At 45.2% G+C, this 72,089-nt stretch overlaps 1 protein-coding gene across 1 annotated transcript; it reads left to right on the top strand.

The window, feature by feature from the left end:
- The first annotated feature begins 16,232 nt into the window (after positions 1-16,232).
- On the top strand, positions 16,233-55,030 carry LOC148537738 (protein kinase C delta type-like). The gene is made up of 10 exons (XM_088460393.1): positions 16,233-16,760; positions 16,882-17,005; positions 21,977-22,077; positions 37,965-38,135; positions 40,339-40,430; positions 43,474-43,536; positions 45,832-45,970; positions 47,119-47,262; positions 50,219-50,347; positions 54,869-55,030. The coding sequence occupies exons 1-10, from the start codon at positions 16,233-16,235 to the stop codon at positions 55,028-55,030; spliced, it is 1,653 nt and encodes a 550-aa protein (XP_088316519.1).
- Positions 55,031-72,089: the final 17,059 nt, after the last annotated feature.

Below are 72,089 nucleotides of genomic sequence, written 5' to 3' on the forward strand. Positions count from 1 at the left end.
CACATGGCTATCCACAAAGTGTGCACACATAGATATACAGTTGCAATTATAAATAGAAAAACACAGCGCACCTTTTTCCGCTGCATGAAGACACATATCGCATACTTACATATAATCATAAATATACACGCTCTCATAAAAGGTTCCTGCACATTAGGGTTTATAATAAAGTTATTAATTATATAAAATGCATGTATTTAATATTTATGGTATACAACATGATAAATATGGCATGTTTGGTACTAAACTGACACACTGTTTATTTCCAGATATCTGAACCTATCAGCGAGGGAGTCCCATCTTGCGTTCAATGGTTATGGAATATAGGAAATTATTGGTTAGAATGTGTGCACTGTAATGTAGTGTCTCTATCTAATTTAAATCAATTAAAGAACGACAATGTAATCTGGAGAATTGGGACATACCCCTAGTGAACTGCCCTATGAACTACAGCGTACTACAAAGACCAAGAGCAAGAACCAATGGAATTATGTTTGTCTGTCTACATTGTTGTTATCATGATCTGTTAGGGTATATAGCCTGTGTTCCGGTCCCAGTTAGTAGCCACTCTCTGGGATGACCACAGACCTCTGGATTGATGACTGTAACTGGGACCGGTGCGCTTGCGTATGTATCGACTATACCTTGTTGTTGTATAATTTGTTTGCGCTAATTGTATTTAGATCACAGCGTGTAACTATCTGCTTTTTGGTGAATAATATCTTTTTGTGCTTTGGAACCACAATCAAAGTCTGGAGAGCAATTATTTCTTGTGCGACTCATAACGCTATTTAGTGAAATTTAGAGTGTATAGATAAGTAGGTATCAATAACTGTAATACCGCTCCCTGGCACTATACTTCACCCACAGAAATACCCTATCCAAAATCTCACAAAAAAATAAACACCGTATTTATTTCTTAAATGTAATTGTTCCACCTCTAAATGGAACCGTTTCTATTCATTCCTTCTCCTGACAACTGTATTTCTCTTAGGCTTTTTTTCAGCTTGAGACTGCTGCTGTGTTCAACTTTGGCCTGGAACAGAGGGGTAGGTGGTTCTAGTAGGGGCTGTCCAAGTCCAGCTAATGTAAGCATAAGGGACGAAACGCGTAGAGGTTACCGTGACACAAACTCCCTTCAGTCGGGAATACTCAGATAAGCGTTTATTGTAATTGCTATTTTTTTATCCACTCTTTGTGTATTATATGTAATAAATGTTTATGCTTCTGCACTATGAGAGTGTTTTGTTCTCTCCCTATGTATACTTCTTATACATCATATGAAACTATAAACAACGTGGGGCATTGATGAATCAGAACCACCTAAAAGAGGGGAGAACTTTGCCATAGAGACGGAGGAACATTTGATTATATGCACTTTATTCTAACCTATGTGGTACGCATAATATATTACTATTACCATATTCCACATAATAATTTGATTATTACACTATAAGGCGCTGTGTTCTCACCTTTTGTCTTTCATAATCATTTGGGATTTACAACAATAATCCTTTTGGAGAACATTCAGCGGCCACCAGTTTTTGGGAAGTGTATTCCGTGGAAGTATATATATATATATATATATATATATATATATATATATATATATATATATATAAAATATTCAGCTTCCAAAGAAATGGAAAAAAGGACCAGCACACTGTATTAAATGCATAAGAATAAACAAATTATATGTATAAAAATACATCCATTGTTAATAGTATCCACAGTGCATGTCACACTGAAATCAGCATACATAAGCAACCAGAAAAGGAGTGCTAAAAAGTGCAGAATGGCATCGCAGCCAATACTTAGCAATGGCCTGGTGACAATATGCGGTGTGATATCAGGGGCCAGACGCCCGTTTTGGTGTTAATACACCTTCATAATTTCGGTGTTAATACACCTTCATCTGGTTGCTTATGCAGGGCCGCCATCAGGGGTCGGGAGGACTATCATGAGAAGGCAGGGCCAACCAAAGGCAGCCAGGTGAGGATTAGAATAGATATTTTAATATTTAACAAGAGGTGGGGAGAAAAGTGTGGGGTTTTTAATCAGTGAGTGGGGGCATTGTAGATTTGGGTCATGGTTTTCAATGATGGATGACAAATTGATTATTATGGGTTTGATGTTCAATTAAGGAGAGGGACTCGGATTTGGGGTGTGATCTCTCTATGGATATGCATATGTATACAGAATAGTATGTATGTATGTGTATATAAATATATATATATATATATTATATATATATATATATACATATATATACATACATGTTAAAATGTAATTGTCCAAAGATTCCAGTTCTGTACACGATACTCAAACTGCATAAAAACCCCATTACTCCACCGGGCCGCCCTATCATTGCAGCCAGAGATTCATTATATTACTCTATCTCTCAATACTTAGATCATCTAAGTATTGCAACCGGTTGTTCAGGCACAAACTACAGTATTAAAAGACACTACTGCCTTCATTTTACGGTTACAAGCATTACAACCAATAAGTGAGATGGCATGTTTATGTATGGTGGACGTGGTTAGCTTATATACAAGCATCCCGCATGATAGAGGTTTGGCAGCTATTCGTAAAATCCTTACCAACAATGTAGCATATACAGGACCGAATGTGGAATTTGTACTGACACTCTTAGAATTGACTTTAACCCGTAACTATTTCCTCTGTGACAATGGCTTTTATATCCAACTTGCGGGGTGCGCGATGGGTTCATGCGTAGCACCCAGCTTCGACAATCTATTTATGCTGGAGGTGGAGAAGGATCTGTTTTTATCTAACAATCCATATGCCAAGTACATCAAGGGGTACGGTCGTTATTTAAATGACATTTTCTTTGTATGGACCAGCACTGAAGAAACGTTTGCAGAGATGATGCAATCCATTAACGAGAAAGATGGAGCCATTAAGTTTACATTTCAATGTAGTCGGCATATGATTCATTTCTTGGATGTAACCGTGTCATTAACTGATACACAAGAATTTCATACTACTGTATATGTCAAGAGTACTGACAGAAACACATTACTACAAGCCAATAGTTATCATCCAATGGCTCTCAAACGAGGACTTCCCTTCTCACAATTCCTCCGGGTATTTAGGATTTGCAGTGATCCAGATGAGGCACGAAAACAGATTGACTTAATGCTGTTAAAATTCCTGGCAAGGGGTTATCATTATCGCTCATTGAAAGCAACTAAAGAAAAGTGCTAGCATTATCTAGGAGTGATTGCTTACAACCCTCCATCAGAAAAACACAAGATGATAAAATACTTTGCATACAGGATTTTTCACCGATTAATAAAAGCTTATTGATGGAAGCAAAGAAACTATGGCCTGTAGTGGCGGGTGACAGTACGCTACCAGCATTAAAAGGTACATCAATTATGGTAATTATGGCAGCATATAAGAGAGGAAGGAACATTAAGGATCGGGTAGTCCACAATGATGTCTCTGGACTAAAGGCTAATAAACCACTATGTTTTCTATCACATAAACCAGGCAACTTTAAATGCTTTGGATGTTTTACATGCAGTGCACTGGAAACTGGCGATACCTTTGTACATCCCCATTCAGGGAAACGGTTCATGATTAAATATCCGTTAACATGCACTAGTAGATATGTAGTATATTTTATTAGGTGCACATGTGGCTTGTTATACATAGGCGAGACCACTCGACAATTTAAAGAGCGTATTGCTCTACATCGCTTGGCTATACAAGCAGCTATTGAAGGCAAGGAATCGGAACAACCAGTAGCAAGGCACTTTCAGGATTTTAAGCATGGCCTATCTACTATCAGGTACAAGATGATAGACCAGGAACCATTACAGCTCAGAGGAGGGGACCGGAATAAAACTTTGCTTCGACGAGAGTCCAAATGGATTTACCTACTTAATACAGTGCAACCTAATGGGTTAAACGAAATGTTGTCTTTTTCGTGTTTTCTGTAATGTTAGTCTAGGTTATTATGATAGTTGTCGTTCATTGCTTTTTTCTGTTCCTATTTGCTAGGGTTATTAATGTCTGTGATGGACATTGGTGTCAATATTAGCTGGTTTCAATGTTAAACTGATGGATCTATTATGCTCTTCCAGCATTATAGCCTGTTATTTATTATGTTATGGCTTTTGATAGATCGTTTTAAAACTATTTGTTTCCATTAGCTACTTTCTTTTTAGGCTTGTCCTGAGGTATTAAGATGTTTAAGTGGACTTCAATTAGGTTGTATCTATTGAGTAATAAGCATATATCATCATGGATTCTGTGTATTCTGTATTTATTTTTTCAGTGTGTATACAGTATGTAACCAAGGTGATGGGTCACATGGGTTTGCACGACCCCGTTGGCTGCTGAGAAGCGGGCGCTGCGGCGTATTCTGATGACGTCATCAGGACTCCACGGGGCTGCGTTGGTAATGGTGATACACGGAGGTGTCTATAAAGGTATGTAACAGTTTATGTGTATTCTTATCTTGATAAAGGAGTTGAAACTCCGAAATGTCGATATATGCTAGTCCTAGCGTGGTTTGTTATTAATACAGCCGTGAGTGCCATCCACCCATCCAGTTTGCATACAGCGTCTAGGAGGGGCACCAGGCACGTTGCTTTATCTTCACAGAGGAGTGCCAGGCATTCGAGACTGTGTAATATATACTGAAGGGCGAATATAGAAACCCCTCCCAACAAAACTTGCTCTTGCCCTGTACCCCCCGCTACTACCCCGGCAGCCACACAATAGCAGTGACTGACTGACAGGCCCAGCCCCGGGATGCCCTCCCGCTCTGGCTCCTACCAGTGTCGCAGCCAGACACTTGGGGGGTCTGCTCGCATCTAGTACCGCCCGCCTGCCTGCTACTACTATCCCCTTGAAAGTGAGGTGAGTGACAGGCCTAGCCGGGGGCTCCTACGAGCAGGCCACCTACTGCTACCCCAGCATAAGTCACTTCTCACCCTGCTTCCCAGGGCCGCCCTCTTGCTCCGCCTCCTACCTACATCGCAGCCGGCCCATGCAAAAAAACCTTTTTCTTGTTAGCCGGCATGCGCACTACTGAATGAGAGTGGAGTCATGGCGTGTGAGGGGGGCCCTGCCTTTTTTCTTAGTCCCGGGCCCCATCATTTCTGAGGGCAGCCCTGTGCTTATGTATGCTGATTTCAATGTGACATGCACTGTGGATACTATTAACAATGGCTTTATTTTTATACATATAAATTGTTTATTCTTATGCATTAATACAGTGTGCTTGTCCTTTTTTCCGTTTCTTTGGGAGCTGAATATTTATTATATTGATTATTTATGGGATCAAAGCACCTGGCACGTTTATATCTTTCATGATGTGTGCGCGGTTGCCTTCTGGACTTATATATATATATATATATATAAATATACAGGGGCGTAGGGAGGGCGGTTCCACCGGAGCGCGAGCTCCAGGCAGCTTGGTTGCCAGAGGGCGCCCGGAAGCAGCTGTCAAGTAACTGACAGCTGCCGGGTCCATGTCCAGACTGCCAGGTGCTGTGATACAGAACAGCTGCAGCAGCGTCCTGTCCTGCCTTCCTGCTAGAGATGGCTACTTAGTGAGTGTCTCAACACAATGACTCAAATCATTCAGATGTTTGAATGATTCGAGTAATTCAATGATTGGTGTGTCGAGACCCTCACCTCCCTAGCCTCTCTCTCAGTGGGAGCCTGAATCAGTGGCAGCTCCGCCCCCTATACTGCTGATCCGACCTGATCATACTTCTGCAGTCAGTGCAGAAGTATGATCAGGTCTGATCAGCAGTGTAGGGAGTAGATCTGTCAGCGACTCACTCGGAGTCGCGCTGCTACTACCAGAGCTCGGGGGTGTGCTGTGCTGTGCACTGACTCAGGAGAGTCAGTGCAGAAGCATGATCTGCACTGCTCGGCTGCGGGGGGCGACGCTGTCAGCGACTCACTCAGCTGCTCTAAAGAGCCATTTCCCGAGACTGTCTCGAGACAACTCAGTATGGGGAATCGATCATCTGCCCATCCCTACTACCTGCTGCTCTAGTGAGAGACTCTGTGGTCAGAGGAGCTTGTGCTGAGCCTTGATTGGTGGAGCTTAGCACATGTTCATCTGACCCCAGCAGAGGTCGGGGATACAACAGCATGTTGTCGATGAGGAAGAAGCTGCAGGGTCCACATTAAGGTGAGTGAGGTACCCCGGTTATGTCTATCACCCTCCCTGCCTGTATGTGTGTATGTATGTGTAACCCTTCATGTCTGTTTGTATGTATGTATGTGACCCTGCCTGTATGTTTATGTATAAAAGTATGTATGTGTGATCCTGCCTGTATGTGTGTGTATGTATGTATGTATACATGTATGTATGTATGTATGTGTGACCCTGCCTGCCTGTATGTACAGTATGTATGTATGTATTTAAGTATGTGTGATCCTGCCTTTATGTATGTGTGACCCTGCAATGTATATATATATATATATATATATATATATGTTATATTATATAGCACACACTTTTAAGGTGGGGGGGAGTGGGGAGCCGTAGCATGCGCGTGCGCCGGGCGCCCTATCTACATGCTACCCCTCTGCATATATATATATATATATATAGAGAGAGAGAGACAACAATACACTTACCACATGCTCGTTGCTGCTGCAGAAGAAACTGAATACTGTACTGAATACTGTATATATTATTATTGCAATAGTAATGTTATTTATAGAGGGTATCTATCCAAATATATAAACCTTAAAATATCTTATAGAGAAGGTAACTGCTTCTGTAGTTATAGAATATTACTGACATATTAAATATTGACAATTATCTATTCTAACTACAGACCCCATGAACCTTCTCTATAAGACATTTTGAGGTTTATATATTTATATAGCTTTTATACTAACAATAATATTGCAATCACTAAATCTTTTCTGTTTATATTATTCTGTTTTCATTTTTCTTTTCTTGTTCTTCCATATGTCACTATGTGACCCCTCAATGTCTATTTGTGCCCCCTCAATGTCTATTTGTGCCCCATCATTGTCTCTATGTGCCCCCTCCATGTCTATTTGTGCCCCATCATTGTCTCTATGTGCCATCTCAATGTCTATATGTGCCATCTCATTGTCTCTGTGTGCCCCCTCATTGTCTCTGTGTGCCCCCTCATTGTCTCTGTGTGCCCCCTCATTGTCTCTGTGTGCCCCCTCATTGTCTCTATGTGCCCCATCATTGTCTCTATGTGCCATCTCAATGTCTTTGTGCCCCCTCATTGTCTCTATGTGCCATCTCAATGTCTCTATGTGCCCCCTCCCTGTCTCTATGTGCCCCCTCTGTGTCTCTATGTGCCCCCTCCCTGTCTCTATGTGCCCCCTCTGTGTCTCTATGTGCCCCCTCCGTGTCTCTATGTGAACCCTCAATGTCTCTATGTGCCCCCTCTCTGTCTCTATGTGCCCCCTCCCTGTCTCTATGTGCCCCCTCTGTGTCTCTATGTGCCCCCTCTGTGTCTCTATGTGCCCCCTCTGTGTCTCTATGTGCCCCCTCCATGTCTCTATGTGAACCCTCAATGTCTATTTGTGCCCCCTCATTGACTCTATGTGCCCCCTCCCTGTCTCTATGTGCCCCCTCTGTGTCTCTATGTGCCCCCTCCCTGTCTCTATGTGCCCCCACTGTGTCTCTATGTGCCCCCTCCATGTCTCTATGTGCCACCTCAATGTCTTTTTGTGCCCTCTCATTGTCTCTATGTGCCATCTCAATGTCTATTTGTGAACCCTCAATGTCTATTTGTGCTCCCTCAATGTCTCTATGTACCCCTCTGTGTCTCTATGTGCCCCCTCCATGTCTCTATGTGAACCCTCAATGTCTATTTGTGCTCCCCCATTGTCTCTATGTACCCCTCTGTGTCTCTATGTGCCCCCTCCATGTCTCTATGTGAACCCTCAATGTCTATTTGTGCTCCCCCATTGTCTCTATGTGCCCCCTCTGTGTCTCCATGTGCCCTCTCCCTGCCTGTTTGCATGTTTTGACGGTGCTTGCAACCTACAGTAGCACATCAGTAATTACTATTAATATGCTCCAGACAATCATTCTTTCTCCACCTGATTTTTTTTCTGTGGTAGTCCCCCTCCCTTCACCCCTCTCCTCCTACAATCTTTCATCCTGCCCCTTACATAAAGAAGAATGGTGAGGTGCATAGAACACTGATTCTTCTTTCTGCACATCCCCTCTAGTGGCTGTTCTTGCCTCTCTAGTGAAAAGCAACACACTATTTCATGGGCTCCTGACCTTCCAGTCCTCCAATGCACTCTTCATGCCCCAGCGCTGCAATGTTTGCAGACATTATTGTGAGTGAATGAAAAGTTCATCTGCTCTCCCTATGCCATTCCGTGTCAGCCTTCCTCCAAAGAGTAATTATTCCTTGACTGCAGGTCATGGTCACCTGGAGCAAGCATCGATATCTGAGTATGATGGACTGCATACCTCCCAACTATCTTGATTTCTGTTGGTAAGTCCCATTTTGAGACATTTTGCTGGATGCATCAAGTGATACATATCGCCAATCAGGAGAAGCCACTGTGCTGCAGCAGGGACGGTCCCACTCCCCCAGGTCTGGCTTAAGAAGAGACAGACAGACTGATAGACGGTAGGTAGACCAGAGTCACTCTGTCTCTAAGTAAGTTAGCTCAGCTGGGAGAGGGGAGGGCACTGGGCAGATGGGTGCTGCTGCCTGCTAGATGAAATCTGAGTCTGACTCTCAGGGGTAAATTTACTAAGATTCGAGATGGTCCCCATTTTCAAATTGATTTATCTCGCTGGTACTCACCAAAATTCGGGTGATTTAATCCCGTTTTTTTTTACCAAATTTACCAACAGGTGATTTGAGGCTAAACGAGTTTGCCAATGGTGAAGCAGAACGAGATATCTCTCCCGAGTAACTCGTTTTGCAGGAGATTACTCACCCGAGATTGCAGTGTTTTCTCTCTGCAAATCTCTCCCGAGCTAGCAGCCTGCACATATCAGTGAGATATGTAGTGTTCCCTCTAGCTCCGGCGGCAGGCAGGGCGCCGGAGCTAGAGAGGGCAATGTTGTGCGCGCGCCTGAAAAGGGGGCATGGTTACGAAAAGGGGGCATGTCTATAAGACGCATCCCCCTTTTCGTCATACTTGGGGGCGTGCCCGGCGCTTACGGGCATGCCGGGCAGCCCCCAAGCGCTGCAGAAAGGGAGAATAGACGCCGGGCGCATGGGCGTCTATTCCCCGGCGGTGACCGGGTCACCGCATGTTTGTCCACCCGCGGGACACTGCGGCCCGCGGGTGAGAACGGCTCCCGCAGGCTGTTAGGGCAGGGCGCTTTTTGCCCTCCTCCTGGAGGGCAGGGTGCTTTTTGCCCTCCAAAAGGAGGGCAGGGCGCCGCGCCCCGCTAAAACAGCCTAGCGGGAACACTAGATATGTGCTTGCTGCTTGTGTGTTAAGACTTGTAAAAATTAGATAAATGTTTTTTAAAAAAAATTACGTGAGGTCCCCCCCCAAAACACTAACCAGCCCCGGGCCTGTCCTGGTTCTTAATTTACAGGGAAAAAAATGTGTAAGGTTCCACTGTAAATTACGAACCAGCAGCAGGGACAGAGTTTTAAATATACGGAGAAAAATTGACGTGAGGTACTCCATATATTTAAAACCAGCCCTGGACCCTTTCTAATGGGGGACTGATACCACAGCCAGGGGTGCCCTTTCACCAGGCCCCCCAGCCACAGCATCAGCCCTGACCGTTAGTCAGCCCAGGCCAGGGATCCCTGGGGAGCTGGGGACCCCTCCAATAAAGGGGTCACCTTCTCCAGTGCACCCCTGGCCTAGGCTGATAGCCCGGGGCTATCCCCGCCACCCCTGGGTGGTGGGTGGCGGGTTGATATTAGGTGTAGTGTAAAAATTAGAATTTTCTTCATTGTCATTACAGTGGAACTACAGGTCCCAGCAAGCCTCCACTGCAGAACCACAAGTACCAGCATGCAGGGCATTAAGGACCCACTGGTACCTGTAGTTCACCTGTAAAGAAATGGTTAATAAAACACACAACACACCGTGAAAATAAAGCTTTATTGCATCCATAAACACACTTACACATACTCACCTGTTTCCAGATGTTCATGTCCCCTTGTCAACGTAAAGTATCCCATCGAATTACCTGTAAACAAAGATCCAATACACCTTTATGTCCTTTGATGTTCTCCGCAGAAATCCAATACATGCCCCGGATACAGTGTAACAACATGCTTCTGCATGCTGTTACACTGCGTTAATGTCAGCTCGTGGGAACGAGTTGACTTCAGTCCCGGGCCGCCGGCCAATCAGCGGCAGCTAACATTAGCGGCCACTCATTGGCTGGGACTGAAGTCAACTCGTTACCACGTGCAGACATTAGCGCAGTATAACAGCATGCAGAAGCAAAAAGATCCAATACACCTTTATGTCCCTTGATGTTTTCCGCAGAAATCCAATACGTGCCCCGGATACAGTGTAACAACATGCTGTTACACTGCGCTAATGTCTGCACGTGGGAACGAGTTGACTTCAGTCCCGGGCCGCCGGCCAATCAGCGGCGGCTAACATTAACGGCCACTCATTGGGTGGGACCCACGTGGAGGAGGTGCTCATTGGCTAAGTCCACATGGGTCCCAGCCAATGAGTGGCCGCTAATGTTAACCACCGCTGATTGGCCGGCGGCCTGGGACTGAAGTCAACTCGTTCCCTAAATCCTTTTCTATCCATTGTAAAAAGCAGTGTAAAGTCCCTCCCAAGCAGTAACAAGTAAGAGGCCTACCTGCAGCCTCACACTCTCCTCTTCCCAGTAGCATGGCCAAGATACAGTGAAAACCAAGCCGTACCTGGACCAGAAGCTGGGCACCAGGGTACCATAAGGTGCAGTATTGCTGAGTAGACAGGAACACGGGATGTGGTAAGTCTGGTTTAAGGGTGTTGGGAAGTTCAGTAAGGCTGAGCCAGGGGTGCCAAATGCTCCCCGGGCACACTTTCCTCCTTTGCAGAACTCCTCCCCGGGAGCAGCCTGGAGAGGAGATTCTGCAAACATCTTTGGGGGGCGGGGCCGCACTGTAGATGTCATTATGCCCCACCCACCAAAGGAAAATACAGAGATTCACAAGTCTGAAAGAAGGGGGTGGGGCTAAATGATGTGATGTGCGATGTTTTAGCCCCGCCAACTTTCCAGTGAGCCATTAATTCCTAGGAAAATCTCCCCATCCTGCCCACTTCACTGGAAAGTGGGCAGGATGCGGGAGATCTTCCTACACTTTCAGGGGGCTACCCGAAAAATCAGGAGACTCCCGAAACTTCTGGAAGTGTAGGCAAGCATGCCCTGGAGCCATGCCATTTTCAGTGCCTTGGGCCATCCACTGGCATCTGTAGATGTCGTTACATCATGTCCCATGATATTTTACCCCATGCCTGTCACCATCGAGCATGTTAGTCTTTAGACCACTGCCTGTACTGCTGCACTATTTGGCAGGGCACAAGCATGAAGTGGGGGGTTCTCTCAAGCAGCCAGATGGCTCAATACATTTTTTCTTTTCCAGCACACATGCACGACATCATGATGGTTTGCTGCGCCGTGCCACCAAAGTGAAGATGAGCCACGAAGATGAGCAAAGGCAAAAGAAAAATAAAGGAAAGTAATGCTTGCTGCTGGAGACACAGGGGAATGGAGCTGTATAGACAAAGAGGAGAATGAGCTGTGGATACAGGAGATGGTGCTGGGTGAAAGGAGATGGATCTGGGGACATAGGAGATAACTCTGGGGGAGAGGAGATAATGCTGGGGACATACAGTAGGAGATGGCATTGGGTGAGTTGAAATGGCACTGGGGCACAGGAGATGGTACTGGGAGAGTAGATGAGCTGGGGACACAGGAGATGGAGCTGGGAGAGAGGAAATGGTGCTGGCGGAGAGGAGATGGAGCTAGGGACTCAGGAGATGGTCATGGGGAGAGGAAATGGAGTTAGGGATACAGGAGATGGCACTGGGGAGAGCAGATAGAGCTAGGAATACATGAGATGGTGCTGGTGGAGATGAGTTGATGCTGAGAATAAAGGAGATGGCATATGAATATTGCTAGAGAGACATGGGGATGGTGCTAGAGTGACACACGGGATGGGGACTGGTGTTGGAGATACACCAGGAAGATGGTGCTGGAGAGACACGGAATTAGTACTAGAGAGACACATGGGGGAGGAAGGGGAGGCTGGTGCTGGAGACACACAGGAAGGACCAGGGGCTGGCTGGCAACTTTTAGCCTGGGGGGCAAATGCATGCAGGCGGCCCTGGCAGAGGAGTAGCGTGTAGCCAGGGTGCCCGAAGAACGTGCGTGCTACGGCGCCCCCCCTCAAGTGTTCCAGGGAGGAGGCGGGTCCATATGGGATTAATGTAGAGTAGAAATAAAGATTAGGGACAGCCGCGTCGTGGTGCCCATATGCAGTGCCCCCCTGTTCCCCAGGAGAGGACCCCCTTATGCAGGCCTCCAGTAGTGCCCCCAGTAGTGATCGCCCCTATGCGGTGCCCCTTATACAGTGCCCCCAGTAGTGGTCCCCCCTGTGCAGTGCCCCCAATAATGGTAACCCTTATGCAGTGCCCTTTAAATAGTGGCCCCATTTGTAGTCTCCCCCCTATGCAGTATCCCCCATTATTTCCCTTTTTATAGAGCCCCCAGCAGTGGTCCCTCGATGCAGTGCCCCAGTGGTAGTCCCCTCCCCCCTATGTTGTGCCCCTAGTAGTAGTCCCCTCCCCCCTATGTAGTGCCCCTAGTAGTAGTCCCCTCCCCCCTATGCAGTGCCCCTAGTAGTTGTCCCCTCCCCTTGTAGTGCCCCTAGTAGTAGTAGTCGCCCCAGTAGTAGTCCCCCCTTGTAGCAGTAGTCCCCCCCCTTGTAGTGCCCCCAGTAGTAGTCCCCTCAGTAGTAGTCCACCCCTTGAAGTGCCCCCAGTTATAATCCCCAGTAGTGGTCCCCCCTTGTAGTGCCGCCCCCCTGTAGCACCCCCAGTAGTGGTTCCCCCTTTGTAGTGCCCCCAGTAGTAGTCCCTCCCTCTTGTAGTGCCCCCAGCAGTGGTTCCCCCTTTGTAGTGCCCCCAGTAGTAGTAGTCCCCCCCTTGTATTGCCCCATTAGTAGTAGTCCCCCCCTTGCAGTGCCTCCAGTAGTGGTTCCCCCCTTGTGGTGCCCCCAGTATTGGTCTCCCCCTTGTAGTGCCAGCCCCCCCCCCCAGTAGACACACATAGTAAAAAAAAACAAAAAAACACTTACCTGAATTCCCGCCGTCGCCATCCGCTCCTCCGTCTGTCCTTCCCGGGACGGACGCTCTGCATTGTGGGAGAGACGTCATATGACGTCATGACGCCTCTCCCATTGCCCACTGTGGGAAACGGAAGATGGAGCGGCTCCCGCAGTGGGCGCAGCAGCAGCTAATGAGAGTCTGTCAGACTGTCATTGGCTGCTGATCAAAACAAACACACAGCTGCCAGTGCCGGCGGCTGTGTGTTTGTCACTTGTGTAGCGCTGACCGAACTCCGTCCTGTCAGCGCTTCACACGCGGTGCAGTCTGTGTCACAGTGACACAGACTGCCCGCGGCCCGCATGACGCTGCGGCCTGGGGAGCACATGGCACCCTGCTTCCCGGCCCAGCCCGCCACTGGGTAGGACCGTTGTAGGATTGGAAAAAAAGACTGGTAGGCAGTTATCTTCAGTAGTGGTTCCCCCCTTGTGGTGCCCCCAGTATTGGTCTCCCCCTTGTAGTGGTACCCAATTAGTAATATATTTTATTAATATAAAATTGTTTTATTCGGAAGAGTCACATTTTGCCCTGCCCCGAGACCTCTGTTATTATGTATGATTTGGTTGAACCTCTGTTGCATGGTGATGACATTGGCTTTATTCTCACGTAAACAGGCAGCTTTCAGACCATGTGAACTCCTACATGAATACCGACGCAATACACTGCCTGTCCAGGGAGGATCAATTTCTTCAGAGGTTCCCCTTTGCAGAGAAATCATATAGGTAAGAAAAGACTCATTCACAGGGGATACATAGGAGTTGCAAAAAAACATAGAAGTGACAAGGGCCATATTATACTTTCTTATCGTCGCTATTCGTGGCAATAAGAAACTATTGATTGCCTGAATGTATCATTAATCACACACACAGTACAGGGGCTCTGAAAGGAGTCCATCCTTGCAATGTTTAAGAAGTGAAATGCATGCAAAAGTTATGTGACCACACATGTGCGTCAGCCATTGCCGGGGTGGGTTCTGGAAGTATAGTTATGTACTTATCCTGCCTACTTTGGTGTTGGTTCCTCCTACATTTGATTAGTGCCGTCCACATGAGGCCACTTCCAAAAAGAATTTCCAGGGCTACCTTTAGTTCCCAATCCACCCCTGCATACCGATATTCAGTGCAAGTGTCAAATAGCGCTGGCTATAGCACATGTGACATCTTGTGCATCTCCCCTAAAGGCCGGGTGTGTGTGTAACTACTTACCTACATTTTTTTCAACAGCAAAAGAAAATAGAATAAAAAAAAATATATTACAATTTTAAACAAACACTTACCTGGATTTCTTTTTTACTCTTTTTCTCTGCTTTTCTCTCTTTTCTTTTATTTACTCTACCTGGGCTAATTTCTTCTTTCCTTGCTTCTGTCCTTCCCCTGCTTGTTTTTCTGTTCCTTCCAGGGGGCAGCCAGGGGCGGACTTTCCATGGCCCTGCCTGTATGGGAGTCTCCTACTCAGAGGCTACCATATAGGGTTCTAGACTCATATGAGTCAGTTATATATATTTTAGTAGTAATACATATGGGAGCCTCCTATTAAGAATGACGCTCCCATTTTTTATATATTTATTATGTTATCTGGGTGTGGGGGCACCTGAAGTCTGAGGAGGGTCCTGGGTGACACAGCCGCTAGCTGCAATACAGCCATGTCACTAATATGGTCACATTGCTGGCCCTGCTTGTTGTGTCTCAGGCTGTCATCTGTGACTCACGGAGCACAGCCACAGCTACACACAAGCAGTCTCCCCTGTAATACGGCTGCCAGTATCACAGCCTGTTCTGTTACTAACTTATAGCCTACATGGCTTCTGTCACCCCTGCAGGACATAAAGTAACAGAAGCTGTAGTAGGATCATGCAGCCGCACATGCAGACAGGTGGATCACGGCCTCATCAACCACTGAACCACCAGGGCGCTTACTGCAGAGAAGGTAGCCCGAGACTCTAGGTGATGGTGCAGCCCAGGAGGTGGGGGCATAGGTCCCCCTGCCCCCCCCCCCCCCCCCAGACCACTGCTGCTGTGTAATTATCACCTACAAAAGTAATTTTTCAGTATTTTATGGTCATTTTTTTTTTTAAATAAAACTCTCAGCAACCTGAATTGTTAGAGCTTTGCTCATCACTAGTAGTAATATATCAGTTGTACTGAGTAATATTACAACTAGCTAAGCTAAGACCATGTTATCCCTGCTTTATAAAAGGTATATAGAGAGACCATGAGAATGGATATGCAAATTGTAAGACACAGTGTAGGACAATGAGGAAAGTGACAGATTGTATCCCAGTAGAAATAATAGTATGTATGAGAAGTGACACGTTCATGTCTGAGGACTATTTTCAGTATTCAGCTGTAAATAAATAACATTATTTGTACTGACACCTGTGTGTTCTGTGTTTATCTTTTCAATAACTATTTGGTATTGTTATAAACTGTGTGTCCATGTGATAGGGAATACAGATTATAAGCTCCTCTGGGGCAGGGACTAATGTCAGTAACTGAAATGTTCTCTGGGAAGCACTGTCTAATATGTGTGCACTACATAGATAACTGGTAATACATAATATATAGATAAGAAATAAATTAATGTTTTTTTAAAAAATAAAAAATAGTTGACAAATATAATACAATATATTTCTTAATATAGATACATTAAAATCTGATCAATCCAAATTGATAAAATGACTCCCACCCCATAATTAAGGAAACCCCTATTTAATCCAGTGATAACTGCACACATGCCTATTGATGTTACATGCACATAGGCTTGCCCAGCATACACCATGTATGTAGCACAGGGATATGGGCAGGTAACTGCCACTGATGGCACATGCCACTTTTGAAAGCTGCAGCTGTCATCAGGGCAGTTTACTTTCAAACCTCTGGTGGTAGAGCGACCGTTGGAAGTCAGGGATGAAGAAGGACACCATGGAGAGGAGCATTGGTTCAAGCAAGAATTGGAAGAAGAGGTGCAGGAAGATATCATCCAGCTCAGAGGAGTTGAGCAAGAATGGACATGACATGAAGAGGAGCATCATTTCCATCTCCTCCGAAGAAGAAGAGGTGAAGGTCTCCATCAAGAAGGGGAGGAAGAGATGGAGGAAGCCATCATCCATCTCAGAGGAGAAGAACAAGACTGGACATAACAGCAAGAAGAGGCTCCTATCTGACTCCTCTGATGCGGCAGAGGTTATAGTCTCCATCAAGAAGGGGAGGAAGAGAGGGAGGAAGCCATCATCCAGCTCAGAGGAGAAGAACAAGACTGGACATAACAGCAAGAAGAGGCTCCTATCTGACTCCTCTGATGCGGCAGAGGTTATAGTCTCCATCAAGAAGGGGAGGAAGAGATGGAGGAAGCCATCATCCATCTCAGAGGAGAAGAACAAGACTGGACATAACAGCAAGAAGAGGCTCCTATCTGACTCCTCTGATGTGGAAGAGGTTATAGTCTCCATCAAGAAGGGGAGGAAGAGATGGAGGAAGCTATCATCCAGCTCAGAGAAGTAAGAATGGTCATGACAGCAAGAGGAGGATTATTTCCAAACCCTCTGAAGAAGAGCAGGAGGTCTCCATCAAGAGACAGAAGAGATGCAGGCAGTTGTCATCTTGCCCAGAGGAGAAGATCGGAGATGAGGAGAAGAAGAAGAAGACAAGCAAAGCACATCACGTAGATGCAGAGAGACAGGGTAAGGGAGACTCATATATACAAACTGTAATCATACAAACACTGTGAATGAATGTCTTTTGGTAGGCTGTGCTATTATAGACAAGTGCTATTTCTATTACTATTATTTGAAAATACATTTACATGTATTTATTTACATCATGCTAAGTTTCTTGCATCAAAATCTAATTTAGTGGTGCCTTATTAGTAATCCAAGAATGCTTATAAATTGAAATATTTGTATTTATTAGTAATAAGGGGTTGCGTTTTATCTGGGCTCAAATATTGTGCCCCATGTACTACAACCAAATTTGTACTTATTGTGGGGAGATGTAACAAACCTTGGAGAGAGATAAAGGGGTCTATTTACTAAGCCTTGGATGGAGATAAAGTGAACAGAGATAAATTACCAGCCAACCAGCTCCTAACTATCATCTTGCAAACACAGCCTGTGACATGGCAGTTAGGAGCTGATTGGCTGGTACCTTATCTCCATTCACTTTATCTCCATCTAAGAGCCGTATTCAATTAGCGGCGAAAACTGCAGTTTTTTTCGCCATCAGTGAAAACATACGTTTTTCAATAAAAAAAACTGAGAAAACTGCAAACAGGCGAAAATGGAGAAAAAATCTGGAGAAAAGTTTTCTCCATCCCAGACCAGGAGAAAAAACATGCAAAATCCCCATTTTTGGCTACAAATGTGGGGATTTCTTTCAGAACTCTTTGGACACCCCCCTAATGATAAATCACCCCAACATTTTTGCATAAGTTTCGTACTGTGTCCAAAAAAAGACTGCGCAAATTTTGGGTGAAAAAAAAATAGTTGAAAATGGTTTTAACATATTGGGTTTGATTATTCGGTGGCGGTATGGATGCATCAAGTATTTTAAACATCGCACGCGGTCGCAGCAGGCGATTTTTTAACGTTTTTTAAAATTGCATCTTTACGACATGAAAATATACTTGCACCCATTTTAACGTACCCCCAATTTACGTGGATCAGTAATTTCCTGGAATAAAATAGCTTTCTATTATTTTCAGCAATTTTTTTTTCCACCGAAAATCTGTGCGGCCGTTTTTCGACAAAGTACGCAACTTCCGATACATTTTTGGGTAATTTATCATTAGAGGGCGTGTCCAAAGGGTTCATTTGTAGCCAAAAATAGGGATTCTGCATTTTTTTCTCCTGATCTGGAGAAAACTTTTCTCCAGTTTTTTTTCTCCATTTTCGCCTGTTTGCCTTTTTTTGGCGAAAATGTATCAGTTTTTGTCAAAAAATTTCAGTTTTCGCCGAAGGTGAAAAAAAAGGCAGTTTTCGCCGTTAATTGAATACAGACCCAAGGCTTAGTAAATAGACACCAAAGTACCAACCAATCAGCTCTTAACTGTTATATTTCAAACACAGCCTGTAAAGTGACAGTTGGTATTTTATCTCTGTCTACTTTGTCTCTCTCCAAGGCTTAGTACATAGACTCCTCAGCCTGTAAAGTGACAGAAGATTGGTTGGTACTCTCCACTTAGTCTCTCTCCAAGGTTTGATATATCTCCCCAGGGGAGCCGAGAGGGATGGGAGCGCGTACTAATTACCTGGGAGCCTTGCTTCCTGGAAGGGCCCGCTGGGGGCCCGGGTCCGACACCGACCCCCCTCTGTCATTACAGCAGCCCAGCACACTGCATGCTGCTTTTTGTGCTGGGCTGCACTGAGAGACTGCTCGCAGCTGCTAAGTAGCAGCCACAATAGTCTCCTATGCCTGTGGGGGGAGCGATCACTTTGATTGCGCCCCCCACTGGCTATGCGCCAGGCTCAGGGGGCTCACAGCACACCCCTTCCCAGCGTGGGGGGTGTGGCCATGCCTCCCTGCGATTAGGCCATGCCCCCATTCACCCGGTGCGGCGACGCTCTTGGTGCGCCTGCATCTCCCCTAAGAGTATCGGTAATGTGTAAAGCATCATTTACACCACATGTATTACTGTGCACTTTGGACCTGATTCAGACCCGCTTGCTAAGTTGCGCTCGCTCGCTGTGAACGATTTTTGCCCATCTGCGCACGCATATAATTCGCAGTGCGCGTGCGCAAGCCATTCTTTGCGATCTGATTTTGGTTGCTCGTAAGCCACTATCAGGTCGCTACTTTGAGTGACAGGGGGAGTGATGTTGCGAACGCAGACCTGTCAGGCTGCCAAAACACCGTTTAAAGGGCGTGCATAATTAGCAAAGTAGTGTCATTGTACACGTCACCTGAATGTATTTCAGCCCACATTGATCATTGATCGCAGTGCTTGCAGCGGGGAAAGGCAACCTCAAGGGCTGCGAGCAGCTCCGATGGCTCGCGATGGTCCCGATTAATCCTACATTTCCCGGAGATGACGTGTGTTGCGAGTGGCTAGCGGGCTTCTTTAGAACACTTTGCCGTAGCTCGCTAAAACATAGTGGGCGTCCTTACCTGTTGCAGTGCGAGTGCTTAATTTAAATATCTGACCCCATTTTGCCAGCGAGCGATCGCATCTTGCGAGCGGCTCTGAATGAGCTCCTTTGTCTTTGCCATGGAGTTGCTCTTTTGCATCACAGACAAATAAGAGCTCTGGTTTGGAGTATTGATACTCAGGTTAAGGACTCAATCCAATTAATTGTGATGTACTCGCAGGTACGTGTCATCTTGACAACTGCTGCACTTGACAACGGCCCGGATTTGCATATAAGTGCCTGCAGCTCCATTCAGCTCCAAGCAAAATTATGTAAATTCAGGCTCAAAACGGGCAGCGAGGGTTGCGAGATTCCGTGCCATTGTCAGCTTTTTTGTGCTGTGGCAACAGCAACTTGTGCCCATCGCAATCAATTGGATTGACCTCTTAGTGTGTGGGTAATGTACTGTAATTGGATGTGTAGAGGCTAATAAGGAGCTGCCAATGACAAGGAAGCTTCAGTCACTTGCAGTGTGGGCAGGGCCGGCCCTAGCCCAAATTTTTTGGTAAGCAAGTATATTTTTTGCCGCCCCCCTATGCAGTGCCCCTTTTACAGTGCCCCCGGTAGTGGTCCCGCCATTTGCAAACAGTAGTAAGCCCCTTATATAGTGCCCCCAATAGTACTCCCCCCTATGCAGTGCCCCCAGTAGTGGTACCCCCTCTGCAGTGCCCCTTATATAGTGCCCAGAGTAGTATTCCCCCCATGCAGGGCCCCCAATAGTGGTACCCCTTATGCACTGCCTTTTAAACAGTGGCCCCAGTTGTAGACCCCGCCCTATGCAGTACCCCCAATATTGCCCTTTATATAGTGCCCCCAGTAGTGGTCCCTCGATGCAGTGCCCCCAGTGGTAGTCCCCCTCCCCGATGGAGTGCCCCAGTAGTAGCCACCCCCTTTGTAGTAGTCCCCCCCTTGTTGTGCCCCCAGTGGAGGTTCCCCTCCCTATGCAGTGCCCCAGTAGTAGCCACCCCCTATGTAGTAGCCCCCCCTTGTTGTGCCCCCCAGTGGAGGTCCCCCCATATGCAGTGCCCCAGTAGTAACCCCCCCCCCCAGTAGACACACATGTAATAAAAATAAAACCACTTACCTGGATCCCCGTTCCCGCTCCGGCCACCGCCATCCACTCCTCAGTCCGGGCCGGGCCGCTCTGCATTATGGGAGAGACGTCATGACGTGTCTCCCATTACCCACTGCTGGAGCCGGAAAGACTCTCATTGGCTGCTAATCAAAACAAACACACAGCTGCCGGCGCCGGCGGCTGTGTGTTTGTCACTGTGTAGTGCTGACCGAACTCACCAGTGATGTCAGTGAGAGAGCTTCCGGCTCTATTAGAGCCAGAAGCTCTCTGGGGCTTGCAGCCACGAGACCCTACCACAAGGGTCTTGTCGCAAGCCCGATGGTCGCGATGGTCTTGACCATCGCGACCATCATCCTGGCCGCTCACAATAGCTGTGGGTGGTCACCCACAGCTATGTGAGTGGCCAGGAGGCCGCAACTAAAAAAAACCAGCGCCCGCCCTGATTCAGAGCGAGCGCTCACTTTTTGTGAGCACCTTTGAATCATTCCCACTGTCTGTATCTGCACCTGCTGCCTCTCCCCCATGCTGCTGCTAGCACTGACTGGCTGTACATGTAGCCCCGCCCCCCTGCTCAGTCTCCACTCTCCCTCTCATTTTCATCTTCTAGTTGTGGTGCTCTTTTGCACTGTAGCTGTAATTAAAGTTGGGGGCCCCCTGAGAGAGGGGGGCAGAGGGAAACTTTAATCTGGATGTGGGGCCAAAATACGATTTGTGGAGCTTGTTAACTATATCTCCTTCCAGAGCTTCACACTTGTGTATATGACAATCTGCATTGCTGCTGGGCAGAGTCATGATTGGCTTACAGTAGCAGCACTGTTATGTGACCACACATTATAGGCAAATGCTATTAGAATAACATAGTTGGTGAGATTAGACACATTTGTGTGTATGTACTTTTATTGTGAGCAGAATTAAATACTATAGGGGCGATTCAATTGTTTTGTGGGCAGCGATAATTAATGGGCTCCTAGTATTGCAATTCAATTGTTCTGGGTGTCCGTAAAATGGCTAAACCCAGCTAAAGTCCTGGTTAGAGCACCCAAATTGCTGTTTAAACACTGGTTTATTTCACATTTTTGCTCGCACCCACGAGTAAAGCCAGCATAGACTTAAAGAGGTTTACACCATCTGAAGATGATGTAAACTAATGGGGCCAAACTAAAAAACAATTTGCTTTTTGGAATTTGGGACATACAGTAGGGGTCAGATCGTAGTCCTCATTGATAATAATGGGGACTGCGATCTGCAGTGCTAATTAGCCTTCTGCAGGAGATTTCTATGAAATGCCATGCATTAGGCTATTAGTACATAGCAACAATTCATAAAATTATGCAGAATCTGGCATTTCTACATAATTTCATGAAAATAAAAACATTTGATAAATTGGCCCCTTAATGTTCTATGATATACAGTATGGGTGTTATTGAAATGTTCTCCTCTCACTTTTCCATTAGGAACCAGCAGTGCTCAGTCATCCTGCCTCAGCAATGAAGTCTCTCACACCATCCAGAGACTAACGTTCTTCCGTCAGCTAGGCCAGGGTGGCTTTGGAAAGGTAAGTAATGAGGTTTCATTTGTCACAGGGGAATTACTGTATGTCTGAATTTGGACGTTAGTACAGATGTACAGAGCTACAGCACAATTTCATTCAATGTTAGTTTTGATTTGTCAATCCACCTAATGTTATTCCACACTGTACTTGCTGCATTACATGTAATTTATAGTGCTGGGTCTGTGATAGTGTCAATTCATTGTGCTCTGTGGGGTTGTTGGTGTATTATTAGGAGACGGTATTTGGGGTTATAGCAAGCATCTAAAGATAGACACACAGGACCTGATTCAGAGCCGCTCGCAAGTGGGTCGATGGCCCCCCACTGCGCATGTGCCGCCTCCGGCGTGCGCATGCACGAGACCTGTCCAGCGACTGCAGCTCAGTTGCTACACTTCTTGCGAATAGACGGGGCGGCTGTCGATGGTGGGGGGGGTGGCTTCACAAACGCACGCGTTCCCTTAAGGGGCCTATCCATTAGCAGATGTTTTTCTGAACAATGAAAGACAAAAGATATCTATTGAAAATTCTGGTGGCTGTGCTGAAAGATATCTATCATGTACATGACAGATTTTTGCAAAAGACGAACGATGAACGATATCGCATGACATCATTCAGGAAGTGGATTTTTTTCTCTCCAGTGCTTTGTAGCTGCTTGATATCGTTCATCGTTTACCGCATATAAACTGCCAGATATTTCTAATATCTGGCAGCGATATGTGATAATTGACCAACATGTTGGAGAGACGAAAGATAAAATTTATCGGCCGCTGGAGTGCGCATCTGTAATCGTTCAGGGCCTATCCATTAGCAGATAAATTGAACGATATATTGTTCAGTCGTTCAATTTATCTGACCGCAGGGTCTCGTCGAAAGCCTGATGGTTGCGATAATTGCGACGGACTCCAGGCCGCTCGCACAAGTTGTGGGTGGTCACCCACAGCTTTGTGAGCGTTCTGGAGAAAAAAACAAAAAAACAAAACACTCCCTGATTCAGAGTGAGCTCTCGCCAGCAGCGAGCGGCTCTGAATCAGACCCACAGTGCAAAAGTATAAAGTTTGACCTCCTACCACGTTAAAATGACCCAGTGCCAGAATAAGGTCCACATGGGCCTGGAGCTGAAACATATGAAGGGCCTATGGTCTGAGTAGTTAAGTGGTGGATGTGACCTAGGGATGTCGACTATCGATGATCCAGAATCATCGATGGTTTATGGCTGATGTTGAATGCTTTTACCATCGATGGGGAGAACCAGTTGGTTTCTCTCCATCAATGGTATAGCATAACCGAATAGTTTTTTTTGACAAAGTTCCTGGACACGTAGCACAGCTCGCTTCAACACCTGCAAAGCTCCACCCCCAGGTTCTGATTGGCCTACGGGCCAGCCAGTCAAAGAGCAGGGATGACCATCGGTTGGTGAAACCATCGATGGTCATCCATTGCATAGTTTGCAACTATCAATGGCCACTTGCTACATCATCATTGATAGTAACCCCACCAATGGCCATCCCTAGTGTGACTACCTCTACACACACATATACTGTGTATATATATATATATATATATATATATATATTTAGGTTCGGACTGGGCCTCAGTGCTTGTGACCATGCCTACTTTCAGTGAGGGGGTGGGGCTTAGCGGGCAAACGGGGGTACGCTGCCATCAGGGACTAACAATGGGCAGATAAAGCTCCATACCGCTGCCCGTAGGAAGCCCCGCCCACTGCCAATTAAGCTCCGCCCACCCACTTCCAGGGCACAGTAGGTTCCAGCAATTTACCCTGTGATGTCACGCGCAGCCAGTGGGGGGAGGTGCCCACGCTGCTGCAGACGCTCAGCGCCGGCCGCTCAGCGCATTTACGGGGCACTTGTCACTGTATTTTTAGGCGAGGGATTTGCAGGGACAGAGCTTTCTCTGCAAGGGATTTGTAGTAGATTTCCCTGTAGGGATTTGTGATATTGCCTGAATTCGCAATGCGAATTCAGTCGGCAATATCACACTACAATCTGCATTACCAATGCGGATTGTAGTAAATAGAGCCCATAGTGAGCAGTGCAACACTCTCTGCATTATATGGTAGGTACTGCGGCGCTCTCTACTAATATGGTGGTCACTGCAGCACTCTCTGTATTATATGGTGGGCACTGTGACACTGCATTATATGGTGGGCACTGTGACACTCTGCATTATATGGTGGGCACTGTGACACTGCATTATATGGTGGGCACTGCAGTACTCCCTGCATTATATGGTGGGCACTGTGACACTATATTATGAATATGGCAGGCAATGCGACAATCTCTGCATTATATAGTGAGCAATGTGACAACTTTCTGCATGCGGCACGAAGTACAGCAGGCGCTGGCACCGATGTAACGGGACTAACTATGGGTTTTTCCCTCATCGTACATACATCGTACATTTCAGACTGTACAGTGCTGCTAGCTGTATCCAAGCTCTCCCAGGCTACAGCTTCTAAACCCTATGCCTTCAGGAGACTGGATATAAAAATTATTACTCACCTGGTTTCAAACTAGAACTAGAATATCAGATTCAGCGTTATTGTTGTTATTTTTAATTTGGCTCTGGACCTGTTTTCTGCATTTTACTTATGCTCCTCTGTTAGCTGGTTACATACCTTTAGTTTTGCACTACCATGGCATTTCCCCTGTGGGCCCTTTATGTCCCAGACTGGCACTGTGGTCCTGATTCAGAGGCGGACGCTCTGACAGAGCGCTCGCTCTGAATCAGGGCCGTCCCTTCTACTTTATGGAGCGGCCACCTGGCCGCTCGCATAGCTGTGGGTGACCACCCACAGCTATAGCGAGCGGCCAAAATGATGGTCGCGATGGTCAAGACCATCGGGCTTGCGACGAGACCCTTGCGGTAGGGTCTCGCTGCCGCAAGCCCAGGAGTGCTTTTGGCTCTATCAGAGCCAAAAGCACTCCCACTGACATCACTAGTGATGTCAGTGGAGCCGGACCCAGATGGTAGGCGTTCCCATGGGAACGCCTCCGTCTGGGCAGCCACGCCCCCGGCACGCCCACCAAAGGGGGCGTGCTGTCAATCACCATCGACAGCACGCCCCCTTTGGTGCGGGTCTCGCGCATGCGCACGACGGAGCCGCCTCCGTCATGCGCACTTGGGCACCATCGACCCGCTTGAGAGCACTCAACACCTCCTTGAAGAAAGCACCTGTGCCAAAACGCGTTGAAGACCCTCACATCAAACCCGACACCGATTCAGGCTGACCTCCACTAAAGATCCCCATCCCCACCAGGGACCACCAGTGCAGAAAGCTCTCAGCCTATCCGCCTGCTGGTCCGCACCGCTCACACCTCCAGTGACCGGCTTCACCCCGGACCGGCCTCTGGGCTCCCAGGCATGCTCAGCAACTCACTCCTGAACAGGGGTGTCTCCACCGTCGATCCCCATTTCCACGAGGGACCATCAGTGATAATCCGGCCGCAAGTCCGCCCAGCCAACATCGCCAGTGACCAGCTCCATCCCAGTCACACTTTCCACATCCCCCCTCCTCCCTGGCTTTTTTTGAATCAGTATCCTGGGCAGACCACCCCCCAGGGGTTGTCCCAGCACACACGCTGCAACCCAGCCTCCCAGCGGCTCACCCATCCATACCTTTGGCTCCGCACCACCAGCGGCACGACCAAGAGCCAACTTCAGCTGCATACTCCGGTCGCTGACCTCCGCAGACCAATCAGAACAGCCGTGCACCTGCAGCACACCAGCAACATGCTGATCCAGCTCACTAACAAACCTGCAGCTTCCAACTAGGGGTGTGCACCGGCCACTTTTCGTGTTTTGGATCTGGATCTTTCTTCGTGTTTTGGATCTGGATTGGTTTTGCCAAAACCACCCTTCCGTGTTTTGGGTTCTGGGTTTTGTGTTTTGGATCTGTATTTTTTTTTAAAAAAAGCATAAAAACAGCTTAAATCACAGAATTTGTGGGTTTTTCTGCTCCTATGCAATTATTAACCTCAATAACCTTCATTCCACTCATTTCCAGTCTATTCTGAACACCTCACACCTCACAATATTGTTTTTATGGCCAAAAGATTGCACCAAGGTAGCTGGATGACTATGCTAAGCGACACGAGTGGGCGGCACAAACACGTGACCCATCTAGGAGTGACACTGCAGTGGCAGACAGGATGGCAGTTTGAAAAACTAGGCCCCAAACTGTACATACTGCAAAGAAAAAAAAGAGGTGCAAGATGGAATTGTCCTTGGGCCCTCCCACCCACCCTTATGTTGTATAAACAGGACACGCACACTTTAACAAACCAATCATTTCAGTGCCAGGGTCTGCCACACGACTGTGGCTGAAATGATTGGTTCATTTGGGCCCCCACAAAACAAGCTGGCAATTAATGTGTCCCTGCACAAACTGGCTCTACGGAGGCAAGATATCGTCCTCATCCTCCTCATCCACCGATTCCTTGGATAAAACAGGAAAAAGGGATTTAGGTGTCCCTGGACTGCTTACGGTCTTAGCCAAAGTTTCTGAACTTGACAGTAACTTTTTATGAACGCGCTGCAGGTGCCGTATAAGGGAGGATGTTCCTAGGTGGTTAACGTCCCTACCCCTACTTATTTCACCTTTACATATGGTACATATGGCAAGACAGTTGTTGTCCGGATTTGGATAGAAATATTGCCAGACCAAAGAGGTGGAATGTTTGGTCTTCTGCCCAGGCATGACCGTGATGGGCTTTTTCATCCCACGGACAACAACTGTCTCCCCGGGAGCCTGATTTAAACAAACCACATCACCATCAGAATCCTCCTCGCCAACTTCCTCCTCAGCGCCAGCTACACCAGTATCCTCATCCTGTTGTACTTCAACAGTGACATCTTCAATTTGCATATCAGCAAGTGGACTGTGGGTGCTCCTTTCAGCACTTGCAGGGGGCGTGCAAATGGTGGAAAGAGCCACCTCTTCCCGTCCAGTGCTGGGAAGGTCAGGCATCGCAACCACCACCACACTTGGACTCTCCTTGGGGATTTGTGATATCTTCTTAGAAAGCACAGTTCTTCGCTGTGCTTTTGCCAGCTTAACTCTTTTGATTTTTTTAGTGGGAGGAGGGCTTCCATCGTCATGTGAAGCTGAACCACTAGTCATGAACATACTAGGGATCGACCTTAGCCGTTCCTTGCCACTCCGTGTCGTAAATGGCATATTGGCAAGTTTACGTTTCTCTTCAGCTGATTTAAATGTTTTTTTCAAGGTCATTTTCCTGAACTTTGTCATTTGGGATTGTATGTGCCCTCTATTATGACATTGGGCATCGGCCTTGGCAGACGACGTTGATGGCATGTTATCGTCTATGTCATGACTAGTGGCAGCAGCTTCAGCACTAGGAGGAAGTGGTTCTTGATCTTTCTCTATTTTATTTTTATCGGAGAAAGTTTGGTCCTCCATTTATGTTATATCGATTTGATATATACGTGCGGCTAAACACAGAAAATATTTTTTTATTTTTGCTGGAGAGTAGTGCACTTTGTGGGTTACACCAGCCTTTAAGAAATGAGCCAGCCGCCTCTTTACTTATGGGACACAGGCGCACGCTTGGCACTACTTTGTTGATGCACGTGCGGCTACTGCGCACACAATTCACAAACACAGAAAATTATTTTTTTTTTGGTTTGGACTGGAGTGTACTTTGGGGGTTACAGCACCCTTTAATGGTCAAGCCAGTCGGCCCTTTACTTATGACACAGGCGCACGCTTGGCACTACTTTGTTGATGCACGTGCGGCTACTGCGCACACAATTCACAAACACAGAAAATATATTATTTTTTTAGCACTTGGGGGGAGCACCCCTGATGGACAGAGCACCCCCTGGACAACACTACAGCACCCCTTTAGGACTGGGACACTGCACAGGACTTTGGAGTGGACACAGCCCCTATGGAGAACTGACTGCACAACACAGTCCAGCCAGCCCCTATGGACTTTGAAGTAGTGGACACAGCCCCTATTAACAACAGCAGCACAGCACAACACAGCCAGCCCCTATGGACTTTGAAGTAGTGGACAACAGCAGCACTACACTACACTACACTACACAGCCCAGCCAGCCCTAACTCCCACCCTCCCTCTTCACTGTCCACAGCCGAGTGAGAAAATGGCGCCGACGCGGGTACCTTATATAGGATCCAAAACCCGCGAGACTCGGAAGGCGGGATGATGACGTTTTGCCTCGATTTCAGATTCGAGTCAGGCGGGAAAAGTCGAGCCTGACTCGGATCGGACTCGGATCGGGGGGGCTCGGGGGGGGTTCGGATTTCAGAAATCCGAACCCGCTCACCCCTAATATATAGATATATATATATCTATATATATATATATATATATATATAAAAAAAATCACCTATGTGTCGGGCACTCCTATTGCCCAGATGCAGTCAGTATCGGCACTCAGGGAACTGTTAAACAGATGAGTCAGCACTGAACACTTGCATTCCAGTCTATCAGAATGTAATTATCTCCTCAGGGAACAGTGGGCCTGATTGAGAGTTGTACGCAAACCCCATAGTTTACGTACACAGAGTCGGCCCTAGGCATAGGCATTATAAGCAAATGCCTAGGGGCGACTAAAATGCCTAGGGGCATTCCAGGGCTCTCTGACACTGCCCCCCCACCCAACCACCCCGCCTGCTGCCGCGATCGCCTGCTCAGCTCCGATCGGGTAGCGCAGCGATTGGCTGGTCACGTGACTGTGTGCATGATCGCCTGCCTGGCCAGGTCAGAATGAGCTTCTGCCCAGAAGCTCATTCTGACTACAGAACTGTGTGAATGCCCAGACGCGGCCACCCCTCCCGTGGGCCTTTGCGGAGCAGAGCCGTGACAACTCACGGCTCCGCCTCCCTTCTAGCCGAACATCGGACCAGGCGGCATTAGCAGTGCTGCAGTGCAAATTTATGGCAGGCAGGTGAGTGAGGGACATATGTAATGTTTGGCTACTGTAACTCTAGCTGGGAGAGGGCTGCAATTGAAATCCTGTCGATCTTTGGATATTATGGGATAATGAATACACCGGGATATATGTTCATTCCTTGAAATATGGCTGAAAAATACCCTCACACCAGAAATACACCCAAACAGAAGAGGGCCAATAGGCCACTATCAGTAATGGATAAAACACTTCGACAGGATTTAAATTCCAAAACATTTCTGAAAACGAGAAGAAAATCCACTATCTATCTTTATATCTGGGACTGATCATTGGAGCATTACGATTGCTGTCAACATTGTTCATATGACACTTTGAGCATGCAGTTTGTTTTCATTAATGACTGTTTTATATGTGATTCTACAGTATATATATTTTTACTGTTTAAGTGAGTGCCCCTTCCCTTCTTTTTGGTGTCTATCTATTGTATATCTGTCTAACGGAGATATAAAGAGAAAGGTGCAGCCATTTTCATGTTTATTCTGTATCATTTCGGATTTTTTGTCATTGTTTTCAAAGAATTAGTGCAAATTAAGGGCATTTGTTGGTCGATATACATAAGTATGTGTATATATATATGTGTATGTATATATATATATATATATATATATATATATGTGTGTGTGTGTGTGTGTACATATATATACACATTACCAAAATATATGTATGTATATGTATGTATATACAGCATGCGTATATATGTTCAGAATGTATTCGTGTGTGTGTATATGTATATATGTATATATATATATATATATATATATATATATCTCAATGGACCGGCACTCTGCTAAACGATCCAGACAACCTGCTCCTGTGCCGACAGTGTAGTAGTATAGGGTAGCGAATAACCAGCGGCACTCGGAGACTGTCAAAGCGGTTTTAATGTAATCCTTTGCAACACCAACGTTTCGGGGCTTGCACGCCCCTTTGTCACTATTTACCTTGACAAAGGGGCGTGCAAGCCCTGAAACGTTGGTGTTGCAAAGGATTACATTAAAACCGCTTTGACAGTCTCCGAGTGCCGCTGTTTATTCGTTACCCTATATATATATATATATATATATATATATGGTTCTGTCGGACTGGCATACTCCTGTTTTTGTAAAAATGCTCTGGAGTCCACCATTAGTGGTTGCTGAAGACCAGGGGACTTCCGCCTTGTCTCTTACATGTGATGTCATGGCTCATTCAATGCTCATACAGCGCAGCATTTTGCTTGACAAAAGTGCTATAAAGCACTGAAACGTTCCATTACAGCATCAGTGTGATGTAATTTAATTTGTTCATTTATTGAGACTGGTGTCACCGCCCGTTTGCATGTGTAGATAGGGGGGCACCAGCCAAAATCTTGCCTAGGGCAGCAAATTGGCTAGGGCCGGCTCTGTACGTACATCTCCGATGTTTGTCATTCTACGCATACATAGGATGTATCTGCGCTTGTGCAGATCTGTGTCTGCGACAATGGTCACAGTGCTCCCTAACCATGATTGACATGCTGTGGTCACTTGGGAATGTGGAAGGGGTGGTGACGGCCAGTGTTACAGAAAATAGTGGGGTGTCAGACCTGTGTTCTGGGCATACCAAGGTTAGTGGCTGCATCCTTGGATGCAGCTTCACAGGCCATGCTGGGTAACATGAGGGTTACTTAGATGACCGATGTTCATGCAGGTGATGCGATACAGCTTTGGATCACAATAGCATCCTGCTACTTTTACATATTATCGCAGATCAGCTGTGTCCAGAGACACTGCTGCTGTGTGAACTGTGTACCGCTCTGAATCAGGCCCAATGTACATCATAAAACACTCACCTTATATATTCAAATGTGAGTTTCCAGCATGGACCCGGCAGGCTACAACCGGCGGCGGTGTGTATTTCTCGTAAACCTGGACGTACATAATCACATCGGCACATCCTTATCAGGGTTTTGCTTGGTTACCATAGAAACAGAGTATATACGTAAATAGAAATAAACCCAAGTACATACAAGTAGGTAATAGCACATATACAAACATAACGATACTGTGAGCATGATACGTTAATCAGCATGAGCCAATAAACCACATATATAATTAAAAGAATGTAACAACTGCATTATAGACCTAATCATAGAAAATGTACAAATCTACTAGATCTAAAAGGAAAAAAGTCTCAATAAATCAGCATATATGATTGCTACCCCTGTGTATCCATCTACATAATGTAATTCTTTATTACATTGTTGACATCCTGAATGTTGTCATTCAGAACATTGGGGTTGATTCAGACCCTGACGCTAAGCTGAGCTCTCTCGCTGTCAAAAGGGGCCAGGTATGCAAATTCCACGATCGTCTGGTGTAAGGACGTCCTCTATGTTTTACAGAGTGACGGCAGAGTGAGCGCACGCCGGTATAAAGACGCCCACTTTTCTTTCTTAGCACACGTCATCTCCAGGAAGTGTATGATTATCAGAACCATCGAGAGCCATCGGAGCTGCACACATCGCATGAGGTAGACCCTTCCCCGCCGCAAGCACTGTGATCACTGCACAATGACGCCCCATGCTAATTATACACACCCATAAAACTCCGTTTTGACGCCCAGACACGCCTGCATTCGCAATACCACTCCCCCGTTCACAAGCACCTTCCCCTGTTACCACCCACAAATGGCACATTCTGTCACTCAAAGTAGTGCTCAGTCTGTGTACAACGAGCGCACGATTCCCAATCGCAGTAACTGGTTCGCGCACTGCGATGCATATGTATGCGCAGATGGGCGACAGTCGCCCATAGCTTGTGTCTGCGGCTTAGCGTCCGGGTCTGAATGGACCCCATAATGCTGTTGACATTCTGAATGTTGACAAAATGTATCACACCTGTAATCCGATATGCACAAAACGAAAAGAAAAAGTTCCCCTTATATCCAATGACACCATATGTGATTCCGAATGCTGCCCATCCTGACCGCAGCACGCTGTGATGACATAATAATAATAATTATAATAATAATAAATATATATAAATATATGTACATATACACATATATGCCTGTGTGTGTGTATGTATGTATATATATATAAAAAAATGCCCTTCTTTGCGCTAAAAAGTTGCAGCAACACAAGGTGGGTCCTCTGTTAGAACGAACCCCAAATTAATCTCGATACAAAAAAATACCAAGGTGCACAATGAACATTTAAAAGTCCTTTAAACAGTTCATCAATATGATTCCGAAAGTCTTTAAAATGCTTGCAGTTAGGATGATTCTTGACCCAATAAACTGGTTGGAGCCTTTAGTTTTTAGAGGATGTATTCTTTCAACCAGAGAGACTTAGGACCTCATTCAGAGTCGGTCGAAGCGGCCGCACGGTGGTACGGGAAAAGGGGCCGGATATGCAAATGATTCCCTCGCAAGTTGCGTCCCTAAGTTCGGATCGGTAGTTGGCCGACCAAGGGGAGGAAGCAGCCGGAAGACAAAAAAATACGCCCCCTTCTCGTACGCATTGCACGTCATCTCCGGGCATATAAGGATTAATCAAGACCATCGAGAACTATCGGAACTGGTCGTAGAGCTTAAGGTTGACCATACCCTCTCTTGAGCTCTACGATCATGTCAGTGTAAAAACCTCCCATGTCACATGTGCCATGACGCTACTTTGTTAATTATGCACTCCCATAAAACGTCGTTCGCATAATTAGGCACGCCTGCGTTCGGATCTCCACTCCCCCGTTTTCAAGCACCTTCCCCTGTTACCGCCCACAAACGCCTCAATCTGTCACTCAAACTACCGACCTGGCTGTGTTCAAGGAGAGAGAAATTTCTGATCGTAGCAGCTAGTTTGCGCACGCGTTTTGTGAACTTTACGCATGCGCAGTATAGCTAACATCGGTGGCGTACGACCGTGCGGCCGCTTCGACCGACTCTGAATGAGGTCCTTAGTATCTTCATAGATAGTCCACACGAATCTGATTGAACCCTTCACCAAATGTACACCCAAGAGCCGGCCAAATAGACCAAACATTAATAAAAGGCCAATTGTGTTATCATAAATTTATTAAAAGAATTTACAATTATTGCTTACAGTAAAAAATTATTGATTCAAGATAGGACCTCACCAACACCTCTTGGTGTTCAAAACACGGCGGGTCCAGGTCTTTATAATACCGTGTGGACTATCTATGAAGATACAAAGGGGCCTATTCATCAACACTAAAATAACGTTTTCAAGGACATTTTCCTTAATTAACGTAATTTTAGTATTCATGAAGATACTTAGCATAGCAGATAACACTGATATCTCCTTGCTAAGTCCCCCTGCGTTAATTTCCACACTCCCCATACATTAGTATGGGGATATGGAAATTATGGTATTCATCAAATTCCGAAAATTATGTATTTTCGGAATTTGATGTAGTTACTATTCGCCACTGTGAGGTGGCGAATAGCAGGTAACACTTACCTGTGTTAGCTTGTGCAGGTTCCCCGGCATCTCCCTCTGGTGCGTCCTCTGGCTCCATCTGCTATGCGGTCATGTGTTCTACCAGCAGAACACAATAAAGTTTAGAAGAAAAAAAATATATTTTTTTTTCTTTCTAAACAGTGCTGTGTGCTGCTGGTAGAACACATGACCGCATAGCAGATGGAGCCAGAGGCTGCTGCACGGACAGGTAAGTGATGAACCAGGGGGAGGTGAGTGGGTGGGGGATAGGTGAGCGGAGGGGGGACACAAACTTACCGCATCTGTAGGCAGTGCAGCGCATGCGCTGGTTTTACAGATGTAACAGCGCATGCTCAGCACTGCCTACAGATGCGATAAGTTAGTGTAGAGAGGGATAACTATCTATTTCCTGAAAAGCTGTCATCGCAAAAATGACAGCTTTTCGGAATAGATAGTTATAGGGAGGAGGAATGATGAATTCCTCCGGTAATTAGGTAGAACTCCAAGCGAGTTCTGAACCTAATTACCTCCAGGGAAAGTTTAGTTATGATGAATAGGCCCTTAAGTCTCTCTGGATGAAAGAATACATCCTCTAAAAACTAAAGGCTCCAACCAGTTTATTGGGTCAAGAATCACCCTAACTGCAGTCTTTAGGCGGTACTCCTAGTATATATATATATATATATATATATATATATATATATATATATACTTGCCCGGTGCCTTCCGCAGGTGTTCATCAAGTGGACCCACAATACTGATTTCGGTGTCACTCAGTAATAAACGATGCTTAACTGCAGAAAGTATGAAATAACATTTAGATACTTTATTGTATCGTCTTCTGTATCGCACACTGAAGGCTATACAATAAAGTATTGAAACGTGGGTTTATACTGTCTTCAGTTAAGCATAGTTCATTACCGAGTGCCAACGTAATTGAAATCTTTATATATATATATATTTATTAAATCTAATCCATCAAGATCTCTCCCGTCTCTGACTGTAGGGCGCAATGGGACAGACCTTTACTGGAGAAGATAGAGGAAGACCACTCTGCGGGTGCCAGGAAGGGGGTTACTATTCATCGGGGATGGTTTGGAGGGGGGCTGGAAGGAGCAGGAAGCAAGATGGAGCATATATATATATATATATATATATACATACATATACATGTTAGTATCCAGTGTTGTCCTTAACAAGGATTTTTGCAGAGGCACATTTTCCAACTGCTCCTGGACATGGTCATAAAGAGGCCCGGACCGACTTCACAGACTTCAGGCTGCTCTATCCCTTTAGGCATGGAGTAGACGCTGAGACTTTATACTGTGCACTGGGTCTTCTATAGCCTATCAATGCGTTGCGGCAGTAGTGATCTGTATTCTGCTCCGTACTCACTCGACTTGGAAAGAATGGAGTTCTCCAGGGTGGGCTGGCAGGGTAGGGAGGGAGCAGCATGGCGAGCTGGATTAATGGTTTGGGGGCCCAAGAACTTTAAAGAAGTGACCACTATAGTCTAAAATTAAGAGCATAGTCATAATGGGGATAATTCAATTCAGCGTGATGTTAAAAAGCCCCAGGAAGGAGTTCCCAAAGCTATTCAATTCAACCTTGTTGTTAAGTCTGACTACAGGATTTCTGCTCCCACCTTCCTGAGTTGCCAACAGAAATCCAACTCAAGGGCCGGCTGCAATGCTATTTTCTGGCTTAGCACGGTGCTAACAGCCTCGTGGCCGGCACTTTAGTGGGAGAATGCCGGTTACCACGACTAAACACCCAGCTTAAGGCGCAGTAACCAGCATTCTCCAACTTAAGTGGTCAGTTGAACAGCTCCTGGAACTCCTTCCTGGGACTATTCAGCATTGCGCTAAATTGAATCAATCCCGATAAATGAGATAGAGATAGTAAGAGGGAGTTTATAGTAATAGGTAAATACAAAGAGCCTTTCACACCAATTCCATCACATAAGAAAAATGTATGTAACATGTATGATTTCACAGAAATAAATCATATCCTTTACTATAATGGAATAAATCATGTCACTGATTATAAAGAAAAGCATAACTAATAGTTGTAATATTCCAAAGAAGCTGTCTTATTTTCTCATGCCTCCAACGTGGGGTTTCAAAGTATGAGAAACCAAATACAATACAATAGGTTACATAGCTATTTAGATGCACACAGTTACTGTAGGGATAGTCCACCAATTCCCAAGGATGTGCTCAATAGTAGTATACACCCTTAGTGCATATAGCAGGAGATGCATAAAATGATGCTTACTATAAGTTTACATCAACAAGACATATTGCAGACTCATTAAGGTTTCTTTTATCCATAAATTTTCCTCAGCTTCCCATTGGTCACATATATAAAAGTGAAAAAAACCTCAGGATGTGGATAAAATATCACCCTTTAATATTTGAAATTAAAATATAAACAATAATACATCCGTACCAGTTGGTAACAAGCCTAATCCATACACTTTTCAGATGGTATAGAACCCGGGTGCTCTAATGAAGTATAAGAAGTTGGCTTTGCAGGCACGGAGTGTATATTCACTGTCACTCACAACGCGTTTCAACGCTCGCTGGCGTCTTTATCAAGTGGAGTGACTATGAAGAGAGGTACAGTGTAAGTCTCCTACTAAAATCTTAATAGTATACTTACACTGTACTTATCTTCATAGTCACTCCACTTGATAAAGACGCCAGCGAGCGTTGTGAGTGATAGTGAATATACACTCCGTGCTTGCAAAGCCAACTTCTTACACTTCATTAGAGCACCCAGGTTGGAGGCATGAGAAACCCCACTTTGGAGGCATGAGAAAATAAGACAGCTTCCTTGGAATATTACAGCTGCACATTTGGGATCCGTGTTTCCCTTTGGACAATTACTTCTGAGCGCTGTTTATGGTTTTCTCTGTTGTATCTATGTATCTATATGAAGTGGTGTTTCATCTTTTAAACCAGAGCTGCTGTGAGGTGTTGTGCCCTATATTTTAGTGTTTTTTTCCCGTTTTATAACTAATAGTTGTGCAAGAAAACAATGATGCACCGATAATAAATACCTACCTAGCATCTTCTTTCTTTCTTATTCTGGGGAATATGGTAATCCATATGGGAAAGAGAAAAAACATATGAGGCAGATTAAATTAGCCACAGATTGAGTCTTGCGGTCTGTCCCCCTACAAATGTGCTCAGAGCTATTCAATTACAAACCCACAAGCAGCCCAGAGGCAGCAGTTAAAGGTTTTTTATACTTCCAGCATCCAGAGGAACGAGCAGAAATAGCATTAACTCTAATGGTGGGTACACACTGGGCGATTAGGAAAGACAGTACAATTATGTCATCGTAATCGTACAGTCGTTCCTGATCCCCTGTACTGCCTACACTGAACGATCAGTCATTCAGTATAGGCACCCTCCATCATTCCTGAACATGGCCAATCTGTCGTTATCAACAGATTGGACTGCATGTTCAGGCGATAGACAATGTCGGGTACGATCACCGGGAGCGTGCATCGCTGGTCATTTCCGACATTATAGTGCATGATTTGCGCACGATTACTGAGCGATTGCATGATTATGATGTCGTAATCGTGAAATCGCTCGGTACAATTGCCCAGTGTGTACGGACCTTTAGGGTTGTCTAGAGGTCCTGGGGGGCAAATGAAAAAATACACATCCCCTCACACCACACAGAAAGAGGATGCTGTTGCTGCTCAGCGGTAGCAACCTCCAGAAACATTACAGGGGAAGGGGGCAGACCTGGGCTCCCGCCGGGCCCCTCACACAAGTCTGGGGAACATTACCCGCGCCCCCCTTTCAGCACCACTGCGAACTGCTGGCTCTGAGCTGCTGAAGTGTCTGTAACTGAATAGCTCCGGGTACTTTACCTAAGAGACCAAACTTCATGACTAATTGCATCTGCCCCTTGAAATGAATGGTCCGCACCCGAGGAGCACCTGACTGTCTACACAAAATGATTTAAGCTCCAGTGAGTAGGGAAAGTTAATAGGTAGCTAAGGAGGAGCGATCTCTTACACTGCTCAGCCAATCACATATAAGAGCAGCAGCAAATCCTTTGTTAAAATAAGTGGTAGATAATTCAATTCTATATGTGCAAAGTGGAAAACTAGGTACAATACTACGTATAATGCACACTTAGCACAGACTGATTTACATTCATACAACTCCTCACATCAGTGGCTGCAAACTTTTTCTCCAGCAGACAGAGGAGCTGAGAGGGGGGTGGTGGGAGGTACATATACAAAGTACCTGTCCCAGGTCCACTTTGAGCCTCATCCTCCCATCCTTGGCCTTAGCTAAATGGTATTATGGGCTGGGGAAAGTGACAGTGAAGACCAAAAGCTTCTTATTGCTCTGTCTTCTTATTTTATATAAGTAAATAAAACATCATCCTTGTTGGACAACAAAACATTTGCCTTCATGTTCCTGTGTTGTTTATGAGGCTGACACTGTGATATTTCCTCTAGGTCCTGTTGGCAGCAGACTCGTGTACCAGCCAGTTGTTGGCTGTGAAGGTCATCAAGAAGAGGGATCTGCTCGCCGAGGGCAAAGAACTCGCGTTTGTGGAACGGAGGGTGTTAGAGCTTGCACATGGGAGCGCCTTCCTCACACATGCACACTTTGCTCTGCAGACCAAGGTACTGCTGTGATTGTGTATTTATAACCACACATACCATATGTGCTAATATTCTTCTGCTGTCACTTTTCTTTCTTAAAAAATTTCAATCTCATCTAGATGTAAAGCACAACGGAATATGCTGGCACCATATATATATAATACATTTCCAAATCTGCATGTATGCTGTATCTACAGCACTTGGTGATAAAGGGATTATTGAAGTGTAACATCTCTCCCATTGGGTGCTGCCTTCTGCATTACATTCATTACAGTAATATCTCCTGCCATGTCTGTTCCTCCACTGCTGGAACTGGGCTGTTTACTTGATTTAAATATGGCACAGATCTTAGCCGATGGTCATTTAATAATGGAGTTATCTGAGGGGCGGTATTCACTGGGCTAGTACATGGGAGGGATTAGCAGGTCATGAGGATGGGATATCCTAACCTGAAAATACTGTTAAGCAGAGCTGGATTTAGACCTCATGGGGTCCTAGGCAAGATACTGGTTTGGGGCCCCCCTCCCACGAACAATCCATATCATGATGAACATATTCCTTTCATAAACATGTTTGTATACACAGTTGGCTTAATGTACATATTTATAACATGATGATATATATAATATAAATATATATTTACTGTGATCTAGTGACACCTACTGTAATAACATTGCAGATATTACAGTAGGTGTTTCTTAAGCAAGATCTATCTACTTTTCTTTCTATCTATCTATCTATCTATCTATCTATCTATCTATCTATCTATCTATCTATCTTGCTTCAGAAACACCTACTGTAATATATGCACAGTTATGAAAGTAGGTGTCACTTGATCACACATATATATTGTCCCTTCTGCCAGTTCCCGCAGTGTCCTTCCTACGATGTCCTGCAATGTCCCTCCAGTCAGCCCCCACCGTGTCCTTCCAGTAACACGCTCCCAAGAATTGAATTTAAACCAAAGTTTCAATTCTTTTTCTATCACTAACAAAACTTTTTATAATGGAATTAAACGGTTTATACTATCCGTGTGAGAGATTGTTTCTTTGTATGAGAGTTCTGGAGACTATATATACATGATACATATGTGGATGGTACCTAGGCACATTATCTAATCTTGCTAAGTGCTTGTCGATTTGGGACTAGATAGATAGATAGATACAGGATAGTTAGATACAAGATACTGTAGATCGATCTAATGCCGGTGCCAGAATCCCGACACCTTTCAGAATACCGGCACCAGAATTCTGACAGCCAGCATCCCGAAGGCGAAGGTAAGTAGCATGGTTAGGTTTAGGCACTAGGGAGGGAGGGTTAGGGTGAGGGGGGGGAGGTTAGGTTTAGGCACCAGGGAGGGAAGGTTAGGGGTAGGAGAAGGGTTTAGGATACCTACCGACAGGCCAGTAATAGCAACAAGACTGATGTCTGCCTTTGTACTTGTAAGGGCCAGATTTCAGGGGACCGCATGCCCCCTGGCACCTGCCGGGCCCTAGGCAGGTGCCTAGCGGTAAATCTGGCCCTGCTGTTAAGAACTAGCTGTCCATAATTTCTTTTATCATATAGTTACTGATATATGATTATAAAACTATCACTGCTGTAAAACATTTCCCTCTAATCTCTGTAGTAACATATTTCCCCTCTTACCTGTAGTACAGTATTTCGTCCCCATCCCCCCACCTATACAGTAACACATTCCCTTCTAATCTCTGTAGTAACATATTTCCCCTCTCACCTGTAGTACAGTATTTCTTCCCCATCCCCCCACCTATACAGTAACACATTCCCCTACATATTACTTGTGTCATGTGCTCCGTGGATTGAGGATCAGCGCTACAGATAACAGCTTCTAGTGATAATACAGTTGTGCAGCTCTTCTGCAATTATTCATTATTTTTGTTTCAGATGCATAAATTACTATTAATCTTTGCATATAGGACAATTTACTACCTATTATAATATTCTGGTATAAAAATAACAATGTTACTGGTGATATGTATTAATAACTGGACTGTAATAACATTATTGCATAAACTGTAATACTTCTCTTTACCCATTGTGTCCCCTGCCCATGACTGTCTATTATATTCCCATGAGGAGAAAATAACTGAAGGACAGTTTTTATAAATGCATAATGTATATAATAATTGTAAAGATGACATTCCCCATGTCCTCCTGGCTTCTCCGACATGTATACTGATACTATTGCTTCTACCATACACAGGAGCATTTACTACTCGGCATGGAGTATGCATGTGGCGGAGATTTCCATCGTCTCCTGCAGAGGAAAGGCCGCCTTACCATCCCCAGTGCAAGGTGAGGATATGGGAGAATATCTTCTTAGTTGTAACAGAATTGTGCAGCTGCTTTCATCAAGGTGGGCAAACACATCGCCGGTCACAGCTGGGTATTCTATACATGTATTGTTTAGCAACATGAAGGTGGACTTTTACTAAGGGGCAGATTTGTATGTGGTTTGGAAACCGCCACACATCAGATGTGATTTTCAGATCCAACCCATTGCATTTACTATTCTGTGTTTTGAAACAATTTCCATTGAGATTTGTGGTGGTTTTCAAATGCCTAAATCGCATTAGGTTTTACCCCTTATATTCTGTAAGAGCCCAGCCTACACAGCATTGAGCCCAGACCTCTAAGGGGGAACCTGAAAAACTGGTCTTAAAGGTGCAACTATTTATTTTATTTCCCATAGAGACACTACTATTAACTTTATTTATCACGGGGAACTACTCTTTATTAATTACGGTGGCACTACTCTTTATTACTTACGGGGCACAACTCTTTATTAATTACGGTGGCACTACTCTTTATTTTGATTATAATAGGAGCATTACTCTATTTTATTTATTGCATTACTCTTTATTTTTTTATGGGAGTGCTACTCTTTAAATTATTATAGGGCCTCTCTACTTTATTTTATATACTACAGTGGTGCTACTTTTTACTTATTACAGGGCACTGCTCTTTTTATATTATGGGGGCACAACTATTTACTTTAGTGCAGGGTAATACTTTTTATTTAATTTTTTATGAGGGCAACATCTGTAGAGCACCAATTGTGCATACTGTTACTTGTAGTTCTACAAGAGTTTCCATTATTTTACAGTATTTTCCTGGCCCCTAATGGCCTGGAGCCCATTGTCCCTGGGCCGGTACTCCTAATAATATTTTCTCCATTTTTTTCCCTTTACAGGCAAGATAGCACAAAAGGCCTGTGGTCTAGCTTCTGTCAGAGACACCTTTCTTATTTATGACTAGTGGTGATCGGCTATGTGGTTTGAGCTGCTTAATGCTGCCCATCCACTAGGCGATTAAATTGAATGATTGAATGATAACGACATCATTATCATTCAGTTGTTCATTAATCTTTTGAAGATCGTTCACTAAAATGTCTAAAATGACCAGCGATGTGCATGCCTGCTGGTCGTTAAAAGACATCTATCATCATGCAAACAAGCTGGTCAACCAGACGATAACGCCAGGTTGAGCATGTTAGGGGATGATTGATGAGCCTGCACTGAACGACTGCTCATTCAGTGCAGGCTCATCACAGACTAACAAACAACTGCATGATTACAATGTCAAAATCGTGCAGTCGTTTTCAGCTCATCTAGTGGATGGGCAGTTTAAGACAAGCCTAATCTTTATGGTTCCTATTTCTAATTATTAGGATTATAGTTTCAGATTTGGCAGTTTGATGTCTGGTTTTGAGTTTAGTTTAACACAGCAAATTAGGATAGAGCTGGGGTAGAACTGAAGTTCTATAAAGGTGATGTTTTCCTGTGTACAGACAAGCTGACCTATCTAATTGATAGATGAACGCCATTAGATCAGTGATAGAAATTGTTTCCATACTTTGCCTTCCATCCTGATAAATAAAGGAGACTGTTATAAGAAAATGACTGTGAGAATCATCTTACAGGCATCAGTATCATAATATTCCCTTTAAATAAACTGTTACGCTGGGTACACACTGAGCGATGTGTACCCAGCCGATATGACTGGCCGACAGGCTGACGTATCGGATCATGGGTACACATCAGAATGAGGTAATAAAGGACGGAACGATACCTCATTACCTGCAATGAGGTCGCTTGCAATATTGTCCGGACGATGTCGCAAGCGGCCATGGGAGCGCGCATATTGAGTGATGCGGCGATATTTCATTCCGATTCGGCCGGAAACTACATATCATGCTGACATCGTTGCAATGTGTATCTACCGTTATAATCTGTATAAGTTATATTCAATATATAGGGCTCTATTTACTACAATCCGCATTTGTAATGCAGATTGTAGTGTGATATTACCGACTGAATTCGCATTGCGAATTCAGGCAATATCACAGGGATTTACTACAAATCCCTTGCAGGGACAGAGCTTGTGATAAAGCTCTGTCCCTGCGAATCCCCTTCGGAGCCTTGTCACGGTATTTTCGCAAAAAATACCGTGATTAAGTGCCCGCGACCGCTGCTACCCCCCCACCGGCGCTAAGCCCCGCCCCCGCGATCGCGGACCCCCTGCGACCCCCCCCCTCCCTTACTTACACTTACCTGCATGCTCCAGGCCTCCGGTGATGGTCTCCATTCCTCCGGTCAGGTGATCTCCCATACTGCACTGGGACCTGATCACCTGATGACCGGGCCGCAGTGCACTGTGGGAGACCAGCTGACCGGAGGGGAGACATCACCGGAGGCCCGATCACCGGTCCCTGGAGTCAGGTAAGTAATTTTTTTTTTTTTACTATTTTTTTTAATTTTTTTTTACAGTAATCAGCTTGCGGTCTGTTTAGACCACACAGCTGATTACAGGGACCGACTCCCAACTCTGCTCTCCCCGTTAGAGCAGGGCTGGAGTCTGGTAACCGGGGGAGACCCTGGATAATGCCACCTCCAGGTGGTGTTATTATCACAGGGCTTTGCCCGATATTTTTTTCACATTTATTTTTAGTAACTATGGTCGGATCACATTTCCCATTACAGTTATGGGAAATGCGATCTGCTTTACTAAAAATAAGTGATACTTAGGGGTTGGAGTAGAATTTTACGAATTCTACTCCAATTGCCCTGTAATAACTATAGGTGATACTAAAATAATGTGAAAACGGTGTGAAAACACCCTTTTTCACTTATTTTAGTAAAAATAATGTTGATAAATAGAGCCCATAGTGAATTGCACCAACGTACAGAAACAGAAACATCATATTAGGCAGTTGGTAAATATGAAACAAAATAATGGGGACATTTGGCAGAAAATGTGGGGAGTGTTGGCTGGAAATCATTCATCCATTATTTCAATGTCCCAACAATGTAACATTAACTTATTTTCTATCCACCAGGTTCTACAGTGCAGAAATTGTATGCGGTTTGCAATTCCTCCATGCTAAGGGCATAGTCCATCGGTAATTATATAGTTACAATTTAGCAATAGTATAATAATGTTTTATCACTAAAGATTCTAATATATACAATGTAATATACTTATTATCATATCTGTTCCCTACTTTCTATGTGCAGGGCTGCCCAGAGGGAAGAGAGCAGTAGGTACTTAATTGCCAAGGCCCAGGCTGCAGGAGGGGCCCAGTGGGGATCCAGGTCCAATGCCCTCCCTGCCCCCTCTTACATGTCACTGCCAGCATCCTCTCTCCCCAGGGGAGTGATTAAACTGACTATGCCCTTCCCCTTGATCTGCCCCTGGCAGAGGGGCACACTGCACCCCCCTGTGTGGCACGCAGCACCACAATTAATATTTTTTCATATTTTGTTATAGGGGACATGGCTGCTCCTGCACAATTAGGCCCCTACAGTACTAGGGCCCACCACCACTCTCTATGGCACATGTTACCACTTATATCTTACACACTCCCTCACTTCTGCACAAGTGTTTTATTCATTTAATGTAATTTTCGGTTGAGGAGAGTTTTAAAAAATTGTACTCACATTTTCTGTGCTACTAGCAGATCAGTTCTCTGCCAACAACTACGGGAAAACTGGGCTGAGAAACTTGGTCTTGGAGCAGCTACCAGCATGTGTGATTACTGACTGATAGTGGTTTCTCTATGTCACAAGACTTGGGCAGTCCAATACAGGATAGGAGACTAAACATTAAATACAATGCACTAATAGTGTTACATTTCTTTTCCTGCACTAAAGTCCAAACTGATGCAAAGCTTCTCTAAGGTATTAGAAAAGAAAGTGCTCTAAGCCAACATAAATAGAGACTGATAGCAGCTCCGAGGTGCAGTGACCAAATCTGTGAGTTAGAACAGTATACACTGGCCAGCAAGCAACATAGGCCCTGGCCAAGGCCAGAAGATTTGCCAGGTCAGCAGGCTGGCCACTGTGTTATCATCACAACACATTGTTTAATCTTTTTTCACATAAGTGCTAAGGCACACATACCAACACCATTAACATGCATACTTCAGCATTTTATTAATGTATAAAACATGTATATGTTATAGAGATGGGATTTGAGTCCATAGATCTGTTAATGAGAATATGTGGCCACAAGGATGGGGAAATAAAGGCTGTACACGGGATGTAGTTAGGTTACCGGCGGGCGCTGTCCCGCCTGCCAATATCCCGACAGCCACTTTTCCAACGCCTATCATTAGCCCCACTACTCACTCCTCACACCCGGGTTACCGAACAGAGGTAAGCCGGCTATCTGAGCGTGTAACCACGGCAGCGGAGGGTTAGCGTTAGGGACCACTGGGGGGACTTAGGGTTAGGCACCCCCCGGGAGGGTTAGGGTAGGGAAAGGGGGAGTTAGGGTTAGGCACCACTAGGGGAGATAGGTCTAGGCAGCCGCCCCAGGAGGATTAGGGAGCGGGGAGGGGGGGGTTAAGTTTAGGTTCTAACGGGGGGAGGTTAGGGTTATGCACTAAGGGGGGAGGTTAGGGTTAGGCATCACTAAGGGAGGGTTAGGGAGTAGAGAGGGGAGGGTTAGACTACTTACCTTCCGAGCCGTCGGGCTGCCGCTGTCGGTATTTGATCCGGCGGCTAAACAACTGTCAGCATTACATACTGATTCCCTGTACACTAGTAACAGGACAGGCCCTGCACAGGGTCCCAGTACTGGTATATTATGTGGGGTCACTGTTTAGGGATAATCTGCTGGGAACACTTCTGGTATAATGTGATGTGTGGGGACACTACTGAGTTAATGTATAGGAGTAGGAACAATAATGATGGGAATAGTAAATTAGGCTTGCTGAGGGCATGGCAGAGGCATGCTACTAAATTTGTGCCAAAAACAGCTTTTGCCACCTCTGCTTGCAGAAATTAATCGGAATCCTGTGCAGGGCACAAAGGCTCTGTAACCCCATCACTGCTGAGCATAGTTTGGTACTCTTTGGGCTGCTTATATTAAAATGTTAATATCAGTAATTATTCATGCAGTACCTACACAAATTAGTGTTGCAAATGTTAATGGTCTAAGTAGGGCTCTACTTATTAAATAACATTGAATGCTGCTGAACACATATCAATGTACATGAAATAGTGGGATCACATGGACACTAACCTAACACTGAATACAATAGGTGCTGACACTCTAGTCCTTGCTTCTAACCATAAATTCAAAATTACAGATATTTAGAATTTTCACATATATATAATATCATTTTATGTACCAAAATAAATCATGTTTGTATGAAAGCATAGTGCATACAAAGATTTTATTTTCTTCACAGAGACCTCAAGCCAGAGAACATCTTAGTGGCTGAAACGGGCAATATCAAGATCGCCGACTTCGGTCTCGCTATTGAGAACATGCACGGAGACCGGAGAGCCACTGGCTGTGTTGGGACACGTGGCTACATCGCTCCTGAGGTGAGGTGCACATGGGTTTCCTACTGGTTACTCATGTACAGTAACTACACACGTTGGGCCTGATTCTAATGCTGGGCACACACTTTTCAACATATTGTTGTGTTCGATCAATGAACGATATATCACAAGTGCATCGGCAGGTTGTACACCCGATATGTCTCTGGCCGATATAATTCACAGACATATCAGCTTAGCCCAGCAGCTGACAGCCCATTCACTTGCTGCAAGGATCGCCAACACTGACATCTCAACTGGGTGGGCAAATTTAAACGCCCGCCTAATTGTGATGGCAGCTCAGATATGTTGAGCGGTTGATTGGTAAATGTGTATAGGCTACCAATGGTCTGCTCTGATATACCCAGTATGAGTTACATATAACCTGGTATATGGCCACATCTAGCCAAACTTAGCAGACTGGGCATACTATGTAGTACACAAATACATCTTTGCGTATTTCTAAGAGGACCGTCTTATGTGAGTATCATGGGAGTCATGCATATGCCTGAGGAACACCTATGTTAGACCGATCTGTTCTTCCAAGCATAGGGTACAGTAGGTGTAAGTGGCAGCCACTTAGAGGGGAGCAAGTGTGGCCAGAGTGTGCAGAGAAACTGGGGACAGGCTGGTGGCAGGGGAGCTCAGGGAGAGGAGACACCAGGGGGAGAGGAGGGAGGACGAGACTGAGGGATATTTTTATTTAATTCGCTTTTTAATATGACAATCTTCATGAAGTGATTTATAATGTTAGGTCTTGTGATGTCACTAAGTAAATGATAAGAAATGGTAAGCAAGGTAGGAGACCAAGACAGTAACTATTATTATATTCCCTAATATTCCAGGTCAGGGAAATGTCAGAGATTCACAACTAATAATGAAATAAAGTCCATAATAATTATTGTAATACTAAGGTAATATACATGCAGTCTTCCCCAGGAAACATAGCACATGCCAATATGATTACAAGGCAGCACAAATCCACACATCAGTGTCCTGAATTGGCACATTACATTGTATTATGATTCTACTTTTGTGTGTTCTGTCTCCACATAAACACATATTATACAGAGCGATGTACTTGGTCAATTACAAAAAGTTAAAATGGAATAATGTTTGCTAAACCCTGATAATGAATATCTCTCTTCTGGTAGGTGCGTTCTGGTGAGGAGTATAATGCCAGTGCTGACTGGTTTTCATTTGGAGTTATTTTAACGCAAATGATTACTGGAAGTCTTACATACAATCCCAAAAGACTTTCTGCATCGGACACTGCAGTCAAAGACATCATTGAACAGGTAAATAAGATTACATTTATACATTGTAACTGTAAAGTATGTGATATTAATGGCTATAGATAACTTTATATGATGTTGTACACAGCAAAAGGGAAATGATAGATACACATCTATATAATAAGCAAGAAAGTGTGTGTGTGTTTTTCCTTTCTGCACAGCCAGAGTTTTATACCTAGCTCCACCAAAGTTGTCATGGTGGTGTAGTTTGACCAGGATTAAGTTATTTTCCTAGGATTGAACTTCGTTAGGGCCAAACACTGTCCCACAATCCCTTAAAACTAGGACACTCTTAAATTATACAGGTTCTGGAGCTAAGGGTCTGGCCTCATATACACATACTGTCACAGTACCTGCAGCTCTGCACTCCATAAATTCAGACTGTGGCAGACAGCATAATCAATCCACAATCTTTGATCCTGGCAAAGCTTAGTATACAGAGATTATAAACAGCAGGGGAGATTGATTACAGCCACATAGTGCCACTGTGAGCGAGCCCCCTTCTGCCCGGGAATGGGACTCCAGTCCCGGCATTCCCCGCTGACAGCAGCACTGCTAGACATGGTCTTCAATGTTGGTCTGCACAGTGATTTCAAGGGGTAATTCAGTTGCGGATGCAGTGACAGGGATCATGCAGATTCATGATTTTCGGGAATCTGCGCATGACCCTAACCTATACTGCGAATGTGTAGTGTGGTTCGCAATCCCTCAACAGTCCAGCAGTAGTGATTGCGGGGAGTGGCCAGTGACAAAATGGCGGCAAGTCGCTCGGAGGAGTGGAAAGGCCAGGATCTCAGTCAGCTGACAAAGATTTCCTGGCTTCTTACTCATCTGTGGTGGCCGGCTTGCATGATTCCATGGTCACTCAGCCGGCTAAAGGGATTGCAGATGATTCAATGCTGTGTCCTTGGATGCAGCTCGGATCAGTAATGCATGCAGGAGGCATAACACCTCCTGCTGCATTACCATCTTACAGCTATTGCAGCTGCTAACATGGTAACTGCAGTAATGTTTCTTACATAGCCCAATAAATATATTTCTAGTGATCACAGGTGAGGTCATAGAAAAGCTCTGGCAATGACTACTTGGACTAGTACACTATCATGCTGCTTATAATTCATATGCTTTGTTTAATAAGAAGTATAGAAATAATACTCTCATTTCCAAAAAACCTGAGTACCAGGAGTGGTGTAAGAGAGGAGGGGCCCATGTGCTGACTCCGTATGGCTCCTCCCCTCTCTCTCCGGCACATTTGCAGAGTAGTCTCTGGGACTGTGCCAGTGTCTAATGTACATATGCAGGACTCCGGGAACACAGTGATGGTGCCATATTCCCAGTGATTTCTATACTGCACATGTGCAGATCTTCGGGAAAATTGCAGCTGCACCTTTTTCCCAGTGATTTCTGCGAGGCCAATGCCAGAACGGGTAGTATACTGTATGGGTGCAGAGTGTGCGATGTGAGGCTCCCTGGGGCCATACTGACCTCTCATTGTTACACTCAGGGGACAGTGCTCACTGTACACCCTGCACCCATTATAGAAACACCCATACTTACCACCCATTGTTACACCCAGGGGCCAGTGTTCACTGTACACCCTGCACCATTATAGAAAAACCCATACTGACCACCCATTGTTACACCCAGGGGCGAGTACTCACTGTACACCCTGCACCCATTATAGAAACACCCGTACTGACCACCCATTGTTATACCCAGGGGCCAGCGCTCACTGTACACCCTGCACCTATTATAGAAACACCCATACTGACCACCCATTGTTACACCAAGGGGCCAGCGCTCACTGTACACCCTGCACCCATGATAGAAACACCCATACTGACCTCCCATTGTTACACCCAGGGGCCAGTACTCACTGTACACCCTGCACCCATTATAGAAACACCCATACTGACCACCCATTGTTACACCCAGGGGCCAGTGCTCACTGTACACGCTGCACCCATTATAAAAACACCCATACTGACCACCCATTGTTACACCCAGGGACCAGTGCTCACTGTACACCCTGCACCCATTATAGAAACACCCATACTGACCACCCATTGTTACACCCAGGGGCCAGTGCTCACTGTACACCCTGCACCCATTATAGAAACACCCATACTGACCACCCATTGCTACACCCAGGGACCAGTGCTCACTGTACACCCTGCACCCATTATAGAAACACCCATACTGACCTCCCATTGTTACACCCAGGGGCCAGTGCTCACTGTACACGCTGCACCCATTATAGAAATACCCGTACTGACCACCCATTGTTACACCCAGGGGCCAGTGCTCGCTGTACACCCTGCACCCATTATAGAAACACCCATACTGACCACCCATTGTTACACCCAGGGACCAGTGCTCACTGTACACCCTGCACCCATTATAGAAACACCCATACTGACCACCCATTGTTACACCCAGGGGCCAGTGCTCACTGTACACCCTGCACCCATTATAGAAACACCCATACTGACCACCCATTGTTATACCCAGGGGCCAGTGCTCACTGTACACCCTGCACCCATTATAAAAACACCCATACTGACCACCCATTGTTACACCCAGGGACCAGTGCTCACTGTACACCCTGCACCCATTATAGAAACACCCATACTGACCTCCCATTGTTACACCCAGGGGCCAGTGCTCACTGTACACGCTGCACCCATTATAGAAACACCCATACTGACCTCCCATTGTTATACAGATAAATCCAAATTAGGGCCAATATGAGAAGAAATGGCTTGGTGGGTAGATGTTCTTGGAATGGGGAATGATATTGGGAGACATACTACAACCCCAGATAGAATGTCAGTATAACATGCTGTGGCCATGGACAAATCACTGTATATTCCTCTATGCCAGGCAGCAGAAATGTTTCTCAATTATTGTATTGAGCTACTGTGCTGTATAACTCATTAAATGCAAATAATTTTTTCAGCTCCTCCATAAAGAACCAGCCAGACGACTTGGAGTTAATGGTAACATACGCCGTGATCCCTTCTTTCAGCCAATCGACTGGGTCGCCATTGAAGCCCTTAGCACTGCACCCCCATACATACCTGCACCAGTAAGTATAGCACAGAAGTTCCATGAACTACTGGACAACCTGTCACTAAATGCTGGTCAGCAGATAATGCATACGTGTCAGACACATGGATCTAAGGAGATGTGCACATGTGCATGTATGTTCCAGCAGTCACTCAATCTATTATTGACCTTTATTATTATTATTATTGTTTATTGGTTGGATACGGGATCCTGGTGGTCAGGGTGCCGGTGGTCAGAATACCGACCCAATTATGTAAGTGTCCTAACCCTATCCCACCTTTCCTACACCCTAACCCTCCCCACCACAGCCTAACCCTAACCCTCCCCCCCATAGCCTAACCCTAACCCTCCCCACCACAGCCTAACCCTAACCCCCACCACAGCCTAACACTAACCCTCCCCACCACAGCCTAACCCTCCCCGCCACCGGCCTAACCCTAACTCTCCACCCCGCAGCCTAAACCTAACCCTCCACCCTGCAGCCTAACCCTAACCCTGCCCCCCGCAGCCTAACCCTTCCTCTCACAGCCTAACCCTAACCACAGCCCCTTCCTCTCACAGCCTATCGCTAACCCTACACTATACCCTCCGTCTAACCCTAATACTTACTGTCTGGATGCCGGCAGTTGGGATTCTGGTGTCGAAATCACGATTGCTGAGTGTCAGCATCTCGAGCGCCAAGATGGTAACTACATCCCTTGTTTAGTTATATAATGCCACCAGTTATGCAGAACTATATAGATAACAGTTGTCACTCACATAATTCCCTGCCTCATTGGAGTTTACAGTGTAAATTCCATAACACAACACATCAGAGCTGGATTAAGGCATTGGGGACCCCAGGGCACTTAAGTCTGGGGGCCCCAAAGGGCAACATTTGGGGCACAGGGATCAGGTACTTTTGTATGTGGACACAAAAGGGACCCCCCAGCCTGTGCATCCCCTTTAATCCGGCTCTGCAACACACACACTTGGGTACATTTTTGTCAGTGGTCAGTTATCCTGCTAGTATGTTTTTGGAGTATGAGAGGTACCTGGGGTACCTTGAGAAAACCCACTCAAATACTGGAGTTAATGCAAACGCCACACAAATAGGGCCTTGCTTGAGAATTCAGCTCATGACCTCAGCACTGTGAGGCAGCAATGCTGACCAATGTGCCACTGGGCTGTCCTCTTTATGACAAAATCATGTCTGCTTTTACACAACTATAAATGGAAAGTAAGATATTTTTGTGGTCAGGACTACATAAAAATGTCTGACAAGTCACATATATATATATATATATATATATATATATATATATATATATATGAGTTTTCTTTCTGCCAGGGAACACTGGTATGCATGTGCCATAGGGGTTTCTAGGGCTATTTGCGCATGCTCAGTACCAAATAATCACTCAACTGTGTAAACATTGACACTGCGTCCACCTCTGACTCAAACCCTAAGTCCTGTATACTTCTATGTGTATGCAGACATCGCTGTTACATATGGTATCGCATCCTTTTGAGCTGGCATCGGAAAGCCATAGGCATTCCTGGGCGGTTACCGGGAGATGGCCTGAAGTGAAAACAAAAAAGGCTGTCTCATGGGTGTGTAATGTAGAGTCATGAGTGTGTTATGGAGTGTCACAGGGGTGTTATGGAGTGTCACAGGTGTGTTATGGGGAGTCACAAGTGTGTTATGGAGAGTCGCTGGCATGTTATGGAGAGTCGCAGGCGTGTTATGGAGTGTCCCAGGTGTGTTATGGAGTGTCACGAGTGTGTTATGGAGTGTCACGAGTGTGTTATGGAGAGTCACGGGCGTGTTATGGAGTGTCACAGGCGTGTTATGGAGAGTTACAGGTGTGTTATGGAGTGTCACAGGTGTGTTATGGAGTGTCACGGGTGTGTTATGGGGTGTCACGGGTGTGTTATGGAGAGTCACGAGTGTGTTATGGAGTGTCGCAGCCGTGTTATGGAGTGTCACGGGCGTGTTATGGAGTGTCATAGGTGTGTTATGAAGTGTCACAGGCATGTTATGGAGTGTCATGGGAGTGTTATGGAGTGTTACAGATGTGTTATGGAGAGTCTCAGGCATGTTATGGAGTGTCACAGGTGTGTTATGGAGAGGAGTGCACAGGTGTGTTGTGGAGTGTCCACAGGTATGTTATGGAGTGTTACAGATGTGTTATGGAGAGTTACAGGTGTGTTATGGAGAGTCACAAGTGTGTTATGGAGTCACAGGTGTGTTATGGAGTGTATCGAGCATGTCAGTGAACAAGGCTGCGTTCTCAAAAGTAGATCCACAACCATAGATGCCATGTTTAGGAGATGTTTAGAAGGAAACACTGTGCCTGCCATAGGCTGTCATTTTGATATTATAAGTGATGGTGCGTTGATGGTGGAATGTACTCCTGGCACAAGCATGGAAAGTGGGCATCTCAGAGCTTGTAGAGTCCTGTCATACCAGGATTCCGGCGGTCAGAATGCCATTTCTGGAATCCCGACACCTGTCAGCATCCCAAAGTTCAGTAGTGGGGTTAAGGGAAGGGATAGGGTTAGGAGTTACGGTTAGGCACTAGGAGGAGGGTTAGGCACTAAGGGGGAGAGGGAGGTTTAGGGTGCAGGGGGGGTTAGTTTTAGGCACTAGGGGGCAGGTTAGGCACTAGGGGGGTAGGTTTAGACACTAGGGGGCATTTAAAATGCGGTTGTAGTGTGATATTGCATTGCGAATTTAGGAAATATCACAGGGATTTATCAAAAATCCCTTGTAGGGACCGAGCCTGGGATAAAGCTCTCTTCCTGCGAATCCCGTCCGCAGTCTTCTCATTGTATTTTTCCCAAAAAATACAGTGAGAAGGTGCCAGCACATACGCCGACCGGCTCACCATACCACCCCGCGTGACCGTGACTCCCCCTCCCCTGTTAGAGCAGAGCAGGAGTCGGGTAACCAGGGGAAACCCTGGATAACGCCATCTCCAGGTATTTTTTCACAATTTATCTTTAATAACTCATTACAATTATGGGAAATGTGATCTGCTTACTAAAAATATATGATAATTAGGGTTTGGAGTACAATTTCACGAATTCTACTCCAATTGCCCTTTAGTAAATTTATGTGAAACTAAAATTATGTGAAAAGGATGTGAATTTTTAGTAAAAATAATGTTAATTAATAGTGCCCTCAGAGTGATAATCTAGCACTGTGGTAAAGGGGTGGACATGGTACATTTCTTGCTGACCTAAAGGGCCATTGCTGCTGTATAAAAAGATGTGACCATTGCACCAGCTGATGGTCTTTGGGTCTTGTCCTACACTGTTATTGGGGCTCCTCTTTGCCTTCACATTGCACATCAGTGGAGAAAGGCATTCCTAGCGTCCCTAACACACGGTGCCATACATAATACAGTATTATAGGAAGGGAACTATGAATATTTATTTTAATAATTGGGTGTAAATAAAGTGGTTGGAAGTTGGATTTTAAAGCTCAGTTTAGTCTTTTCCATAGTTATCCTCTGGAAATTCATTCTCCTCTATGAACATCAAGGTGCACTTCTAGGTTACATAGACTTCTCCTGAGAGCATGGAGTAGACCAACACCTTTAGTTACACCAGAGCAATCTAACATCTACTGCAATACTGTTATATATGGTCTGAGGGTATACAATCGGGAAACCGGCTGCCTTAATAACGGCAGCCAGCTTCCCGACTGTCATATCCCGGCGAGGGGGAAATGCCGGGCATCTAGATGTAGACGCCTAACATTTCCCCGATGCCTGGAGACAGGCACCCGGCATCCCAATCGAAGGAACGCCGGGCGCCGCGAGCGGACAGCAGCGGGGGGAGGGTTAGGTTTAGGGCACCCGGGGGGGACTTAGGGTTAGGCCCCCCCCAGGAGGGTTAGGGTCAGGCTAGGGGGAGGGGAGGGAGGGTTAGGGTTAGGCACCCCCGGGGGAGACTTAGGTTTAGGCAGCGGGGAACGGGGGGGTTAGGGTAAGGCACTTACAGGAGGGATTAGGGTTAGGCACTTGGAGGGGAGGTTAGGCTTAGGCACCCTTAAGGAGGGTTAGGGGGTTAGGTTAGTATATACTTACCTTAGCGACGATCGGGATTTCCAGCGCTGTCAGGCGTCCGCTGCCGGGCTCTGCTCATCTGTCGGCCAGGCGCTGCTGGCGGTATTTCATACTGATTCCGATCTGAGTGACAGTTCTTTGTGCAATATTTATGCCACTTCCTTTAGCTTTATATAGACATCTTGGGGTTATTTACTAAAGTGCGGGTTTTTAGACGTGGAGATGTTGCCCATAGCAACCAATCCGATTCTACATTTATCTAGTATCTTCTAGAAGATAATATCTAGATACTGATTGGTTGCTATGGGCAGCAACTCCACTTCTAAAACCTGTACCTTAGTAAATACATCCACTTGTAAGCACCTAATATTTAAACTATTATACAAAACCTCTACAAAAGGGAGTGTTGTAAATACCTCTTTTTCTATCTTACAAATAAAAGATGCAATAGTCATTGGTATAAACGTTATTTCTTCTTTCTGTAGCCAACCGTTCCACCGCCTGCCTCCAAAACTAAACATCTGGAAAGAATGGAGGCAGCAGAAGCCCGTAAACTGCCTCTTACAGCCGAGGAGCAGGAAGGATTTGCAGGGTTCTCATTCGTCACCTCCACCTGGAGAACCCTGCCAAAGCCACCCGGCCTGTAAGAACATAGAGCTGAGGCTTCAGCACTGCTGGGTGCCAGAATGGGAACCTCTGCATGTATGTACAGTATATATTTCTTTTATTATTATTTTAAATATGTTTGATTGAAGATTTTAACTTTAAACCAGTGAAGATAATTGCAGGCTTGGGATTATTACATAAACAGATATAGCTGAAGAGATATAAAAATAATAGCGGGGGAAATGGAGGAGAAGGGGCATGTCAGGGATGTGAGCAGAGGAAGAACAATGGAGGCAGGGAGGGGTAGGAGGAGTGAGGTGTACCTGCTGCATGCACAGAAAAAGCAATAGAACCAAACATAGGGCCTGATTTAGCACGGAATGCAACTGAGTTCTTAGCTGCGTAATCGCACGCAAAGTTGCTGTGATAATATGCTAATGTCTGCCACCGCTCAGCCAGCATAGGGACGCCCACTACTGCTTTCTCATATCTCTAATACTTTGCAGTTCTGCATATACATCAGTAACATCGAAGCACATCGGCCCGTCATGCACAATTACAGCAGGTCTAACCCGTCACAGAAATTGCAAGTCTCGTCACATGTAGTGACTACTCAAGCTGCGTAGGCAAGCACAGTGGCTAATATATCCATGCCCATGCAACGGTGTTCAAACGGACATGCGCGTCTGCATTTCTCCAACCACTCCCCCGTCACCACCCGCAAACGCTCTCTACCTGTCTCTCACTCTGCAATGGATTCCTATCTGCGTGTGTATTTGCAGTGGAATCACTGTGCATGCGTAGTACGCAACAGTCGGCCGATCTGCGTATTGCGATCCATGCTGAATCAGGCCCATAATCAGTTTTATGCTTCCTCATGGTTTGTGATCCAAGGGGAACAAACACTGCAAGATTTATTCCAGCACTCATGAAGAGCACGTTATATACATGATGGTACAGTATGTACAGTAATAGGATAGATCAGTGCAGTGGATGATGGGGATTTGCCTTTATTCCAGTGTGCTGCAATAGGACAACAAAAAGTGTATTTATAGTGGGAACATTTTTAATTTTATGGCTCTATAATAGATGATGCGTACAACATCTATATAATAAGCGAGAAAGCGTGTTTGTATGTCTCTCTGGGGTCTATTTACTAAGCAGTGTTAGAAGACAGAGTGAAAAGTAATAAGAAAGTGATAAGGTGCCAGCCAATCAGCTCCTAACTGTCATTTTTCAAACACAGCCTGTGAGATGGCAGGTGGGAGCTGATTGGCTGGCACCTTATCACAGACTTATCATTTTTCACTCTGTCTCCTAACACTGCTTAGTTAATAGACCCCTTTGTCTGTTTGTCCTTTATGCATTGCCAGAGTTTTGAACCTAGCTTCACCAACTTTGGTATGGTGGTATAGTTTGACCAGGATTAGGTATTTGCCTAGGTTTGAACCTTGTCATGGCTACACTCTGTCACATAATCTCTGATAATGAGGACACACAGGTTCCAGGGCTGGCTCCAGTGGAAACTGGCAGTCTGCCAAAAACCTACGCAATAGCTATAAAAGTATTCTTTTCACCTCAATCTGAGCAAGCTTTATGACTCATGGAAGTTCATATTAAATCCAGAGCCTATGATAGGTATTCAATTAGCCACAGCGTTTACCCCCTCGCGACTAATTGCCGGTCAAAATCCCCGCAGTGCAGGGAAAAGCTATTCAATAAAACAGCCTTTTTCCTATGCCAAATCAATGTTTTTTTTCCCCTGCGCGCGAGCCCGATTTGATGTTTTTTACGTGGATTTTACCTTGCATCTCCATGAGCTGCAAGGTAAAGTCCGACTGTGGGGACTCGCATGCGGGGTCTTGGGGACTCGCGGGCGAAGAATCCCCAGTAATTGAATAGGTCTTGTGCTGCAATTAACCACATATGCCCTTTTTCTGTTTACATGCAAGGGCGTAACTACATAGGGTCCACAAAGCAAGATCTTATAAGGCCGCCCCAGAGGTAAAAAAACATATACAGTACATTTGCCGCCACACAGATCCCATTCATGTTATGCCACACACACCACATTCAGGTTATGCCACACAGTAGTACCTTTTATACACATCCCACACAGTAGTAGTGCCCCTTATACATTATGCCACACATTAATGCCCCTTACACTACACAGTAATGCCTCTTACACAATATACCACACAGTAATGCCTTTTACAGATTATGCCACATAGAAGTAGTTCACCCATATAACAAATTATTCCACACAGTAGTAGTGCCTCTTACACATTATGCACCCCAGCAACTCACCTCCCTGAGCCCTCCAGCAGCCTCTCACCTTCCCCTGTGTGCTATCAGCAGCCAGCAGGTGCGGGTTTGGGGCCGGGCCACCAGGTAATTACTGCTGGTGCGCTGACAGACAGTGGTAGACATGGACAGACAGCGCCAGCGCAATTTGAATATGTCATCAGTCACGCACCAATCGCAGCTCATGGACTGGCAGTCAAACAGAAGCTGTCACTGCTGATTGACTGCTGGTCCGTGAGCTCTGATTGCCTCGTGACCGGCAGTGTTGTCTCTCCATGACTGCCTGTCTGTGAGCCAGCTATAATCAGCAGGTGACCTGGCACCAAATCAACATTGCTGACACACGAGCCTTCTTTGATGGCCCTGACTGGACCAGCCCTCCTTGTGTGCCTGACTGGATGCAGGGGGAGCGGTGGGCCACAAAGGTAGCTCGGGCACCATAGCAGCCGCACCCCTTGCACCTACGGTAGTTACACCACTGTTTGCGAGCATGTTAGCAAACAGCAGGGTCCTTTTCAGGATCAATGGAAAGGGGCTATAGGCGAGGATAATGTAAACAAATAAAGGATACAGGTGTTCTTCAGGGTCCAGTCTTCAACCCAGGCAATGCCGGGTATCCCAGCTAGTAAAATAATAAATGTTGCCCAACATGAATACATTTTTTACACCTGTTAGCAATTCATTTAAATCCATCAATAAATAAAATATATAATATCCCTCTCTTCATAAAAGAAAACATTAATTTCCGGCCTGGCGCTGCAAAACAGCACTCTGGAGACAGTGGACAGATAAGTATAAAGAGTATATGGGAGCAGGGTGTGCAGTGTGGGTCCCCCCATGTGCACCGCACACCCTGCACCCATTATAGATATGCCCCTGAGTGGAGGGTGTTGGATAGAACATGATATGTGAAACATCCCTGCACTGCATTAGGGCACACTTGCTGATAACATGTAGGGCAGTGTGACCTGTAAGAACTACCCAGCTTCTCTGGGTTATACATTATGACCTAGGCCTCTTCCATCTCTTACGCCTCGCTGTTTTGGCTTATGTTCTGTGCTTAGCTGTGACCCCAGGTAATGGCCGCCTGGGGAACATAGCATGTGGTATATAATCAGGATGTGGGACACTACTATCAGAGGGGGATTGGCAGGGGTGCACTCACCAGCAATATGTTCTATGTCCCTAGCTTGAATTCCTGGCTGGACATCTGACAGCATCTGTTATGTTACCTCAGAAATTGCTGTCCTGCCTTCTGATTCCTTAGCCATTATTTCACTTTGAGGATACACGTTCCCTCTGGCTGGGAGACTACTGATGGGTCCACTACACTATCCATACTGGAACCTACACATAATATACTCTAATTACTGTACATGTCAGCGTTCCTCTGTTGTGGGATGACTTCTGTCTATTCCCCACTGGGCCTGGTAATGGCTAGACATGGTTCTGTTGGTGGTGGGCTGCGATGTTGAGGAAGGGCACGGACACAAAGACAAAATACTTTCCAAAATATAGGAATAGAGAATAATCAGCCGCAAATATAAATACATTGGGATAATGAAGATGGGACATCACTCAGATGTCAGTCAGAATAAAAGTAAGAATAAAAAGAACTAGTTCTGGTGCCCATACACGTTAATAATCCTCTCGCTAGGATATAAGATAGGGTTGCCGCAGACTAAACAAACTCTGTGTATGTTTGTAATGTAGAAACAACAAGAAAAAACCAATAGTTCGCGCTACCTCTATATGTGATCTCAATTGAAGTAAGAAAAGTTATAATAAATATAGATGGAATGTAAGTATAAATCAAAATAGAAAATGTATTAATCACTAAAAAGAACCCATGTTAGCATAAAAAATATATGACATGAGTTAAATTATAAACAATGAAAACACCAACAGCTAAATAATAAATCACACTGTTACACTATATAAATGTTGCTAGTCACTGTGGACATATGCAGATAGATACATAAGATAATTGATATATTATGCAGTCCAGAGCTTAATGGTTTGTCTGAAAACGTAGCTGTTCACACTTCGGCAAATATATATTGAGGCTGATTTCTAACAAGTGAAAACAGGAAGATCGTAATTTTTCAAAGAATGGTGATTAAGTCACATATTCAATCAAATGTTATATCAAAAGCTTTAGCTTTTTGTAAAACATTGATACCGGTATCCGTGTATTAAATTGCATGCACTTGTTTGTTCCACATACTGCTTGATTAGCCTCAAGCTGTAATATATCATATATACAGACTAGTCCATCACATGACATTAATCATGAGTGAGGGGACTGTGAGGGCTATGGACTGTCTTTTCTGTATGTTTCCCTATTATATATTGTGCTTTTATTACAAAAAGTATTTGTGCACCAAGTAAGCCACTTATTTCAAAGGTGTCTGGGTGATACAAAATCCGCCCTACAAAAAGTATAGAATAACTCCCAATTACCGACATCCTCTGGGAACCTGTAAAAGATCCTATAGCAGGGAAGAGACTCTGCGACCACCCGCTAACCAGAGAATGCCTCTGATTCTCAGTCTCCACCCCTTCAGTCTCATTTACATATTTTATCCTGTAAGTGCTAACAACCAATAATTAGCTACAGACACTGTGTTATATCCATCTTCTCCCACCAAGATGTTGCACCACACCACAGAAGTCGCCCCATTGATGTACAGGTCCAGGTGCTTACTGTATAAATGATCGCATTAGTGCAAAAAGAAATGTCACAAAGCAGCTTATGCTCTGTGGACTCATAATGTTACACTAGTAAATAATCCAAAGGTTTTAAGAAGTCTTTATTTTTTCTACATAGAAACAAAAATGTATATTATGTTATATAATATCTTGTTATCAATGTTACTAAGTGCACATGGTGTAATCTGTACAATGTATTTATATTATTTTCTAATTATACAGCACAAAGACATGAGCAAGATCAGCCGTAAGGGAAGAAGACATACAATCTCCGTAGTCTATATAAGTATTTTTGTAATTTCTGAAAAATGTTGTTAGAGATAGAAAAACTTTTTTTTTAAGTATTACTTTTTTACATTTACACATTTACTATATTAGAATAGATTAGTTTTAATAAGTGTTAAAAAGATAACATCAAAATAGAAAGGTGTGTGATGGCCGGCTGGAAGGGGCGGTTGGAGGCCGGGATAGCAATTATGCTATTTCTATTTTATTACTATTTCTACATTTGCATTTTAATATTTACTATGTTAGAATAGTTTAGTTTTAGTAAGACAATAACAACACAATAGAAAGGTGAGTGATTGGCCGGCTAGAAGGGGAGGTTGGAGGCCGGATAACTATAATGCTTCCTGCACTGTTATTACTTTAAGTGCGAAGTCCAGGCGGCAGCCGAGTACCTACGAACAAGTGTGTGTTCCGGGAAAGGGGGTTGTTATTGGTGAAGGGCACTTTGTTTAGGTTTTGACAGTGCAGGAAGGTATCATAACAGGTGAAGGCCAGACAGCAATAAGTCTATTCATGATTTTTACTTTTTCTACATTTACATTTTAATATTTAGTGTGTTAGTATAGTCACATTTTTTCCAAGACAGTAATAATACAATAGAAAGGTGTGTGATTGGCCGGCTAGAAGGGGAGGTTGGAGGTCGGATAGCAATAATGCTATTTATATTTTTTACTTTTCTGCATTTACATTTGAATATTTAGTATGATAGAATAGTTTAATTTTAATTTTAAGACAACAACAACATAATAGAAGGGTGTCTTGCCTGGTCCCTGGTTCTAGCTGTTTGGCCGGCTAGAAGGAGAGGTTGGAGACACGATAGCTATAATTCTATTTATCTTTTTTACTATTTCTACCTTTAGTATGTTTGAATAGTTTAGTTTTAATAAGACAATAACAACACAATAGAAAGATGTGTGACTAGCCGGCTAGAAGGGGAGATTGGAGACCGGATAGCTATAATGCTATTTATGTTTTTTACTTTTTCTACATTTACATTTTAATATTTAGTATGTTAGTATAATTTCATTTTCAGAAGACCATAATAACAGAATAGAAAGGTGTGTGATTGGCCGGCTAGAAGGGGGGGTGCTGTTATATCTGTACTCGGCTGGTCGAGTCTAGACTGAATCATGGTTACTGACCTGTTTACCTGTTATGATGATGTGAGACTGGTCGTTGGCCTGGTCGACTGTGATTGGTTTGCCAGCAGTTTTAATCAGATGCTGGCTCTTGGGCCTGTGTGGGTTGTTTTGTTCTGGCTGTGTCTCCCATAGGATTCCATGTCTTGCCTGGTCCCTGGTTCTAGCTGCTTGCAAGCTGCCTAAGATTGCTGATTTCTTTATCTACTAAGTATCTTTGATACATTCCATCACATATTATTGCTAGCAGATGTACACCTGGCTAATATACTACTCTGGATAGTCCATGTGTTTTGAAATGTCTTATCCTGCAGTTTGCTGTATATCTAACAAAATTACGGAGTTTTGCAATTTACTCTCATGTTTTTTTAAATGATCATTCTGGAATTATTACTATTGCTTAAGAATGTATATATTACTAATGTAGTGAAAATATAACTGCATACCCTTTTGTTAGCTGCATTAATAGCTGAATTGAATCCTTGTTTGCTACTAGCTTGCAGTGTCGTTAACTGCAAGAGAGTGTTCTGGCAATCACTCTTTAGGAGAGCTATTTGTGTTACTACATCAATTAGCTTTAGACAGAATTTTTTTGTCTAGGGTGGGATGATAAGCAGTAAGGGCTTGGGTTAATTCCTGGATGGGAGACCTTCTGAGAATCAAGGTATAGTTCCCTAATGAGTTCTTAGAGTTTCACATTCCTATGTCTGTACCTATGTTTCCTGCACTGTTATTACTTTAAGTGCGAAGTCCAGGCGGCAGCCGAGTACCTACGAACAAGTGTGTGTTCCGGGAAAAGGGGTTGTTATTGGTGAAGGGCACTTTGTTTAGGTTTTGACAGTGCAGGAGTTAATAAGGTATCATAACAGGAGATGGTCGGACAGCAATAATACTATTCATGATTTTTACTTTTCCACATTTACATTTTACATTTTTAGTGTGTTAGTATAGTTTAATTTTTTCCGAGACAATAATAATACAATAGAAAGCTGTGAGATTGGCTGGCTAGAAGGGGAGGTTGGAGGCCAGATAGCTATAGTGCTATTTATGTTTTCTACTTTTTCTACATCTACATTTTAATATTTAGTATGTTAGTATAGTTAAAATTTTAGAAGATAGTAATAACAATAGAAAGGAGTGTGATTGGCTGACTAGAAGGGTTGGTGGTATTATATCTGTACTCAGATGGTTGAGTCTTGACTGAATCATTGGAATGGTTTCTGACTTGTTTACCTGTTATGATTATGTCAGCCTCTGTATTGGCCTGGTCGACTGTGATTGGTTTGCCAGCAGTTTTAATCAGATGCTGGCTCTTGGGCCTTTGTGGGTTGTTCTATTCTGGCTGTGTCTCCCACAGGATTCCATGTCTTGCCTGGTCCCTGGTTCTAGCTGTTTGCAACCTGCCTAAGAAGGATTGCTGGTTTCTTCATCTACTAAGTATCCTGGATACATTCTATTACATATTATTGCTAGCAGATGTGCACCTGGATAATATACTACTCTGGATAGGCCATGTGTTTTAAAATGTCTTATCCTGCAGTTTTCTGTATATCTAATGAAATTACAGAGTTTTGCAACTACTCTCCTGTTTTTTAAATGATCATTCTGGAATTATTACTATGGCTTAAGAATGTATATCTTACTAATGTAGTGAAAATATCACTGCATACCCTTTTATTAGCTACTATAATAGCTAAATTGAATCCTTGTTTGTTACTAGCTTGCAGTCACGTTAACTGCCAGAGAGTATTCTCGTAATCACTCTTTAGGATAGCAATTTGTGTTACTACATCAATTAGCTTTAGACAGAATTCTTTTGTCTAGGGTGGGATGATAAGCAGTAAGGGCTTGGGTTAATTCCTGGATGAAATATCTTCTAAGAATCAAGGTGTAGTTCCCTAATGAGTGCTTAGAGTTTCACATTCCTATATCTGTATCTGTGCTTCCTGCACTGTTATTACTTTAAGTACGAAGTCGAGGCGGCAGCCGAGTACCTACGAACAAGTGTGTGTTCCGGGAAAGGGGGTTGTTATTGGTGAAGGGCACTTTGTTTAGGTTATGACAGTGCAGGAGTTCATAAGGTATCATAACAGGAGAAGGTCGGACAGCAATAATACTATTCATGATTTTTACTTTTGCTAGTATGTTAGTATAGTTTAATTATTTCCAAGACAATAATAATACAATAGAAGATGTGTGATTGGCTGGCTAGAAGGGGAGGTTGGAGGTCGGATAGCAATAATGCTATTTATATTTTTTACTTTTTCTACCTTTAGTATGTTTGAATAGTGTAGTTTTAATAATACAATAACAACACAATAGAAAGGTGTGTGATTGGCCGGCTAGAAGGGGAGGTGGTGTTATATCTGTACTCGGCTGGTCGAATCTAGACTGAATCATGGTTACTGACCTGTTTACCTGTTATGATGATGTGAGACTGGGCGTTGGCCTGGTCGACTGTGATTGGTTTGCAAGCAGTTTTAATCAGATGCTGGCTTTTGGGCCTGTGTGGGTTGTTTTGTTCTTGCTGTGTCTCCCACAAGATTCCATGTCTTGCCTGGTCCCTGGTTCTAGCTGCTTGCAAGCTGTCTAAGATTGCTGATTTCTTTATCTACTAAGTATACTGGATACATTATATTGCATATTATTGCTAGCAGATGTACACCTGGCTAAAATACTACTCTGGATAGTCCATGTGTTTTGAAATGTCTTATCCTGCAGTTTGCTGTATATCTAACGAAATTACAGAGTTTTGCAATTACTCTCATGTTTTTTTAAATTATCATTCTGGAATTATTACTATGGCTTTAGAATGTGTATATTACTAATGTAGTGAAAATATAACTGCATACCCTTTTGTTAGCTGCTTTAATAGCTGAATTGAATTAATGTTTGTTACTAGCCTGCAGTCATGTTAACTGCAGGAGAGTATTCTGGTAATAACTCTTTAGAAGAGATTTGTGTTACTGTATCAATTAGTTTTAGACATAATTTTTCGGTCTAGGGTGGGAAGCAGTAAGGGCTTTGGTTAATTCCTGGATGGGAGACCTTCTGAGAATCAAGGTGTAGTTCCCTAATGAGTTCTTAGAGTTTCACATTCCTATGTCTGTACCTGTGCTTCCTGTACTGTTGTTACTTTAAGTGCGAAGTCCAGGCGGCAGCCGAGTACCTACGAACAAGTGTGTGTTCCGGGAAAGGGGGTTGTTATTGGTGAAGGGCACTTTGTTTAGGTTTTGACAGTGCAGGAGTTAATAAGGTATCATAACAGGAGATGTTCGGATAGCAATAATACTATTAATGATTTTTACTTTTCCACATTTACATTTTAATAATTAGTGTGTTAGTATAGTTTTATTTTTTCCAAGACAATAATAATACAATAGAAAGGTGTGAGATTGGCCGTCGAGAAGGGGAGGTTGGAGGTCAGATAGCCAGAGGCGTCACTAGGGTTGGTGTCACCCAGTGCTATATCTCATGGTGACACCCCCCCCCCTTCCTCTCTACCAAAAAAAAAAATCAGGCCAAGGTGCGCAGCTCCGCACTCTCTCCCCTCTTACCAGTCACGCAGTCCAGTACTCACACTGCAGTGCTCCACCCAGAATGCCGGCGGGCATGAGCAGAGAGAGAGAGGGACTCACGAGATGATGACACATCATCTCACGGGACCTGTAGCTCCGCATCAGTGAGATACAGTGGGCACTAACTATGATAGACACATAATACAACAGTACCAGTCCAGACCGAACATTAGGCTGGCCCAGAGAGCAGGGCAATTTCAACGGGCTGGAGCTCCCAGTGCGAACCTATAAAATATGCCCCCCACAAAAAAGCTTAATATAGTAAAAGTGGTCTCACAATAAGAGGCGTGTAAAAAAGACTACATTATGAATAAATGAGATTAACATAACCATAGGATTAGGGACAGCAATACCTGTTAAAATTTCCATGGTACACCATCAGTCATTCCCCCCCACAGGGAAAAAAAACACTTTGCTCCCCAATAGAAAAAATAACAATGCTCCCTTAGAGATAAATAACATTGGTCCCCCACAGAAAATAGCACACGTCCCGGCCAACCAGCCACCCCTTTTATGTCCCCAGCCAGCCTGCTCCCCTCTTCTGTGTCCCCAGCCAGCCTTCTCCCCTTTCTTTGTCCCAAGCCAGCCCTCCTTCTGTGTCCCCAGACCGCCAGTCCCCCTTCTGTGCCTCCAGACAGCCAGCCCCCCTTCTGTGCACCCAGATAGCTAGCCCCCCCCTTCTGTGTCCACAGCCAGCTAGCCCCTTCTGTGACCTCAGGCAGCCTGCCCCCTTTTGTTTTTCCAGACAGACTGTCCCCCCTTCTGTGTCCCCAGCAAGCTACCCCCTCTTCTGTCCCCAGCCAGTCAGCCCCACTGCTGTCCCCAGCCAGCCACCCCCACTGCCCACTGTTGTCCCCAGCCAGCCACCCCCACTGTTGTCCCCAGCCAGCTACCCCCTCTTCTGTCCCCAGCCAGCCACCCCCTCTTCTGTCCCCAGCCAGCGACCCCCACTGCCCAATGTTGTCCCCAGCCAGCCACCCCCTCTTCTGTCCCCAACCAGCCACCCCCTCTTCTGTCCCCAGCCAGCCACCCCCTCTTCTGTCCCCAGCCAGCCACCCCCTCTTCTGTCCCCAGCCAGCGACCCCCACTGCGCACTGTTGTCCCCAGCCAGCCACCCCCACTTCTGTCCCCAGCCAGAGACCCCCACTGCCCACTGTTGTCCACAGCCAGACACCCCCTCTTCTGTCCCCAGCCAGGCAGCCACCCCCTTTTCTGTCACCAGCCAGCCAGCCCCTCTTCTGTCCCCAGCCAGCCACCCCCTCTTCTGTCCCCAGCAAGCCACCCCCTCTTCTGTCCCTAGCCAGCGACCCCCACTGCCCACTGTTGTCCCCAACCAGCCACCCCCACTTCTGTCCCCAGCCAGAGACCCCCACTGCCAACTGTTGTCCCCAGCCAGCCACCCCCTCTTCTGTTTTCAGCCAGCCACCCCCTCTTCTGTCCCCAGCCAGCGACCCCCACTGCCCACTGTTATCCCCAGCCAGTCACTTCCTCTTCTGTCCCCAGCCAGCCACCCCCTCTTCTGTCCCCAGCCAGCCACCCCCTCTTCTGTCCCCAGCCAGCGACCCCCACTGCACACTGTTGTCCCCAGCCAGCCACCCCCACTTCTGTCCCCAGCAGCACTCTGGCTTCCCTTACTTTGACAGCTCCTCTCTTGCAGCAGCAGCGGCGGCGGGCGAGCAGCGGGCTCCATTCCTCTAGCAGCGGCAGGCGGGCGGGCTCTTCTCCTCCAGCAGAGGCAGGCAGGCAGGTGGGCTCCTCTCATCCAGCAGCGGAGGCGAAGGTTGACGCCATGACATCACGAGCCGCACGCCTTCACGGCGGCCGGGATGTGAAGCGGCCGTGGAAGAAGGTGGGAAATGGATGGGCAGCAGGCGGATCTCCTTCTCGGGACCATGCAGTGGCTAGCTACTGGTGTGCTCCACCCCCTCTCTGAGGTTCTGCGGTAAGTGTAACGGCGGGGGAGTGTGCGGTCTTTGGTGTCACCCCCTTGGAGGGTGACACCCAGTGCGGCCCGCACCCTCCGCACCCCCCTTGTGACGCCACTGCAGATAGCTATAGTGCTATTTATGTTTTCTACTTTTTCTACATCTACATTTTAATATTTAGTATGTTAGTATAGTTTCATTTTTAGAAGATAGTAATAACAATAGAAAGGAGTGTGATTGGCTGACTAGAAGGGTTGGTGGTATTATATCTGTACTCAGATGGTTGAGTCTTGACTGAATCATTGGAATGGTTTCTGACTTGTTTACCTGTTATGATTATGTCAGCCTCTGTATTGGCCTGGTCGACTGTGATTGGTTTGCCAGCAGTTTTAATCAGATGCTGGCTCTTTGTTTAGGTTTTGACAGTGCAGGAGTTCATAAGGTATCATAAAAGGAGAAGGTCGGACAGCAATAATACTATTCATGATTTTTACTTTTTCTACATTTACATTTTACTATTTAGTGTGTTAGTATAGTTTAATTTTTTCCAAGACAATAATAATACATTAGAAAGGTGTGTGATTGGCCGGCTAGAGGGGAGGTTGGAGGCCGGATAGCTATAATGCTACCTATATTTTCTACTTTTTCTACATTTACATTTTAATATTAAATATGTTAGTATAGTTTCATTTTCAGAAGATAGTAATAACACAATAGAAAGGTGTGTGATTGGCCAGCTAGAAGGGGAGGTGTTGTTATATCTGTACTCGGCTGGTCGAGTCTAGACTGAATCATTGGAATGGTTGCTGACTTGTTTACCTGTTATGATGTCAGCCTAGGCATTGGCCTAGTCCACTGTGATTGGCTTGCCAGCAGTTTTAATCAGGTGCTTTCTCTTGGGCCTTTGTGGGTTGTTCTGTTCTGGCTGTGTCTCCCACAGGACTCCATGTCTTGCTTGGTCCCTGGTTCTAGCTGCTTGCAAGCTGCCTAAGATTGCTGATTTCTTTATCTACTAACTATTCTGGATACATTCCATCACATATTTTTGCTGACAGAAGTACACCTGGCTAATATACTACTCTGGATAGTCCATGTGTTTTGAAATGTCTTATCCTGCAGTTTGCTGTATATCTAACAAAATTACGGAGTTTTGCAATTACTCTCATGTTTTTTTAAATTATCATTCTGGAATTATTACCATTGCTTTAGAATGTATATATTACTAATGTAGTGAAAATATAACTGCATACCCTTTTGCTAGCTGCGTTAATAGCTAAATTGAATCCTTGTTTGTTACTAGCTTGCAGTTTCGTTAACTGCAAAAGAGGATTCAGGTAATCACCCTTTAGGAGTGCTATTTGCATTACTACATAAATTAGCTATAGACAGACTTCTTCTGTCTAGCATGGGACTCTAAGCAGCAGTGGCGTAACTAGGGTAGGGCGAGCAGGGTGTGTGCCCTGGGCGCCGTGGGACCGGCGGCGTGGGGGGGCGCCGCCGGCCACGGTCCGCCCTAGTTAGCCACCAGTGTAGCGCCGACCGCAGTGAGTGCGGTCAGCGCTACACATTTACACAGGACCGGCGCTAGGCTTCCAGCGCCGGTCCTGTGCTGCACACCTGAGCCTGCTCCCTCCCCCTGAGCGCTTACCCAATAGCGCCAGGAGGCGGGCTCAGGCTGTGCATAACACATGCATCGCCGGCAGCGCTGGCGGCGATGCGTGTGTTAAACAGCAGCCAATGAGAGTCAGATAGACTCTCATTGACTGCTGCAGCACCCACTGCAAGAGCCGGACTTCCATCCGGCTCCTGCAGGGGGTAATGGAACAGATGTCATGACGTCTCTCCCATTATGCTGAGCGCGTCAGCCCGGGAGGACTGGCGGGCAGCGGCGGGAGAGGTGTCGCAGTCCGGAGCAGCAGCGTGGATTCAGGTAAGTATGTTTTTATATCTTTTTTTAAAAAAAAGCTGTCAGCTCTACTGGGGGCACAACGGGGGAGGGGGGTGGCTACTACTGGGGGGACCTCTACTGGGGTGGGGGCACGACAGGGGGGTGGCTACTACTGGGGGCACCATTATTGGGAGGACCTCTACTGGGGGCACCATTATTGGGAGGACCTCTACTGGGGGGGGCTATTACAGGGGGAACTTAATCGGGAGGGGAAACCTCAACTGGGGAAGACTACTTGGAGGGGAACTACTACTGGGGGCATTATAAAGGGGTCCTACTACTAGGGGCACTGCACTGGGGGGACCACAACTGGGGGCAATAACAGGAAGGACCACTACAGGGACCACTGGGTAGGGGGGGGTCACTACTGTGGGCCTGCATCAGGGGGACCACTACTGGGAAAACTGCATGGGGGGGGACTACTGCTGGGGGCACTATATAAAGGGCACTGCATAGGGGTGGGGACTACTACTGGGGGCACTATATAAAGGGCACTGAATTTGGGGGGACCACTACTGGGGGCACTGAGTAAGGGGAACTAATTGGGGGCTGTATAAGGGGGACCACTACTGGGGATACTGTATAAGGGGCACTACTATGGGCCTGCATAAGAGGGACCACAACTGCATACTGGGGGTACTGTATAAGGGGTACTACTGGGGTTAAGGTGCATATGGATAGGAATGTTCAGCGTGAATATAAAGGGATGTGTCATGTTGACACGCCCCATTTTTAAGTGACCACGCCCATTTTTTTCCCACGCGCGCCTTTGGCATGCGCACATATCGGCATGTTGGGGGGGTCTCCCTTTTAAAATTTGCTCTGAGCTCCAAATACCCTAGTTACGCCACTGCTAAGCAGTAAGGATATAAAAATGTATCTAATGCGCTGTTATTTAAGCAGCCAGTACGGGTTGTCAGCCCCAACAAAATATAAAATATATAATAGATATATACCGGCGCTATATTAAGTTGTTGTATATAATTAAAACACGGGTATGTGTGCAATTTAAATCACATTTATTCCATCACAATACTGTTCAACATATGACGTACTGGTAAAAATTTAACATATAAAATATCCCTATATTTTATAGGAGCATAAAATGCAATGTCCAATGCAATCGCTATTGGGGGACTGATTGTCCAATTAATAAGACACCGGTATTGGGACTAGTTGGAATCCATATGTAGAGTCCAGCAAATATTTACCAAGTGGATTGTCCTGTTTGCTCAGTCCAGATGGTGATCCTGTGTCCAAATCCTGTTGGTAAAAGCACAGAGTGTAGACTGGATAGGACCCACTTGTAGCTGCTCCCCTTGAGTGATAGTAGCCGCTGTCCCAGTGACCATGTGTCAAAGTGTCCAAGATGAAAAATAGCGTTATCCCTGAAGCGATGTGGGGTGGAAATAAGGCTTAACGCGTTTCGCTGGGAAATATGTATCCCTAAGCAGTAATAGCATGGGTTTATTCCTGGATGGGAAACCTTCTAAGAATCTAGGTGTAGATCCCTAATGATTTCTTAAAGTGTTAAATTTCTATGTCTACATTTTAATACCTGTGCTTCCTGCACTGTTATTACTTTAAGTGCGAAATTCAGGTGGCAGCCGAGTATCTACGAACTGGACCATAACTAGGGTAGTGCGGCCTGTGCCATGGCACAGGGCACCACAGGGCAGAGGGCGCTATTTGGGCCTGTCAATTTTCTGTTTATTATCATTCTCACATGCTGTTTAGTGTGGGAGCACCGCACCTTTAATGCAATGTCCACTAGAATTTAGCCTAAACAGCCTTGGGCATTTATGAGCATATTTAAATGCAAATCCTGTGAGATGTTTGATACATCTCCCATGGGATGCGGTCACAATCCCAACAGCTGGGATTCTGACGTTCAGAATGCAGATGCCAGAATCCCGACATTTATCAGAATACCGGCACCGTCATCCCGACCGCCAGGATCCCTAAGGTAAGTACTGGAGTTAGGGGAAGAGTTAAGGTTAGACTCTAGGCAGAGGGTTTGGTTTAGGCTGTGGGTGGGGGGGGTTAGGTTTTGGCTGCGAGGAGGGAGAGTTAGGTTTAGGCTTTAGGGGGGAGGTGCGGGGAAGTAGGATTAGGGATAGTGTTAGGGGTTAGGTTAGGAGGTGTTGGGATTGTAACCGAATCGGGATGCCGGCATCAGGATTCTGACTGCCGGGGTCTCAAGTCCCGGCAACCCGTACCCATCCCCTCTCCCACTATATGCAGCCTGGGTATCTTGGCTTATAACTGGTCTTCTTCTATACCCTAATATGCCACATTGTGATGACTGTATTGCAGCCCACTTGTACTGACAGGGGAGCTGTCACTACTATTATTATCTCGCCTCCGCCAAGATAATTCACAATCTCTGGGTGTTGTCTATCAGGCTCTAAGGCTGACTCTTTTTCACTCACTTTTGCACTGCATGTACAGTGTGGGTTCGATGACCTACAAATCCGGCTCTTACCAAGAAAGGGTGAAGGAGGTCATTGCAATATTTGACTTGTTCCTGCCTAATTGTTAAGGTGCCTACACACTATGCGATGTGCTCACAATGCGATATCGGGTCCGATTTCCCTTGAACTCTCCCCAGCAGCTCCCTGGCAGTCCTGGACACGATATGGTACTAAAAAGTGTCCAATCTGACTTAAAATCTATCATGCACAATATTTATCAATTGCACCACATCGTGTCCCAGATTGGCAGATCTTACCTGCAGCAGGCAAGATCTGCAGATGCGATGTATGACCAGCAGATATGTGCATCGGCATTGTGATCATGAGTGAACACTCACGATTTGGACATATTTTACATGATTTGTCGTTCCGTTGTTTCGAAATCGGGCAAATCATGTAAAGTATCACCTAGTGTGTAGCCACCAGCAAAGTTTCTTCCATGTACTAATGCATTTGCACATTGGTGAATGAAATTTGCTCCCTGTACTCCCTGTAGCCAGCATCAAATGATCCCAGCATGTCAATCACTTTGCACAGAAATCCTCACTGCTGAGGTATCTTGGTGCATGCGCAGTGCGACTACGAGACATGCGCAGTCAGACGATAATAGCTCAACTGCGTAAATATCAGCATTGTGTCCACATCTGAATCAGGCCCATTATATGATAGTGGTATCGCTGCATGTATACCTGATGTTATATATCTTATTACAGCACTTATATCAGTTCTCAT

Source organism: Taudactylus pleione, unplaced genomic scaffold, assembly GCF_031769625.1.
Source record: "Taudactylus pleione unplaced genomic scaffold, aTauple2 ptg000044l, whole genome shotgun sequence".
NCBI classification, from domain to species: Eukaryota; Metazoa; Chordata; class Amphibia; order Anura; family Myobatrachidae; genus Taudactylus; species Taudactylus pleione.

Coding starts and splice junctions, on each gene's coding strand:
- LOC148537738 (XM_088460393.1), top strand. CDS start 16,233: ATGAAGAAGGACACCATGGAGAGGAGCATTGGTTCAAGCAAGAATTGG. Junction 16,761..16,881: donor ACTCCTCTGATGTGGAAGAG/GTTATAGTCTCC, acceptor GAAGAAGAGCAG/GAGGTCTCCATCAAGAGACA. Junction 40,431..43,473: donor CTTACCATCCCCAGTGCAAG/GTGAGGATATGG, acceptor TCTATCCACCAG/GTTCTACAGTGCAGAAATTG.